The sequence below is a fragment of the Gymnoscopelus microlampas genome (genome assembly GCF_963454915.1).
Source record: "Gymnoscopelus microlampas genome assembly, chromosome: 1".
NCBI lineage: Eukaryota > Metazoa > Chordata > Actinopteri > Myctophiformes > Myctophidae > Gymnoscopelus > Gymnoscopelus microlampas.
In genome coordinates, this window is record NC_139962.1 from 640,213 (window position 1) to 712,301 (window position 72,089).

At 42.0% G+C, this 72,089-nt stretch overlaps 2 protein-coding genes across 5 annotated transcripts in view; one reads left to right on the forward strand and one right to left on the reverse strand.

The window, feature by feature from the left end:
- Positions 1-17,541: 17,541 nt before the first annotated feature.
- On the reverse strand, positions 17,542-55,681 carry LOC311047294 (NACHT, LRR and PYD domains-containing protein 3-like). Its single transcript, XM_084059960.1, has 18 exons — positions 55,543-55,681; positions 38,257-38,340; positions 35,722-35,787; positions 35,194-35,310; positions 34,102-34,172; positions 31,226-33,035; positions 29,631-29,804; positions 28,278-28,538; positions 27,311-27,484; positions 27,074-27,229; positions 26,626-26,669; positions 24,191-24,722; positions 23,642-23,704; positions 22,137-22,351; positions 21,567-21,802; positions 20,653-20,769; positions 20,195-20,339; positions 17,542-18,291 (listed from the first exon to the last, which is right to left on the reverse strand). Exons 2-18 carry the CDS (start codon positions 38,319-38,321, stop codon positions 17,957-17,959), a joined length of 4,581 nt encoding a protein of 1,526 aa, XP_083916086.1. The 5' UTR covers positions 38,322-38,340; positions 55,543-55,681; the 3' UTR covers positions 17,542-17,956.
- A 3,894-nt stretch (positions 55,682-59,575) lies between these two features.
- The window catches only part of LOC311049537 (transcription initiation factor IIA subunit 2-like), a 16,386-nt gene continuing 3,872 nt past the window's right edge, over positions 59,576-72,089 (forward strand). The window contains exons 1-5 of one of the 4 annotated variants that reach the window (XM_084063162.1): positions 59,576-59,782; positions 60,741-60,773; positions 60,901-60,933; positions 61,141-61,245; positions 64,739-64,865. In XM_084063162.1, coding sequence (XP_083919288.1) covers positions 59,711-59,782; positions 60,741-60,773; positions 60,901-60,933; positions 61,141-61,245; positions 64,739-64,865 — 370 coding nt within the window. In that variant the 5' untranslated portion in view covers positions 59,576-59,710. The remainder of the gene's footprint in view (positions 59,783-60,740; positions 60,774-60,900; positions 60,934-61,140; positions 61,246-64,738; positions 64,866-72,089) is intronic. The other 3 variants (XM_084063163.1, XM_084063165.1, XM_084063164.1) reach the window with 3 other exon arrangements.

The window sequence follows — 72,089 nt, forward strand, 5'->3', positions numbered from 1 at the left end:
GATCATAGAATACAGAGACAGTGTAGTGTCTCAGTAAACTATAGGATCATAGAATACATAGAGACAGTGTAGTGTCTCAGTAAACTATAGGATCATAGAATACATAGAGACAGTGTAGTGTCTCAGTAAACTATAGGAAGAGACCCGAAAAAAAGCAATTTTGCGACAGTGGCAACGAAAAACTGTGTGTGTTTTGTAACAATAATCAAAATCTACAAAGTAACTAGCAACTAAAGTTTCCAAATAATTGTAGTGGAGTAGAAGTAAAACATATAGAAAATTCTGAATTTCTGAATTTGTGTTATATAAACAGGCTGGGCGTAGCTGCATAAACTCTATGGCTACGAAGCGGCCAAACTCTTTCTTTAAATGTGAAAACCTCAACCTCCTTTTTTAGGAAAGAGTGAAGTGTTACTGGATGAGGTGTAATCTGAAGAGGTGAGTCTTCAGATTAGGCTGGGAAAAAAGGGGGATGATTCTGCAGTTCAAACTATAATAGGGAGTTTGTTCCACAGTTTGGGAGGCAAGAGTTTAAGACATGTGGAGCGTTGTCCAGGGTGTTTTAGAGAAGAGAGAAGAGTCTAGGACGTGTGGAGCGTTGTCCAGAGTGTTTTAGAGAAGAGAGAAGAGTCTAGGACGTGTGGAGCGTTGTCCAGGGTGTTTTAGAGAAGAGAGAAGAGTCTAGGACGTGTGGAGCGTTGTCCAGAGTGTTTTAGAGAAGAGAGAAGAGTCTAGGACGTGTGGAGCGTTGTCCAGAGTGTTTTAGAGGAGAGAGAAGGGTCTAGGACGTGTGGAGCGTTGTCCAGAGTGTTTTACAGAAGAGAGACGAGTCTAGGACGTGTGGAGCGTTGTCCAGAGTGTTTTAGAGAAGAGAGAAGAGTCTAGGACGTGTGGAGCGTTGTCCAGGGTGTTTTAGAGAAGAGAGAAGGGTCTAGGACGTGTGGAGCGTTCAGGGTGTTTTGTGGGGAAGGCTCAGAGAGATCTCCTGTGTGTTTGCTGAACTGAGTTGAGCTCCAGTGAACCACAGAGACCGACGTGTCAGATCAACAAGCTCTCATAATGGGAATAAATCTCCGGTATATAAACAGGGCGGCGGCCTAAGGGCCTTAAAGGCCCTCGGCGCTCTGTTCTTCTCACTCAAACCCTCCCAGAAACACTTCATTTAAATCGCTCGGCGGAGCAGACATGAGAGGCGCGGTCAAGTGGGCGGTAATGATAACGGTGTCACGTCAAGACGGACGGCTCTCGTCGAGCGGGCGGCGACGGAGCGAACGGCGGAGAGGAAAGAATGTCATCAGCGTCTTCTGTCTTCATCTCCATGAGTCTGTGTGGAAACCGGCCTCATCACTCACACTCACACTCACACGCACACGCACACGCACACGCACACACACATTAGTTATGTAGCCACTAACGTGCACCACACACACACACACACACACACACACGCACACGCACACACACAGACACATTGGTTATGTAGCCACTAACGTGCACCACACATACACACACACGCGTAGCTACTAGCGTGGTGGGTGGGGCTTCAGGGCATCACTGAGCTGTTTTATTGGAGGTGGGGGCGGGGGGGGGGGGGGGTCTGAAATTGATGTGGGGTCTTAGGAGGCGTGTCCACACACAGTGTCTGTGGTAATGACTGCCTGTCTTTTCTTTTCTTTTCTTTGATAGCATGCTACGTTACACTGATGCTACGTTCATTGTTGACCTGATAATCTATAGTTTACTGACACACTACACTGTCTCTGTATTCTATGATCTGTCTGTCTGTCTGTCTGTCTGTCTGTCAGTCTGTCTGTCTGACTGACTGACTGACTGTCTCTCTATCTCTCTCTGTCTCTCTCTCTCTCTCTCTCTCTCTCTCTCTCTCTCTCTCTCTCTCTCTCTCTCTCTCTCTCTCTCTCTCTCTCTCTCTCTCTGTATACCTTGTGGTGGTTTGTGTCTTGACGTTTCTCTCGTGTTTGACGGCTAAAAGAGAAGTGATGAATGTCTATGATTACCAGGAGAAGGTTGTTTTATGTGTGTGTGTGTGTGTGTGTGTGTGTGTGTGTGTGTGTGTGTGTGTGTGTGTGTGTGTGTGTGTGTGTGTGTGTGTGTGTGTGTCAGATAAAATAATGATCAGATATGATAAGATACAGGATGTCTGCATCCTCTGTGACGCTGCATCCATCTTCATTCTGGCACGCACGCACGCACGCACGCACGCACGCACACACGCACGCACAGGGGCCCATACAGTCGTGGTATAAAATAAAGTAGTACCGTCTGAATGCCTTTGTGTGCAGTTTGACTGTATTTCAGTTAGACTGTATTTCCCACAGCTTCTTTGTCAGTCTAACAAAGCATGAGCTTGTTTTGGAGATGAGAGCAATGAGATCTCTACATTACATTACATTACAGTCATTTAGCAGACGCTTTTATCCAGAGAGACTTACAATAAGTGCATTCAACATAGGTAGGGAACAAAACTACTCATCACCAGAAGTCTTAAGTGCATTTTCTGCAAAAACAAGCAACCAAGAGTATACCTAGCACTAAGGTAAAAGTGCAATATATCAGCTACCTACTGTCTTAAACAGATGAGACAAAATAGCTAAATCAAATGAGCAAGAGCTAAACAAATAAGTGTATCGACTAAACAAGATACAATAAAACAATACAACAATAAAACAAGAGTTCGTACAACTAGTTAACAACAAGTAGGCCAGACAAAGAGGAAGGGTAGTGTTTCCTGAAGAGGTGGGTTTTCAGCCTGCGGTGAAAGATGGGCAGTGACTCTGCTGTCCTGACATCAGTGACTCTGCTGTCCTGACATCAGTGACTCTGCTGTCCTGACATCAGTGTCTCTGCTGTCCTGACATCAGTGTCTCTGCTGTCCTGACATCAGTGACTCTGCTGTCCTGACATCAGTGTCTGCTGTCCTGACATCAGTGTCTGCTGTCCTGACATCAGTGTCTCTGCTGTCCTGACATCAGTGTCTCTGCTGTCCTGACATCAGTGACTCTGCTGTCCTGACATCAGTGTCTCTGCTGTCCTGACATCAGTGTCTCTGCTGTCCTGACATCAGTGACTCTGCTGTCCTGACATCAGTGACTCTGCTGTCCTGACATCAGTGTCTCTGCTGTCCTGACATCAGTGTCTCTGCTGTCCTGACATCAGTGACTCTGCTGTCCTGACATCAGTGACTCTGCTGTCCTGACATCAGTGACTCTGCTGTCCTGACATCAGTGTCTCTGCTGTCCTGACATCAGTGTCTCTGCTGTCCTGACATCAGTGACTCTGCTGTCCTGACATCAGTGTCTGCTGTCCTGACATCAGTGACTCTGCTGTCCTGACATCAGTGTCTGCTGTCCTGACATCAGTGACTCTGCTGTCCTGACATCAGTGACTCTGCTGTCCTGACATCAGTGACTATGCTGTCCTGACATCAGTGTCTCTGCTGTCCTGACATCAGTGTCTCTGCTGTCCTGACATCAGTGACTCTGCTGTCCTGACATCAGTGTCTCTGCTGTCCTGACATCAGTGTCTCTGCTGTCCTGACATCAGTTTCTCTGCTGTCCTGACATCAGTGTCTCTGCTGTCCTGACATCAGTGTCTCTGCTGTCCTGACATCAGTGTCTCTGCTGTCCTGACATCAGTTTCTCTGCTGTCCTGACATCAGTTTATCTGCTGTCCTGACATCAGTTTCTCTGCTGTCCTGACATCAGTGACTCTGCTGTCCTGACATCAGTTTCTCTGCTGAGATGAGATGGTGCTTCCTAGGCAGTGGTGTAAAGTTACTAAGTACATTTACTCAAGTGCTGTACTTAAGTACAATTTTGAGGTACTTTTACTTTACTGGAGTACTTCTACTCCACTACATCTCACAGCATATATTGTACTTTTACTCCACTACAACTATTTGAAGACTTTAGTTACTAGTTACTATTCAGATATAAATTAGGATATTATTAAACATACATTAACCACTTTAGGCCTATTTTATACCTTGGCTATTTGAAAATAGGCGATTTACAAGCTCACAACACGTCGCATTGCGACGCGTTGATCTGCCTCAAATTCGCTCAGAGTACACAAAAGACGTCAAACTTCAACGCCAAACAGGAGGTGAGAATAGCCGATCTACAATTCCAATTGGCTGGGCTTTAAACAACCATAACTTCGGTTCGCAGCCTGCTACCGAGTCCAAATGTGGTATGTGGACTAAGACCACCAATGGGGACGAGCTGTAATTTCTGAAGCCCCGCCCCCTCCGTCTTCCTATTGGATAGGCTTTAAACAGCCATAACTTCGGTTCGCAGCCTGCTACCGAGTCCAAATTTGATATGTGGACTAAGACCACCAATAGGGACGAGCTGTAGTTGCTGAAGCCCCGCCCACTCTGCCTTCCTATTGGTTGGGCTTTACACAGCCATAACACTGGTTCCGAGCATCGAATACCTACGAAAATTTGCTAAGTACACTTATATGGCCAATAGGGACAGGCTGAAATTGCTTCAGCCCCGTAGACTCGAAGCCCGTTCATTGCTGCTTGCAGCTTTAATTACTATTATTATTATTATGGGGCCAGGCTTCCAGCATGGACCCATATTGTTATTCGCATTATTCCGTTTCTTCTTCTTCTGCCACTTTTGGCAGTTCTGGCTGAACCGTGCAGTCGCTTTTTATGAAACTCGGCCATATGATAGATGGTCATGAAAAACGATCAAGAAATAATTCTCACAATCTTTCGTCAAAAGGTGGCGCTATAGCACTCAATTGAAAAATGCCAACTTTGAACAGGTACAACTCATGCCGTGTTTGACCTACAGCCATGAAACTTCGATGCACACATGCGTCTCCTCATGCTGAACAACTTTCACACTCTGACTTTTGACCTCTGACCTTTAGATCTCCCACCATTTGGAATTATATGAAAAACAGTTAAAACCTATCTCCTCCTGGGATTTTTGAGTAATCTGCACGAAACTTTTTACACATGAACTTTGGACCTATACCAAAAAACGTTTGCAAAATATCTTCCATAAGTGAAAAAATGAAGCTTTAATGAGCCAATGAATATTGCAGTTTTATGACAATTATTCATCTGCCCCTAACACATACATGCAGACTTACCATTATTTGAAACTTTGCAGAAATGTAAAGGGCCATTCCAAATATCACTGAAACCAATCTTACTCCAATTGGTCAAACGGGGGCGCTATAGCAATTTTTTGAAAATTGAAACTTTAAACAGGCAAAAGTCATGCCTCGTTTGGCCGACAGCCATTAGACCTGCTTACACATGTGCCTTGACTAATGAGGAACACATCTATCACGTTGACCAGTAAGCACCGCCCTTAGATTGTCCGCAATCTTGAGTAGTTTGAAAAACACTTAAACCCAGGATTTTTCAGCTATTTGCGTGAAACTGTATGATCTGTGTGATCTCCTTTTTCACAGGTTCTTGTCTGTTGGTGGCTTCTCGCTTAAATGTGTGCCCCACAACCTGAAGGTCACCAGTTCAAGCCTCACTTGGTGCAGGCTTCATCTGAGTTGCATTTCACACAACATGACTATCAATGAATACATCTGCAATTGTTAAAGATAACATGAAATACTTAATTGAGTGTTTTTTACATACAGCTGATCTACAATCTCACAACTTTTCAGATAGCAATGAGAGTATGTTTTTTCAATGTATAACATACTTCATTGTGAAAATAGCCAATGTACAATCTGACAACTTTTAATGGTTTGTGAGCTTGTAGATCGGCTACTTTCACTAATTTTGGTTCTGAGGAGATGTACAATTTCTTCATTGGTAAATGGTTTGTGAACGAGTGATCATAGCTGAATGGTTAGTGAGCCCGCCTAGGGAGCCAGAGGCCCTGGTTGCCCCAGGTTCGATTCCAGGCCAGGTCAGCATATGTGTCGATGAAATGAAATTTGTCCCTGAGCAAGACTCTTAACCCCTAATTGCTCACAGGTTCTCATTGGAAACAAGACCGCAAGGACTTTCATGAACGACCTGTTAAAAGGAATTATCCTTATCCTTATCTTAGTGTTAGTGAAACAGGGGCTTGGGTCATGACAGAAGGCAAGAGTTTGTGATCCTCAACAGACAATATCAGCCTGGACAAAGATATAGCACTATAGGTAGTGTTGCAGCTACCTAAGAGTGCTTCATGACCGTAAGGTTGCCGGTTCAAGCCTCACTTGATGCAGACTCATTTAAGTTGAAATGCAAAAAACATGACTCAATCTATTCCGTTTCCATGGCGCTCTCTCTCTCTCTCTTCAATCTATTCCATTTCCATGTCTTTCTCTTCAATCTATTCCGTTTCCATGTCTCTCTCTCTGTCTCTTCAATCTATTCCATTTGTCTCTCACTATGTTTCTTCAATCTATTCCGTATCTATCTATCTATCTATCTATCTATCTCTCTCTCTCTCTCTCTCTCTCTCTCTCTCTCTCTCTCTCTCTCTCTCTCTCTCTCTCTCTCTCTCTCTCTCTCTCTCTCTCTCTCTCTCTCTCTCTCTCTCTCTCTCTCTCTCTCTCTCTCTCTCTCTCTGAGGGGTGGCCATAGCTGAGTGGTTAGTGAGCCCGCCTAGGGAGCCAGAGACTCTGGTTGCCCCAGGTACGATTCCAGGCCAGGTCAGCAAATGTGTCGATGAAATGAAATTTGTCCCTGAGCAAGACTCTTAACCCCTAATTGCTCACAGGCACTCATTGGAAACAAGACCGCAAGGACTTTCATGAACTGACCTGTTAAAGGAATTATCATTTCTCTCTCCTGGCCCCATATTATCGCTGCTTGCAGCTATATTTACACTTATTATTATTACCCTTATTATTACCCTTATTGTGATGTTAGCAGCACAATGTGTTCAACAACATGTTAGTGCAGAAAGAGAAGACAGGACAGTTCAAGGAGTTTGTGTCCACTCTCACTCTCTCTCTCTCTCTCTCTCTCTCTCTCTCTCTCTCTCTCTCTCTCTCTCTCTCTCTCCATAGATCACAGGATGATTGTTTTGTGTCTGGTAGATTCTCTCACATTTAACTTTGTGTCTGGACTTAAACCCTGAGAAACACACTCCATCACAACAACACAACACTTCACCGCTAAGCTGATCCCTCTCTCTCTCACACACACGCACACACACACACGCGCGCACGCGCGCAGGCGCGCACACGCACACACGCACGCACACACGCACACGCACACGCACACGCACACGCACACACACACACACACACACACACACTTACTTGCTTATGGTTTGCTTCACGTATGTTTTACCCTCCGTCCGTCCGTGTGTGTGTCCGTGCGTCCGTCCGTCCGTCCTGTCCGTGTGTTAGCAGCTAATCTCCGGCACCGTTGGCCCGGTCGCTGTGAAACTGTGCACACACTCTCCCTGGATGCCAATTCAGAACCTCTGCCTAAAATCCTTCACATGGGCCTGTTACAGCGCCACCAGGAGGCCGATTTGTGCAAAACCCATTTTTTTCACATTACTCCTACATTTTTTAACCAAACGTCATGCAAATCGGTACACAGTATCTCTACAGTCATGTGATCAACACGGATATGTCCAATTTCCCATATTCCATCCTCATTGGTTAAGGTTGCCATCCAAAGTTTGCAGGATTGGTCCGTTTTGAGCAAAAAGCCTCAAACCATGAACGCAGCTTGCGATTTCCGTGAAATTTCACACACACATTCCCACTAGGCCGAGGAAGAAATGTTCTAATTGGAACAAAATGCCTCAAATCATGAATGCTGTGAAAGACCTAAGAATAAATGACACCCGTTTCACATTGGCCTATTATAGCGCCACCAGGAGGTCAGAATAACATACCTGACCTGGCGGAGACCTGTGCTCCGAGGAGCACTTTTTCTAGTTTATTTATGTATTTGTGTCTCCATCTGTGTTACCGGGCAGATATTCTAGTAGAGTCTCTACTGTCAGTTAAAAAAAACAAAAAAAACATGTCATAAACTGTCTTCCTTAAACTTAAAGGTCAAGATTTGTTGTTCAGACGTTCAGCTCAAACTTAAAGCTTTGCTCAAAACCTGAGGATGATTGCTCTGTGTGTGTGTGTGTGTGTGTGTGTGTGTGTGTGTGTGTGTGTGTGTGTGTGTGTGTGTGTGTGTGTGTGTGTGTGTGTGTGTGTGTGTGTGTGTGTGTGTGTGTGTGTGTGTGGGGGGGGGGGGGGTTAAGGGCGGGGGGGGGCAGTAAGCGATGGAACACTAAGTCGTCGGGCGTCAAGGGTGGCTTTGCAGGCGTGTCGTCTCTGGGTCCTAAAGCCCTCGGCTATTAGCCGACAAAAACCCTTAGATTGTCTCTGTTGTCATAGAAACCTGTTGGAAGAAGTACTCACATTTTGTACTTAAGTAAAAAGTACCAATACCATAATGTCGAAATACTCTGTTACGAAGCAAAGTTCGGTATTCAACATTTACTTGAGTAAAAGAAGGCTGCAAAGGTATTCGTATTACTCATGAACTGAAAGTAAAAGTACTCATTTAGGAGAATGTCCCATTTCAGAAGCTTCCAGTTGTAGAAAATGCTTTGAAAATAGCAGATGAGGAGAAGAGATCCAGTAGATCTAAGACTAGTGGAGAAGAGATCCAGTAGATCTAAGACTAGTGGAGAAGAGATCCAGTAGAACTAAGACTAGTGGAGAAGAGATCCAGTAGATCTAAGACTAGTGGAGAAGAGATCCAGTAGATCTAAGACTAGTGGAGAAGAGATCCAGTAGAACTAAGACTAGTGGAGAAGAGATCCAGTAGAACTAAGACTAGTGGAGAAGAGATCCAGTAGAACTAAGACTAGTGGAGAAGAGATCCAGTAGATCTAAGACTAGTGGAGAAGAGATCCAGTAGAACTAAGTCTAGAGGAGAATAGATCCAGTAGAACTAAGACTAGAGGAGAAGAGATCCAGTAGAACTAAGACTAGTGGAGAAGAGATCCAGTAGAACTAAGACTAGTGGAGAAGAGATCCCGTAGATCTAAGAATAGTGGAGAAGAGATCCAGTAGAACTAAGACTAGAGGAGAAGAGATCCAGTAGAACTAAGACTAGTGGACACGAGATCCAGTAGAACTAAGACTAGCGGAGAAGAGATCCAGTAGATCTAAGACTAGCGGAGAAGAGATCCAGTAGATCTAAGACTAGAGGAGAAGAGATCCAGTAGATCTAAGACTAGCGGAGAAGAGATCCAGTAGATCTAAGACTAGCGGAGAAGAGATCCAGTAGAACTAAGACTAGCGGAGAAGAGATCCAGTAGATCTAAGACTAGTTGAGAAGAGATCCAGTAGATCTAAGACTAGTGGAGAAGAGATCCAGTAGATCTAAGACTAGTGGAGAAGAGATCCAGTAGATCTAAGACTAGCGGAGAAGAGATCCAGTAGATCTAAGACTAGTGGAGAAGAGATCCAGTAGAACTAAGTCTAGAGGAGAAGAGATCCAGTAGATCTAAGACTAGTGGAGAAGAGATACAGTAGAACTAAGTCTAGAGGAGAATAGATCCAGTAGATCTAAGACTAGAGGAGGAGAGATCCAGTAGAACTAAGACTAGTGGAGAAGAGATCCAGTAGAACTAAGACTAGTGGAGAAGAGATCCAGTAGAACTAAGTCTAGAGGAGAAGAGATCCAGTAGAACTAAGACTAGCGGAGAAGAGATCCAGTAGATCTAAGACTAGTTGATTGATTGAGTCGAATGTCACCAAATTGAAGTGTGTTTGTTGAAGCCTGTTTGATCTGGTAACAGACTGTAATGTGAAGCAATTAGACTTTAATGAATAAAGCCTGTGATGTGGGTGAATACATGTCAGTGCTCTAATTAGTGGCTTTAATGTGAATTAATTAGCCTTTGATTAATCAAAGTTAAATATAATCCATCATTTTGTCAGATCAAAACAACATATTCTACCCTTAATGACAGCTAGCACGCTGGATCAGGATGTATTCATGTTTAATATTTATTGTCTCCGCCAGGCCGAAAGGCATGGCGAGAGAGTATGTTTTACCCCCTGTCCGTCCGTCCGTCCGTGTGTGTGTGTATGTGTGTATGTGTGTGTGTGTGTGTCCTGTCCGTGTGTTACCAGCTAATCTCCGGCACCGTTGGCCTGCTCACTGCGAAACTGTGCATACACACTCCCTCAATGCCAATTCAGAACCTCTGCCCCAAATATTTCACATGGGCCTGTTATAGCGCCACCAGGAGGCCGATTTGTGCAAAACCCATTTTTTTTACGTTACTCCTACAGATTCTATCCAAACCTCATGCAAATTGGTACACAGTATCACTATAGTCATGTGATCAACCTGGATCTGCCCGATTTCCCATATTTCATCCTGATTGGCTAATGTTGGCTTCCAAAGATTGCAGGATTAGTCCGTTTTGAACAAAATGTCTCAAATCATGAACGCAGCTTGCAATTTCTGTGAAATCTCACACGCACATTCCCACTAGGCCGAGGAAGAAATTACACCCATTTGACATTGGCCTGTTATAGCGCCACCAGCAGGTCTAATTTAGCAAAACACCTTTTTGGAACAAAATGCCTCAAATCATGAATGCAGTGTCTGATTGCCGTGAAAGGCCTAAGAAGACATGACACCCTTTTCACATTGGCCTGTTATAGCGCCACCAGGAGGCCACAATAACCTACCTGACCTGGCGGAGACCTGTGGTCCGAGGAGCACTTTTTCTAGTTCATACATATTTTCATATTATCCAGTAGAACAAAGTGTTCCCTTCATTATTTTGAGCGGTTGTATATAAAAAGCAGTGGCGTGCACAGACACTTTGAGGGGCAGGTGCTCAAGTAAATTACAATTTTTTGTTTACTTGGTCTGCTTTTTTTCCCTCTACACCTATACCTCTTTGCCAAAAATAGCCGATCTACAAGCCCACAACGCCTCGCAGCGCGAGGCGTTGTGGGCTTGTAGATCTGCTATATTTGGCTAAAGTTCTCCTCAGAAAAGGGATGCTAGGTTTCGAGTGGTTATGGAAAAAAGAAAAATCATATCACGTAAAGATTTGGCGGACCCCCTGTAGTAACTCTGAGGACCCCCTAGGGGTCCCGGACCCCCTGTTGAAGACCCCTGCTGTAAACTGAAGAAATAAAAACGTTTTTTTCCTCTTTTTTTCAAAAGGGCACTTCTGGTCAAGAGGGCAAAGGGCAGGTGCAGCACCACCTAGAGTCTATTTGTGCACGTCCCTGATAAAAAGACAGAGAAGAATATCTTTCACAAACTGTGATTTCCTACCCCCCCCCCCCCCCCCCCCCCCCCCCCCGTTTTGACATAGAGTTATTATCAGAAACATGAGGATGGTTTTCTGAGAGCATAATTAATAATTCTTCTCTTCTTTAATGTGTTTTTAAATGACCTCATCTACTAGATAACCCAACATCTCCTCTATGATGGATGCCTTGCTCAACGGTGTTCAAAGTGTGTGAATGATGTACGGTTCAAATCCCTGCTTCTCCTCCTATAGAGCGCTGGGTCTCCTTGTCAAGTAACTAAGTACATTTACTCAAGTACTGTACTTAAGTACACTTTTGAGGATTTTTTACTTTACTTGAGTATTTCCAATTTTCAGTACTTTTACTTCTACTCCATTACATCTTCAGAGGCAAATATAGTACTTTTACTCCACTACAATTATTTGAAAACTTTAGTTACTAGTTACTTTGCAATTATCAATTATTACATTATAAAACATACATTAACCACTTTAGCCCTATTTTATACCTGGGCTATTTTAAGATAGCAGATCTACAAGCTCACAACGCGTCGCAGGGCTTGTAGATCTGTTATTTTTGCGAAATTGCTGGTGGTTTCATGTGGTTCAAGTGATCTAGATGCTATATATGAACTCATTTAGCTGGGGACCCCCTGGAACCCCCTGGAACCCCATCAAGGACCCCCTGGAACCGAAAATAATTCTTAAGACAATAATATGACTTCACCGAGAGTCTCCTTTGTGTCTCCTACCGGAACCACTGCCTACCTGATCATCAGATGATTCACTATTGTCAATGTCTTTAACCCATTGAGACCTGAAGCCGATTCTACATGTCTCCTACATCTCAACAGTTTTCTGAAAAATGTATGTTTCTATATCAGTGGTGCTCAATCTTTTTCATGTCAAGGACCCCCAAAGTGATATGTATTTGGCCGCAGACCCTCATCAAAATATGTTGTTCCAGGGACCCCCCAGAAGCAAAGATTTGAGTAAAAAATGTTCGCTTTAAAAACTATATATATTGAAAGATTTGCAAACATTTTCACGATTTTACAAAAATAGCAGATCTACAAGCTCGTAGCGCGGCACTCGGTGCCGCGCTATGAGCTTGTAGATCTGCTATTTTTGAATAGCCTAAAGTGTAAAATAATGCTTTTTAGCTCAAATCTAAAAATGACATATATATAGGCTTAGGAATGGGACAAAAAGATATCCATGAATTCACGTCTCCATGAGGTGGAGACTTGATAGAAAAGAGAATCGATAGAAAAATCATTTTTTGGGTGAACTATCCCTTTACCATCATTATCAAAGATAACTCAAAGGGTGGTGTTTCACATCACATTTACGCTTTATAAACATCATGTGTTTTCATTTAAATACAATCTAAATACAAGCCAAGATGCAGAGTAAATGTTTAATTAACACACACACACACACACACACACACACACACACACACACACACACACACACACACACACACACACACACACACACACACACACACACACACACACACACAGTGTGTGTAATTCACTCTGACACACAGTGAGTAAAGAGAGGTAGTGTTTTCTCATTTCCTGCAGAAATCATTTCTCTATTTATCATCATCGTACAAGTACACACACACACACACACACACACACACACACACACACACACACACACACACACACACACACACACAAACACACACACTGTTAATATAGACACGTTCAAATAATGTGATTACGTTTCTTTTTCTTTACTGAGACAAACAAATTCGCATCACTTTGAAAAATGTATTTGTATTTTTTCTTCACTGCTGGTAAGCAGTGGTAGACAACATGTATATATATATATATATATATATATATATATATATATATATATATATATATATATATATATATATATATATATATAAGCTGTCACATGTTTACAGAGGAATCTGCTGGTATTTGCGTTTGACGGGTATACAAAGAGAAGCATTTAGCAGAAAGAAGCGTCAGGATATAAAAAAACAACGTACCTTAATCCATTAAGACCGGAAACGCATCTGTGTCATTTCAGATTTATATACATAGATATAGATATAGATCCCATGGTTCATCTGGCTTATTATGGAAAATAATAATATTCCAGTCGGGTGAAGTTGTCGTCATTTATTAGGAAGATTTCAGCAGAGAGAGAGAGAGCATACAGATCATGAGGAGCAGGGCTCTGGCCCCTCGGGGGCACCAGCCTCCTGAAGTGTCACATAGGACACCTTATACACTGTTGCCCCAGTCGCGTAACGAGGCAACAGTAGGCCCCCGACGCGAGGCGCTCGCGTGCATGTGCGCCCGGACGAAAATTTTGCGGTTATCAGTGGTTTCTGATACTTTTTTCACGGGTTTGTGACGGATTTCGGGTACAAGAACAACGGTTTTGTAACAACTACTTAACAATTACAATGTTAAGGGACCACCCAGGTTTATTTTTTAATTCATAATTCTTTTTTTTTTTTATATATGATTTTTTATTTAAATTTTTTCTGGGTGGGGATATGCCCCTAACGCAGTGTTGATTTTGACAGCAAATTTAGATTTAGTTTTAGTCATAGTCTTTTGAATAAAATTCCATTTAGTTTTAGTCATATTTTAGTCATCTGAAATGTTTTGTTTTTGTCTAGTTTTAGTCGACTAAATATCATAAGATTATAGTCGACTAAATCTACAGTTGATTTGGTCGACTAAAATGTATTTTGGCGGTGCCTTGCCGTGTCATAATGGCTGATGGTTGCATGCTGAAAATAGCCGATCTACAAGCTCACAGCGCGTCGCAGCGCTTGTAGATCTGCTATTTTCAGAGCGCAACACTTGAGCGTAACCAAACATAAAATGACTTGTCTTTTAGTTCTACTGGATCTCTTCTACACTAGATCCCTCACTAACATTCTAGTTTTTATATGTTGACGAAATTGGCACTACATTTAGTCATAGTTTTAGTCATCATAGAATAGTTTTTATTTGGTTTGTATGTAGTTTTCGTCAGTGAAAAAGGGTAGTCGACGAACATTTTTCGTCATAGTTTTAGTTGACGAAATCAACACTGCCCCTAACGTCATGGGCCCCGCCGCAACCGCGTTGTCTGCGTGACGGTAGTGACGCCCCGGCTCTCCACTAAGTGTTGATAAATATAAACAGGCTATACTAAGTAACAGTACCATCGAGCTGACTGGTTGAATTAGCAATGAGCATGTATGGTATGACAGGACAATGTCCATGTATAGTGTCACAGGACACAGTGGCGTGCACAGACATTTTGAGGGGCAGGTGCTCAAGTAAATGATACTTTTTTTTGTTGACTTGGTCTGCTCTTTTTTCCCTCTACACCTATAGCTCTTTGCCAAAAATAGCAGATACAAGCCCACAACGCCTCGCAGCGCGAGGCGTTGTGGGCTTGTAGATCTGCTATTTTTGGCTGAAGTTCTCCTCAGAAAAGGGATGCTAGGTTTCGAGTGGTTATGGTAAAAAGAAAAATCATATTGCATAAAGATTTGGGGGACCCCCTGTAGTAACTCTGAGGACCCCCTAGGGGTCCCGGACCCCCTGTTGAAGACCCCTGCTGTAAACTGGGAAAAAAAAAAAAAAAAAAACTCTTTTCTTCTTTTTTTCAAAAGGGCACTTCTGGTCAAGAGGGCAAAGGGCAGGCGCTCTAGCGCCACCTAGAGTCTATCTGTGCACGTCCCTGACAGGACACATTACATGCTGACACAGAGCATTATGTGGAAATAGACCTTTGTATCAGTTGGTGAATGACAGGAACAGAAGCTGTGGAAGACCCTTGCTGTGTGGTTACAATTCTAAGGCCCAAATGAAGATAGATACATATATGTTTTAGAATAGGTTGGCATTCTAAAATACCCATTACAGGCTATTCAAAAATAGCGCTATGAGCTTGTAGATCTGCTATTTTTTTTTTTGAGAAATCGTGCAAATTTGTGCAAATCTTCCATTTTGTTTTTAAGCGAAAATGTTTACCTCAAATCTTTGCTTCTGGGGAGGTTCCTGGAACAGCATATGTTTTGAGATGAGGGGGGGGGGGGTCCCAAATACACATCATTTACATATCATTTTGGGGGTCCTTGACGTGAAAACGTTTGAGAACAAACTGATATTAGAGCAACAAAGCATCAAAGCTCAGGTCTTAATGCGTTAAACAGATCCTTCCATTAGTAAAGACATCCATTTATAACTGTGAGTAGTTCTCACCGCTCCGTCTGTATAAAGTATGATTTATAGACTATGTGGATGATAGAAATGCTTATCGCAGCGTCTGAGGACGTCGACATTTTTCAGCATTAATAAATAAATGTGTTTTTTTTTTATGTCTGTACGCACAGCGGCCTTCAGAATGCAGAGCAGCATTAAAACACAATACTATAATATATATATATATATATATATATATATATATATATATATATATATATATATATATATATATATATATACTGTAGTGTTTTTCCTTGAGAATGCAGAGCAGCATTAAAAAAACAAACTGATAAACTAACAGACTTTTATTTTCTGAGGGGAAGTTAAGATTAAACAATTTATTTATCAGTTGATTCTGAAGAATAGAGGTTCTGCTTTTAAAAAGTAAAATGATTAATTAAATGTATGAGGGCAGAATCATTTGTTTCCTTAAATACATAAAGTGGGCGATACATAATATACATATATATATATATAATAAACATTATATAATATACATGTAATAAACATTTCATATACATATAATTTGCCCATGATCCATAAAAGGTCAAATAATTAACACTCTATTATTACAGAGATATGTGGAAATAGGACTTTTTTATTAAATGAATTAAATGTAGGTGGAAAGTATTACATGTTATTTATTTAGAAAATCTCCTGCGTGATGGAGGTTTCTTTTATTGTCTCCGCCAGGCCAAAAGGCATGGCGAGAGAGTATGTTTTGCCCCCTGTCCGTGTGTTCGTCCGTCCGTCCTTCTGAAAATTCCTCCAATCATGAACGCAGCGTGCAATATCCGTGAAATTTCACACGCACATTCCCATTAGGCTGAGGAACAAATGCCACCCTTTTTCACATTGGCCTGTTATAGCGCCACCAGCTGGTCTAATTTAGCAAACCACATTTTTGGAACAAAATGCCTCAAATCATGAATTCAGTGTCCGATTGCCGTGAAAGGCCTGAGAAGACATGTCACCCTTTTCACGTTGGCCTGTTCTAGCGCCACCAGGAGGCCACAATAACCTACCTGACCTGGCGGAGACCTGTGCTCCGAGGAGCACTTTTTCTAGTTCTGAACACATCAAATGTATGATTATGATTTATGTTGACATCATGCTCATGTTGTCACTAACATCATGTTAAAGTGATTTTATGATTGTCTCTCTCTGCAGAGAGAACTAGAGGTTGTTGTTTTTTAGATGTTGCTGCCATCTAGTGGTAGATGATGTCAACAACAGCTGCATGTCACAGAACAGTACATACTTACTGTGATACAATATAGATCTGCTATTTTCAAAAGATTTTTATACATTTGAAAACCTGAAATGGGACATTCTGCATAATGAGTACTTTGTGCTTTTGGTACTTTATGTACATTTTGATACCAATACGTTGGTACTTTTACTCAAGATATTTTTTTATTCCAGACTTTCACTTGTAACAGAGTAGAAGTTCACAGACGCAGTAGCTTAATCTGACTAAAGCTATATCAAATATCTTAGTTACAATGAGTTTTGTTTCTCTCTTGTTTGGGAAATGTCAATCTGGGAACCCATCACCAAATAAAAAAGGAAAAACTCTTGTCATTATGACAGCGTCAACACATACAGTATGTCATGTTTCAAAGCTCTAGGGAGCCTAGAACAAGATGTTCTAGTTTCACACAAAGCTCATTATCTATAAAACTACAAATGACTAAACAGATTCATGACTTTTATTAAAGCACAGAGCTGTAACATTTGTGATAAACTGACAAATACATGCATAATATAGCTCTGAATTAACTAACTGTTTGTCAAGAGATAAAACAAAACAAATTCATCCTATACATTCACGTTCAAAGATTTTCCCTGAGATACAAAAGTTCTGGAAGAAATATGATCGTATATATATATATATATATATATATATATATATATATATATATATATATATATATATATATATATATATATATATATATATATATATATATATAATAAGCGGACATGGCAACACTGTTCAGTAAAGTGACAGATTTGATCAGAGAGAAACTGCTGAGTCACGGTTCACGCCTTTTATGGTGCAAAATGGGGCGTGGAGCAATGTAAATGAACCTCTCGGGATCATCACGCCCAGCTGGCTGTCATTATAATATAGAACTGGTCATACGCACGTTTCTGTCATATACGAACCCCTTTTTGAATTGCACGTCCGTTAGTGAGTACCAGAAATACGACCTCCTTTACGAACTTCATTTACACCATATTTACGACCCTCGTTATGAATCGGGGCCAATGTTCTTATCATTTCTTTTCTTGTTCCTCTCCCCGGGGTCTCACATTAACATCAGCCGTTCATGTATAAACAGTGGACATGAGCTCTATAGGGCTTCTTTGTGTCATCATTAGTTTTTTGCTTTGTACATTAGTTTCTCTCGTCAATAAGAAAGTCAATCAATCAAAGGTTTAAACCAAGACAAATCAAGGTTTGTCCAAACCCAGTTGGTGATGAAGGGTTGGATCCTCTTCATGAAGAGCAGCGATCATCTTTGACGACGCCTCGTCCCCTTTCTTTCTCACCATGTCGATGAGTTTCCGCGCTTTCTCTTTTCTGCTCTTCCCCACTCTGACCGAGTCCATCTCTTCATCGTTGAGGACCTTCTCGTCCAGCAGTGTGTCCAGCAGACCATCGAGGACGGGCTCCGACACTCGTTGGATGAACTCTTTACGCACGGGTAGCAACGCCTCCGCTTCCTGTGATGTCATCGTCGTCTCTGTCGACGCGGTTGGCTGACTGGGGCCGGGACCTAAATGACCTGGAGGGAAAAGAATGCCTTGTTGTCAGTTACGCAAGGGATAATTGACGGCCAGCCGGTCATTGTTGAGAAATAAAACCCGGGTGATTAGGCACCAACGCGTAGTGGAGGTGCCATAACAATGCTATTTGATCAACACTTTCTATTGTTTGTTTACCGAGGCTATTGTTTTCTGGACGGACAGCCGCACCTGTGACATAAATTAATGGAATACTTTCATTACTGTAAGCAATGAAATACTTTTTTAAACATTTTGTTGTTACTTTTGGGTCAATTCATTAATTAATTTATTAAGTAGCCGTGTAATAAGCGGGATAATTGACTGCGAGCTGGTCATTGTTGAGAAATAAACCGCTTCAGGGCGATTAAATCCCGTCGGGATCTAATCATCCTACGGACCGACAACGTGGAATAAACTCCCATTACACCTAAGACAGGCAGCATCTGTCGATAGCTTTAAAGCACAGCTCAATACCTACTTCTTCACTCTTGCTTTTAGTTGATTTTTTTGGTTGATTTTTAAATGTTGTTATCCATGCCCTCACTGTATTGCCTGATTCACTGCCTTTTGCTATTATTTTAATGTTGTTTTATGCTTTTGCTTTTCTTTTTTGCTTTATTGTTAAATTAGTTGTAACTGTAATTGAATTCTTGCTCTGTAAAGCACTTTGAGCTGCATTTCATGTCATGAAAGGCGCTATACAAATAAAGTGTATTATTATTCTTATTCTTATTCTTATTATTATCCTGTCGAGGTTTATTTCTCAACTAGAAAAAGTGCTCCTCGGAGCACAGGTCTCCGCCAGGTCAGGTAGGTTATCGTGGCCTCCTGGTGGTACGATAATAGGCCAATGTGAAAAGGGTGCCATTTCTTCATATAGGCCTTTGATGGCAATTGGACACTGCATTTATGATTTAAGGCATTTTGTTCCAAAAAATAGTTTTGCTAAATTAGACCTGCTGGAGGTGCTATAACAGGCCAATGTGGAAGTGGTGGCATTTCTTCCTCAATGTAGTGCAAATGCGCGTGCAAAGTTTCACCCCAATCGGTTCATGATTTGCGGCATTTTGTTCAAAACGGGCCACTCCTGCAAGCTTTAGATGTCAATCTTAGCCAATTAGGATGGAATATGAAATATCTAACAGATCAGTCTTGATCACATGACTATAGAGATCATGTGTACCGATTTGCGTGACATTTGGATAAAATCAGTTATAGGTAAAACCACGAATCGGCCTGTTATAGCACCACTATGAGGCTGATTTGAAAAACTTCAAGTGGTATTTCTTCCTCAGCCTAGTGGGAATGTACGTGCACAATTTCACAGATATTGCATGCTGTGATCATGATTTGAGGAATTTTGTTCAAAATAGAGCAGTCCTGCAAAGTACCATTCTTAGCCAATCATGTCTGAAAACCCTGTTTCGTTTAATGACTATAGAGATACTGTGTACCGATTTGCGTGACGTCTGGACAACATTTCCTGGTGGCGCTATAACAGGCCCATGTGAAAAATGTGGGGGAGAGGTTCTGAATTGGCATCCAGGGAGGGTGTGTGCACAGTTTCACGGCGATCAAGCCAATGGTGCGGGCGATTAGGTGTTCACAGACGGACACACACATGGATGGACAGGTTGCAAAACATACTCTCTCCCCATGCCTTTCGGCCTGGCGGTGCCTGGCGGAGACAATAATGACCGGCTCGGTGTCAATTATCCCATGCATATTTTATTGTAGTGTTGACTTCAATAACCTCACAACAAAGAGATGTTGGCGAGACAGAAGATGAACAACACTATCAGAGATGTTGGATAAAGAAGCAGAAGGTGGAAGTGGTGATATTTGAGTTAAGGCCGAAGTTTTGAAGAACATCTAGAATGAGATTATTGTGTAAATAATGACCTCTCAGGTTAATGCGTCGCTGCCAAACTGGCTTGTCCTCAGGATCCCGTAGCTCCAACGACACGTCTTCTGTATTGAGATCCATGGACACCTCAAATAATGGATAGTAATTTGGTCCATAGTTCAGAAGATAAGTCTGATCAGCCTGAAGACACAGATGCATAGTATTACTGAAGTAGTGCGGACAGACAGACAGACAGACAGACAGACAGACAGACAGACAGATAACTTTATTGATCCCGAAGGAAATTCAAGCATTCAATTTAAACTTGGGTTGTAATTTAACAATATATAAACATGTTATAATAGGCTGTAATTTTGCGATAAACACATGTTATAGTGTTAGTGTGTAGTACCTCAGGTTGTACTTCATGTGTTAGTGTGTAGTACCTCAGGTTGTACTTCATGTGTTAGTGTGTAGTACCTCAGGTTTTACTTCATGTGTTAGTGTGTAGTACCTCAGGTTGTACTTCATGTGAAGGACATTGAAGACGGTAGTGCTGGGTTGGGATGAGCACACAGTAGGAGGTAGTGTCGATGTGTTTATCCTCTTTGTTGTTGGGCTTTGCCATCACCTACAATGACACCAACACAATTTGACCAGATGGTTCAATAATGCCTGGTACAGGACATATGTACTGTAGATGGGCTACTTTTTGGTAGCAGTCTACATTGACATTGCTATATTGTCCTTATCGTAATTGGACGTGTCAGACTATTTACACAGGATACTGTGTTCATGACACCTGTCATGAACCGTGTACTTGTATTGTGTAGTAATGTTCCTAGTGTTTCCTGTCTGCCCTAGCTGTTGCCTCTGAAGTACAGCCACCATGAGGCTGATTTGAACATATTCAAGTGGCATTTCTTCCTCGGCCTAGTGGGAATGTGCGTATATGATTTGAGGCATTTTGTTCAAAGCAGACCACTCCTGCAAACTTTGGACGCCAATCTTAGCCAATCAGGATGGAATATGAAAATTCTGAAAGACCTGTTTGGTCTAATGACTATAGAGATACTGTGTACTGATTTGCGTGATGTTTGGATAAAATCTGTAGGAGTACTGTCAACATTTTGTGTTGTTGCAAATAAGCGTCCTCCTGATGGCGCTATAACAGGCCCATGTGAAAGATTCAGGCCAGAGGTTCTGCTCTGGCATCCAGGGAGTGTGTGTGCACAGTTTCGCTGCGATCAAGCCAATGGTGCCGGTGATGACACACACACACACACACAGACGGACGGACGGACGGACGGACGGACGGACAGGATGCAAAACATAGTCTCGGCCACGCCTTCGGCCTGGCAGAGACAATAAAGACATTTAAACTCTGGATGCTAGATAGAGCCTACTTAACAGATACCATGTTTTTACCTCTTCGAGAGGCACATTTCTCGGCAGCAGGAATACTTTCATCTCAAGCGTTGGCCGTCGAAGGAACATCAGAACTTGACCATGTGTTGGATGTAAGAACTCGTGAATCATCCTCCTCAGGAGCCCAAACGGAGACAGGTGTTTCACATTGATCACCACGTGACTCTCGGTCACTTTCAGTGGTTCTAAGAGGATCGACCCCTCATCTGTGATGTGGGCCACACAAAGGTCATCCCCTGTGAAAGGTTTTTCACATTGTTCACATAATTCCTATTGTTATGAGGAGGACATGAAAACCACAAACCACACTTCCCAAGCGCTCACCTACCGGTGTACACTGATAGCCTACATAAGTTGTGTTTCACCCAACACATTCTGGTAGTAATCATTGAGTGTTTGTTCAGTTACTCAATGATTACTACCAGCATGTAGAGTTGTAACGTTTGGTTGTACAGTGTGTTGTACAGTGTGGCAGGTGTAGCTGACTCACCAGGTGTGATGGCACAGTGTGACAGGTGTAGCTGACTCACCCGATGTGATGTCACAGTGTGGCAGGTGTAGCTGACTCACCAGGTGTGATGTCACAGTGTGGCAGGTGTAGCTGGCGGACAGACTTCTGAGGACACTGGATGTCAAACAGAGGACCTGCAGGAGTCCCTCCTGTTGACTGGAGACATCTTTCATCCCACTGAACAGTCCTGTAGAGGACTTCTCCTTCCCCTGTCGTTCCAAACACCAACCCTGTGTCACTGCACTGGAACAGCCCCGCCCCGGGGACCTGGAACCTGTGACACAAAACAATCATTTGTGTTGATATAAAACCTATAGGATATAAAATCTATATGATATAAAACAATCATTTGTATTGATATAACATCTATATGATATAAAACAATCATTTGTATTGATATAAAATCTATAACGCCACGCCCCCTCCCGCTCCCTCAGGTCTGACGACTAAACCTCCTGGGCCTCACACAGTTAAAACACTCTGCCTTATGCCTTATTGTGAGACAGCTCACACAGTTAAAACACTCTGCCTTATGCCTTATTGTGAGGCAGCTCAAACAGTTAAAACACTCTGCCTTATGCCTTATGCCTTATTGTGAGTCAGCTCACACAGTTAAAACACTCTGCCTTATGCCTTATTGTGAGGCAGATCACACAGTTAAAACACTCTGCCTTATGCCTTATTGTGAGAGCTCACACAGTTAAAACACTCTGCCTTATGCCTTATGCCTTATTGTGAGTCAGCTCACACAGTTAAAACACTCTGCCTTATGCCTTATTGTGAGGCAGATCACACAGTTAAAACACTCTGCCTTATGCCTTATTGTGAGACAGATGACACAGTTAAAAAAAACTCTGCCTTATGCCTTATTGTGAGGCAGATCACACAGTTAAAACACTCTGCCTTATGCCTTATTGTGAGACAGATCACAGAGTTAAAACACTCTGCCTTATGCCTTATTGTGAGACAGATCACACAGATGTATCATTATTATTTATATGATATAAAACAATTATTTGTATTGGTATAACATCTATATGATATTAAACAAATGTTATTGATACACTCTGTATTATTAGCTGTCATGTTGCCACTTCACATCAAGTTCATTTACAATCCCATTTGTTCTTCTTCTTTTTTAATGTTTATTTAACAGGTATGATGTAAAAAACCTTGATTCAAGTAACATCAGACAGATTTATCACATTTAGGGTTTCTAGAAAAGGATAATTTGTGACCCATGATTACAGACACATAAAAGTAATATGATTAAAACAAAGAGCAAGGACATTCCTAAATTCATAAATCAATGAAATTCTTAGCTGTGTGTGTGTGTGTGTGTGTGTGTGTGTGTGTGTGTGTGTGTGTGTGTGTGTGTGTGTGTGTGTGTGTGTGTGTGTGTGTGTGTGTGTGTGTGTGTGTGTGTGTGTGTGTGTGTGTGTGTGTGTGTGGGTGGGTGGGTGGGTGGGTGGGTGTGCGTGTGGGTGGGTGGGTGGGTGGGTAGGTCTTAGAGATTGGTCTCTTTGATAAGAAGTTACCAATGAAGATGTTTAGGACGACTGACCTGTATTCATTGGTTGTGTGTTCTGTGAGCACGATGGGGGAGAAACTGGATGGAACCACTGGCCTGAAAGACACAAACAAACAAACAAAAAACTTAATTAAACTGATTTTGGAGATTATAATATTTGAGCCCACTTGAGCCCTGTGTTATACTACTTAAAGAATATATATATCTTTTTGGAAAATAGCTAATCTACAAGCGCACAACAATTGTAGATCGGCTATTTTGGTGTACAACTACTGTAAGTATAACTCAGACTTAAGGGTTAAAGTTAAAATGATTAACACGGTCAGAAAAGGCAGATCTACAAGTTGTAGTTATTTTGATAGTTTTAGTTGATTATTATAACCCTGGTTGTCTGTTTTATTTGGCTTTGTTCTCCAGACTTTGTTATTAATAGTAGTGAGAGTAATGTAGAGTACTGTAGATGAATGTAGAGACATTTAGTGTGTGTGTGTGTGTGTGTGTGTGTGTGTGTGTGTGTGTGTGTGTGTGTGTGTGTGTGTGTGTGTGTGTGTGTGTGTGTGTGTGTGTGTGTGTTCAACTTACTCTATCTGACACAAAGACACTGAGGAGCCTCTCCCCACCCAGAACCCAGGATAGAGAGGTTCAGTGAATGTTGTCTGGAAGGTGTGCAGGTGTGTGTGTGAGTCAGAGGACATTCTGTAGAAAGACAGGACGCCAGCAGACCAATCCACATACACTGCTACTCTGTAGGAGCCAGAGGGACGGACAGGGAGGAAGGTTTTCTTCTTATTGTGAAAGACAGAGTATCTGTTGTCTCCACCATCACAATCCAGACTCCAGGACTTGTCATTGTATCCAAGCACAGAGTCAAGACCCCTTCCTCTGTTGATTCCTCTGTAAGTCACTGCTATATGAACCTCTCCACTCCACTCTACCTCCCAGTAACAGCATCCAGTCAGACCCTCTCTACACAGGACCTGTGTGTAGTACTGAAATCTGTCTGGATGGTCTGGATAGGACTGAACCTCTCTGGTCCGTGTCACATCTCTGTTGTTCTCAGACAGAGAGAGGTATGGGCCTGTTGTGTTTGTGTCCAGTGTGAGAGGACAGACACCTGATGGAGAGAACAACAAACAATATTTAATTACATCACAAAGTACTGAGTAGAGATGTAATAGTATAACATGTCACAGTACAGTATCTAACAAAATACCACAGTATAGGGCATCGCAGTTCCCGCCCACTTCCTGGTTCCACTGCAAAATACTCAATGCATTTCTCCCATTGACATTTCCAAAAATGTTTATATCAATTAATTTAAGCCTAGAATCAAGCTATCCAGGGTCCTGGTGAATCATGACCATAAAACGTTTGATTCTGTGAAAAAACTATTTTGAAAACGGCAAAACAAAGGGTATTTATTAAATATAGTATATCATATAATTAAATATAAAATAAAATAAATCACAGAAAAAAATGTTTAATGGTCATGATTCACCAGGACCCTGGATGGCTTGATTCTAGGCTTAAATTAATTGATATAAATATTTTTGGAAATGTCAATGGGAAAAATGCATTGAGTATTTTGCAGTGGAACCCGGAAGTGGCCGCAACTGCGATGCCCTATTATGGTATTTAATACTACTCCCCCCTCCCCCCCTCCTCTCTTAATGAATCTTATTATATTGTATATTGTTTTATAGCAGATCCACAAGCTCATAGCGTGGCACTCGGTGCACCCTGTGTGAAGGAAGAGGTGCCTTTGATGAGCTTATTTAATTGGGCTATACTGTATATGAACTAGAGAAACAATGTTAAATCCCTGTAAATTCATTTCAAGGCTACTGAACAGCACCACTGAAAGCAGATCACACACAGGTGTTAAGTGGGTCAGGTATATAGCAGTGGGGCCAAATGCATTCCAAGGTGCGAGGCAATAAGTGATCTGTCATAGCTGACAGGGTGGGTACCCAAAAGCAGACACAGAGTCAGGGAAGTGGTCTTTAACTAATATGTTTGTGGTGTGGGTGCTGTTGTAGTGTGAGGTCTGGTAGAGGCAGGGTGCTGTTGTAGTGTGAGGCCTGGTGGAAGCAGGGTGATGTTGTAGTGTGAGGCCTGGTGGAGGCAGGGTGATGTTGTAGTGTGAGGTCTGGTAGAGGCAGGGTGATGTTGTAGTGTGAGGTCTGGTGGAGGCAGGGTGATGTTGTAGTGTGAGGTCTGGTGGAGGCAGGGTGCTGTTGTCGTGTGAGGCCTTGTGGAGGCAGGGTGCTGTTGTAGTGTGAGGCCTGGTATAGAGGCAGGGTGCTGTTGTAGTGTGAGGCCTTGTGGAGGCAGGGTGCTGTTGTAGTGTGAGGCCTGGTATAGAGGCAGGGTGCTGTTGTAGTGTGAGGCCTGGTAGAGACAGGGTGCTGTTGTAGTGTGAGGCCTTGTGGAGGCCGAGTGCTGTTGTAGTGTGAGGTCTGGTGGAGGCAGGGTGCTGTTGTAGTGTGAGGTCTGGTAGAGACAGGGTGCTGTTGTAGTGTGAGGTCTGGTAGAGACAGGGTGATGTTGTAGTGTGAGGCCTGGTGGAGGCAGAGTGCTGTTGTAGTGTGAGGTCTGGTGGAGGCAGGGTGCTGTTGTAGTGTGAGGTCTGGTAGAGACAGGGTGCTGTTGTAGTGTGAGGTCTGGTAGAGACAGGGTGATGTTGTAGTGTGAGGCCTGGTATAGAGGCAGGGTGATGTTGTAGTGTGAGGTCTGGTGGAGGCAGGGTACTGTTGTGACTGCCTTGACTCTTAATTGACAATGATCGCTTCCAGACAGAACAAATAAGATGCTATGGCGACGCAACGCGACACATTGTAAGCTTGCAGATCTGTTATTTTTGATGAGAGACGAAGTTGAAATTCTTCACGTGGTGAAGTTGGTTTCACGTTGGGTGAAGTCAGTTTGAAGTTGGATATTTCATTTCGCTGCTGTGTCTTTTGACACAGCAGCAAAATTTAAGTGAAAGGGTAATAATAAAGTAATACTGTACTCACATGTTTTAAGGAGTTGAGGTGAATGTTCTTCTTCTTGATCCAACCTGTAGGAATGAAACACACATTTATATGACACATGTACACACACACACACACACACACACACACACACACACACACACACACACACACACACACACACACACACACACACACACACACACACACAGTGCTTAAGTACAGTGCTGTAGTAAAATAATTAACTCAAGGCACCACTCACTTCACACTGAGTGTGGTAATAAGTTGTAGCCTAATATTACTCTCCTCTTATCAAAAGCTTGAATATGAACATAAATAAAGGCCATAACGCTTAACTAATATAGTTGGTTTCAATATTTTCCTTAGCCTGTTATTATAGCATTTATATGTGTGCATGCGGGTGTTTATTATTGCAAACATATCTCTCACAAACCATTTCAGCATGGAATGACTTCACAAATCTACTCACTTGAGAGTAGCCAGTCCAACAGAGAGCAGCTGCTCTCCTCCCGAGACTCCTGGTCGATTGAAGCTCAGGTCGAGCTCTTTCAGATGGGAGAGGTTGGAACGCAGAGCTGAGGCCAGACAAGAAAAGCCTTCCTCTGAGACCAGACAGTGTGACAACCTGCAGAGAAACAAAACGTTTTAACAAATTGCTTCTGATATTCACGTAGAAATCCATACAGAGAGAAAACACATTATTCACCTCAGAATCTCCAATGTGCAGTGTGGACTCTTCAGTCCAACAGAGAGCCGATCCACTCCTGAATTCTGTAACTCATTGTAACTGAGATCCAACTCTGTCAGACTAGATGAATTGGAACTGAAAAGTGATGATAATTCCTTACAGCATTTCTCTGTGAGGTTAGTTTGTCTCAACCTGAAAAGATAGATAGATAGATGGATAGATAGATAGATAGATAGATAGATAGATAGATAGATAGATAGATAGATAGATATATAGATAGATAGATAGATAGATAGATAGATAGATAGATAGATAGATAGATAGATAGATAGATAGATAGGTTAAACCCCCTCCAAAACTCATGGCCATTGATTAATAATCACAAATCTGAATACTCACTCACAAATACACAAATTGTAAACGTACAATTCAACCTATAGCAGTGTTAGCCCTATCCACTAGCAACAATTCACTTACTGTTACATGTTTGTCCACTATGCCAGCTGTACGCGGTAAAATCTGTGTTCCATTGTGATCAGGTTAACATTACAATATTATTCCCTTGCTTTTGTTTGTATATCAAGCCCAAAGAAAAAACATATCGACCACTAAATTGTGTAAAAATGTGTGCATTACTGTGTTTTTCTTCTAATATGGTTAAGGGTGCCAGAGCTAGGAAGGGCGGGGTTCTCAGAGACTATTAAAGACAGAGAGCGAGCACTGGAGAGAAAGAGAGGAATTGTACATTATTTTTATCTTTATACACACCGAAAGAGTGAATCACCATTCAAAGGCGTTTTTCTTTTGTGTTTTCAAATGCTATTATATGACAATGATTGAGTAATTGCGGGGGTGGGGGGCAGCTAAGTTATTTATCCAGAAATGAAACAGAAGTTTAACACAGAAACAGAACTGAAAATCATCACATTTCTGTAGTTATAACATAATTGAAATGTGTTATAGCATCAGCATGAACTGATCTAACCTGAGGATCTTCAGTCTGCATTGTTGACTCTCAAGTCCAGGAAGGAGCAGCGATACCCCTGAATTGCTCAAGTCATTACGACTCAAGTCGAGTTCATGAAGACTTGAGTTGGAACAGAGAACTGAGCCAGATTTCCACAGCAACTTTCTGAGAGGCCACAGTGACTCAGCCTGAATAGAGAGAAACACATATGAACATATTGTCTTATGTAAGTATCTTTGTCGTCTGCTCTGATAACTGTGTTCATGAAACTGGATCATAAATAAATCATATTCTCATACATACTGTACTGTCACCAGCTATACACCTGGTCGCTGGATAGTGCATAATAGTAGCTGTAAAACAGGGAATTTTAGAATGTTTAGAATGTTAGGGAATTTTCGTTTGGACTATCTGTGAAAACATTTTCAACCAATAGCTTTCTTCACCAATGTGTTCTTATAGGTGTCTAGAATCACCTCTCAATTAACGCAAACCCAAATCCTTGTGGAAAATCCTGGAGCAATATTTTCTTATTTTATTTTTCAGAATAGAATCAATTCAAAAACACCCCAATCCCCTACCATTGATTATACACTGTGCTTTACATTACAGCTTAACAATAACCAATATACCAGATGGGAGATATTAGATGGCCAGGGAGACATTTTTACTAAAAAATAATGGTTGGAATGGATTCAGCACCCCTGAAACCCCCTAGTTAGACACCTCACAAGTTAATTTTAGACTTTTAATTGTTTTCATATTTTTTACCCAAGCCCTCTGGGCTCCTTAACTTTGATTGGCTCTCCAGGATTTTCCAAGAGGATTTGGGTTTGCATTAATTGGGAGGTGATTAGACAATGGTGAAGTAAGCTATTCATAGTACATTTTTTTCACAGATGGTCCAAACATCTTGCTAAAATTCCCTAACTAAGAGTGTTGTTATTATATTAGATAGTGATCTCTCTGTGGAAATGTTTTCAACCCAACTGTACATATTATTGCCTCAAGGTGATGTAACATTAGAAGGTTCATGATGGCTCGTCAGACAGGCAGACAGACACTCTCTCTCTCTCTCTCTCTCTCTCTCTCTCTCTCTCTCTCTCTCTCTCTCTCTCTCTCTCTCTCTCTCTCTGCCCGGAGAGAGAGACAGACAGACAGACAGGCAGACAGGCAGGCAGACAGGCAGGCAGGCAGGCAGACAGACAGACAGACAGACAGACAGACAGACAGACAGACAGACAGACAGACAGACAGACAGACAGGCACTCTCTCTGAGAGAGAGAGAAAGATAGATAGATAGATAGATAGATAGATAGATAGATAGATAGATAGATAGATAGATAGATATAAAGAATAAGCACTACTGACGTCAGAATCTTCAGTCTACAGTGAGGACTCTTCATTGCGTCACAAAGCATCTTCACTGTAGCATCATTCAGGGGGTCGCCAGATATCTCCAGTTCAACCAGATGGGATGGATTAGAGCTGAGAGCTGAGACCAGGCCCTCACAGTTTGTCTCACTGATGGTACAGTCAGCAAGTCTGTAATTACACATTAAAAGAAATAATTAAAAGAAGGCAAGAACTGTATTAGAATTGTATTAGCTTATTAAGTTTTCCTTCAGGAAAACAGGCTCTGTTCATGGTTGGCTCAGCAGCAGATGTGAACTAGAAACACACGACACCTGTTTCCTGTTCAAATCTGCTGCTGAGCCAATCAAAGAAGCGATGAGAAACTTACCTAGAACAGGAAACAGGAATGTCACCGTATGGAAGAGATACTACAGTCATGCACAGAGCCTGTTAAGTATCTCAGTACATAACTCTGATCCACTGCTCTTTAAACCAGAGGTTCTCAAACTTTTTCATGTCAAGGACCCCCAAATTGACACTTATTAGCCCGCGGACCCCCATTTGAATAGATATGCCAGGGACCCCCATAAGAGAAGATTTTTTACGGCTCTATAGCAGTGATTCTCAACCATTTTAATTTTCAAGGACCCCCAGTTTGACATGCATTAGGGCTACCGACCCCCATTTAATGGCATTTCTATCTCTGGGACCCCAATTCATATTGTAAAATCAATGTTAATCTAACTCTGAGAGTGTACAAATGGAACCAAATGGACCATTTGTAAAAGTACTCAGTATGCAGAATGTCCCGTTTCACAAGTTCCCATTACCAGTTACCCCTAAAATGTATTAAAAATCTTTTGAAAACAGCAGATCTACTGTACAAGGTCACAACGTGTTGTGATGCGTTGTGAGCTTGTAGATCAGCTTTTTTTCAAATAGCCAAAGTTTAAATAGTGCTGAAGTGGTTAATGTATGTTTTTAATAATAATCAAAATCAACAAAGTAACTAGTAACTAAAGTTTTCAAATACTTGCAGTGGAGTAAAATTACAATATTTGTCTCTGAGATATAGTGGAGTAGAAGTAGAAGTATAAAAAATCGGGAGAAAAAGTACCTGAATATTTTACTTGAGTACATGTAGTTACTTTCCACTAGGGATGGGCAATATTATCGATTTCGCGATATATCACGATATTTTATTTCGCGATACTGTATCGATACTCCAGGCCGCCATATCGCGTTTTATAAAAGAACATATATGTATGTATATATATATATATATATCTTTCTTTTTCAGATACAGGCTTTATGAAAAAGCATTCATATAATCGCATAGTGACCCAAGTATCGTGATACGTATCGTATCGTGAGATTCTTGCCAATACCCATCCCTACTTTCCACCACTGCTTACTATTACTAATATTACTCATAATATACAATGTTTTACATTTAAAAGTACAGAAACAGTTTAGTTGACTCTTTAAAACATGACAGATTGTCAACATGTTGTAATGACTGACTGACTGACTGACTGACTGACTGACTGACTTGACTGCAGCTTTAGTATGATTTCCTCCATTTTGTTAAAATTCACATGAATACTAACCGAGCCTTTCTGCAGTTCCTCACAGCTGGCAGCAGTCTCTCTCGTCCCCAGGCTGATGTGTTGTATTTGTCCGGGTCAAACTCATCTAGAACCTCCTCTGACATCAGCAGCATGTAGGCCAGAGCTGAACACTGGGTATCAGACAGTTGTGTCTTAGATCTGTCCCCTGACTTCAGGTACTGTTGGATTTCCTGATGTACTGATTCATCCTTCATCTCCATCAAACAGTGGAAGATGTTGATACATCTGTCAGGAGAGTCATCACCATCAGCGTTCATCTCCTTCAGGTTGTTGATGGCTCTCTGGATGCTCTCTGGACTGTTCTCTGTCTGACCCAGCAGGCCTCCTAACAGACTCTGATTGGACGGCAGTGAGAGGCCGTGAAGGAAGCGGACGAAGAGGTCCAGGTGGCCGTTTTTACTCTTCAGGGCTTTAAGCATGGCTTTCTTCAGGAAGTCATCCAGGGACATGTGACTGTTGTCATCTCCCAGGAATGTCTTCAGAACCTTCATGTTCTTCTCAGTGAAACAGTGGAACAGGTAGACTGCTGCCAGAAACTCCTGAATGCTCAGATGAACAAAGCTGTAGACCTTTGTCTGGAAGAGCACGCTCTCTCTTTTGAAGATCTCTGTGCACACTCCTGAGTACAGCGAGGCTTCTGTGACATCAAGATCACACTCTTCCAGGTCTTCTTGGTAGAACATGATGCTGCCTTTATCCAGATGTTCAAACGCCAGCCTGCCCAGCTTCAAAAGAACCTCCCAGTCAGACTTCATGAGCTGCTGTTGACTCACCCCATCTGTCTCATCATACTTCTGCTTCTTCCTCCTTGTCTGGACCAACAGGAAGTGGCTGAACATCTCAGTTGGGGTCGTGGGCAGCTGTCCTGTCTTGTCTGTCTTCAAAATGGTCTTCAACATGTCCTCCAGAACGGTAGCAGCGATCCAACAGACGAGTGGGATGTGACACATGATGTGGAGGCTCCTTGTTTTGTTGATGTGTGTGATGATTGTGCTGGCCAGCTTCTCATCACTGAATCTCTTCCTGAAGTACTCCTCCTTCTGGGGGTCTGTGAACCCTCGTACTTCTGTCACCCTGTCAACACATGCAGGAGGGATCTGATTGGCTGCTGCAGGTCTGGTAGTTACCCAGAGGAGAGCAGAGGGAAGCAGATTCCTCTCGATGAGGTTTGTCAACAGAACGCCCACTGATGATGTCACTGTGACATCAGAAACAATGTCATTGTTGCGGAAGTTCAGAGAAATTTTGCTTTCATCCAAACCATCAAAGATGAACACAGTCTTACAGGCAGCAAGCTGCTCTGGTGTGAGCTCCTTTAATGTTGGATGGAACTCATGGATCAGTGTGAGAAGACTGTACTGCTTATCTCTGACCAAGTTCAACTCTCGGAACGATATCGGAATCAGGAGATCGATGTCTTGATTGGCCACGCCCTCCGCCCAGTCCAGAATGAACTTGTACACAGAGAATGTTTTTCCAATGCCGGCGATGCCCTTTGTCAGAACTCTTTGGAAGGGTGTCTCTGTGCCTGGTAAGGGGTTGAAGATGTCAGAGCACAGGATTGTGTTGTCAAGGGAGGTCTTCTCCATCTTGGATGCTCTCTCAAGCTGCCACACCTCATGTTGCTGATTAACCCCTTCACTGTCTCCCTGTATGAGGTAGAGCGTTGTGTAGATCCTGTTTAAGGGGGTTCCAGGTCCTGGTCCAGTGATGTCTTCTCTCTGACCTTCTGACCTCTGCGTCAGACTGGTCTTATAGGGCTTTAAAAAACCCTGCAGACTGACATCCACTGGAACACAACAGTTCATCAATGTTAAACACACGTTCAGTCATAACTTTATATCCTATGGAAACATATGATTTATAATTCATATTCCCAGAATAAAAACAGGATTTAATGTAAATAAAACACTCTGACTCTGAAACAACTCAAAAAAGCAACAACAACCAAACTCTTTTACTAGTATACTTATGTATTTATTTATGCATTCATTCATTTACTTTAGTTTATTGTTGTATTAATTAGTGAGTTATTATGTATTACATGTATTTATTATTTACATCAAATATTTTTTTCAGAGCAGCAAATACATTAATGATATTCATGTATGTATGTATGTATGTATGTATGTATGTATATCATACACATACATATTTGCACGCACATACACACGCACATACACACACACACACACACACACACACACACACACACACACACACACACACACACACACACACACACACACACACACACACACACACACACACACACACACATACATACATACAAAAAAATACATGCAACTACATTCTAAAGTCTAGTTCCTTATTTGGGCTTCCTTCCTGAATGTTTTTTACACCAGTGGTTCTAAACATCGTCATGTCAAGAACCTCAAAATGAATGTTTGTTCGAGGACCCCCATCTGTAAATATTGTGTACCAGGGACCCCTCAGTCCTGTGACCAGTTTAAAAAACATTCCTTCCTTCCTTTTCAAGATTTATTTGAAAATAGCAGATCTACGAGCTCACAACGCGTCTGTGTGAGCTTGTAGATCTGCTATTTTCACATCACCATTGTATGTATGTTTAGGTGTAAAGTGCTCATGTGGCCTAGTTGCTTCTTCTGGGCTTTTTCCATAGACCTGGTTGCTTATTTCTCTCGCAGAATCTGGCAACGCTGGCCAGCAGCAGCTGTCTGTCTGTTTTGCTTTTGAATTATATTTTAATTCATGAAGTGAATGTACAGTTAGTCTATCAATGGTTGTAAGCCCAGCAGTTAACCATGTGACCATGTTAGTAAGAATTAATCAATTGAAAAAGTGCGCTGGTACACAAATACATCAGGCTTTACTTTGTACAATGCTGGTGGGATGGTCACACACTGAACCCCTGGATGGATCCTCAGTACTGATGTTCCTCTCTCTGTGGACACACACACACACACACACACACACACACACACACACACACACACACACACACACACACACACACACACACACACACACACACACACACACACACACACACACACACACACACACATACACACACAGTGATTACCTGAAGCCAGTAACTAGTGATGGACGGTAACAGACTAGTTGAGTACTAGTTATATAGTAAACACTGAACTAGTAAAATTATGCTTAAACTAGAAAAAGTGCTCCAGGTCTCCGCCAGGTCAGGTAGGTTATTTTAGCCTCCTGGTGGCTCTATAATAGGCCAATGTGAAAAGGGTGCCATTTCTTCCTATGCCGTGCACAGCAATCGGACACTGCGTTCATGATTTGTGGCATTTTGTTCAAAAAAAGCCACTACTGCAAAGTTTAGATGTTAATCTTAGCCAATCAGGATGGAATATGTAAAATCAAACATATCCGTCTTGATCACATGACTATAGAGATCATGTGTACCGATTTGCGTGAAATTTTGATAAATTGGGAAGGAGTAATATAAAAAAAATAATGTTTTCCATAAGTCGGCCTCTTGGTGGCGCTATAAAAGGCAGATGTGAAAAATGCAGGGCAAATGTTTTTTCTTGGCCTCTAGGGAGTGCGCATACAAAGTTTTATACAGATCGGTGCAGTTATAGGTAAAAACACGAATCGGCCTGTTAGTTGATTCCTATTCCAACCTTTCACAGATCTAATGACAGTATGCCCATTGACCTACGAAGCCGTTTGTGCCGACTTGTCGAAAGTAATGAAATGGGTGACACAGTCAGGACCTACAGACTCTCCCATGGTGCCACCATGAGGCTGATTTGAAAAAATTTAAGTGGCATTTCTTCCTCAGTATAGTGGGAATATGCATGCAAAATTTCAGGGAAATTGCATTCAGCGTTCTTGGTTTACCTATGATCCTAGATTATTATTTCTACACACTTGTGTGTGTGTGTGTGTGTGTGTGTGTGTGTCTAACATTTACTGATCAGTGATCTTACTTTGAGTGTGAAGGTCCAGCTTCATCACTGACGTCTGGATGTTGTTCCATAGAACAATGTCTCTTTGCAGGTGGACTGCTGGGTCCTGGAGACTCTGGTCTCTGACTTTGGTCTCCTCTGTTATCATCACAATCACACAACACTGTTTATGTCATCTCTGTTATCATCACAATCACACAACACTGTTTCTGTCACCTCTGTTATCATCACAATCACACAACACTGTTTCTGTCAACTCTGTTATCATCACAATCACACAACACTGTTTCTGTCACCTCTGTTATCATCACAATCACACAACACTGTTTCTGTCACCTCTGTTATCATCACAATCACACAACACTGTTTCTGTCACCTCTGTTATCATCACAACCACACAACAACGTTTCTGTCACCTCTGTTATCATCACAACCACACAACACTGTTTCTGTCACCTCTGTTATCATCACAATCACACAACACTGGTTCATACAGTATATTCCTAATGGAAACTCCTTGACCATGAATGAAAGTTTACAGTTACTTACTTTGTCTGAGAGTCTGGTTCATTGCTGTGTTCTGGAGACTCTGGTGTCTGTCTCTGGTCGTCACTTCTGGAATCATAACAATCACACAACACTCTGTTTCTGGCTCATATATTCCTGATGAAGAATCCTTAATAACAGCAACTAACTAACTAAATAAATAACAACAACTAGAAAAAGTGCTTGGAGCACAGGTCTCCCCGCCAGGTCAGGTAGGTTATCGTGGCCTCCTGGTGGCGCTATAATAGGCCAATGTGAAAAGGGTGCCATTTCTTCTTAGACCTTTGATGGCAATCCGACACTGCATTCATGATTTGAGGCATTTTGTTCCAAAAATGTGTTTTGCTAAATTAGACCTATTGGTGGTGCTATAACAAGGCAATGTGGAAAGGGTGGCATTTCTTCCTCAAAGTAGTGCGAATGTGCGTGCAAAGTTTCACCGCAATAGGACGCTGCGTTCATGATTTGCGGCATTTTGTTCAAAATGGACCAATCCTGCAAGCTTTGGTTGTCAATCTTAGCCAATCAGGATGGAATATGAAAAATCTACCGATCCATATTGATCACATGACTATAGAGATCATGTGTACCGATTTTTGTGAAATTTGGATAAAATCTGAAGGAGTAATATCCAAAAATGTGTTTTACATAAGTCGTCCTCCTGGTGGCGCTATAAAAGGCAGATGTGAAAAATGCAGGACATATGTTTTTCCTTGGCCTCTAGGGAGTGCACATACAAAGTTGTGCACAGATCGGTGCAGTTATAGGTAAAAATACGAATTGGCCTGTTATAGCGCCACCATGAGGCTGATTAAAAAAATCAAGTGGCATTTCTTCCTCGGCCTATGTGCAAAATGTCAAAGAAATTAGATGCTGTGTTCAAATGGAGTACTCCTTCAAACTTTCGAAGCCATTTTTAGCCAATCAAGATGGAATATGAAAAATCTGAAAGACCCGTTTGGTTTAATGACTATAGAGATACTGTGTACCGATTTGCGTGATGTTTGAACAAAATCTGTAGGAGTACTGTGAAAACTGTGTTTTGCAAAAAGCGTCCTCCTGGTGGCGCTATAACAAGTACAGGTGAAAAATGTGGGGCAGAGGTTCTGAATTGGCATCCAGGGAGTGTTTGTGCACAGTTTCACTGCGATCAAGCCAACGGTGCCGGAGATTAGCTGGTCACAGACGGACACATACGGACGGACGGACACACACACACACACACCCACGGACAGGGTGCAAAACATACTCTCTCGCCATGCCTTTCGGCCTGGTGGAGACAATAAGTCATTAAATGTTACTTTGCCTGGGGTCTGGTTCATTACTGAATCTTTGAGAACTATTTCTAAACCAGTCACTCTTCTAGTTCTCTGTCTACTGGCTCATATATTTAGTTGTTAGAGGGCTTCAACAACTTAAGATGCCCAAAAAGGAGGCAAAAAGGCTGGCAAAGTATTGTGCTATCTCTGCTATAATTGGCAGTCGCCATATATGGCGGAGACGCTGTTACTTATACCCATAGTGTACTGAGTGACATGCTTATTGTATCATGAAAACATATTGCCATGATTTTGTGAATGTAACCCTACTGCACCTATAATATTTGTGTCCCTGTATGTATTATCCCTTATGTGGACATAAATAAATGGTTAAAATGTGTGTGTGTGTGTGTGTGTGTGTGTGTGTGTGTGTGTGTGTGTGTGTGTGTGTGTGTGTGTGTGTGTGTGTGTGTGTGTGTGTGTGTGTGTGTGTGCGCGTGCGTGCTTGCGTGTGTGTGTGTGTGTGTGTGTGTGTGTGTGTGTGCAAGTGCGCATACTCGTGTGCTTGTGCGTGCGTGCGTGTGTGTGTGTGTGTGTGTGTGTGTGTGTGTGTGTGTGTGTGTGTGTGTGTATGTGTGTGAAATACATTAGGAAGAGTCAACAACCAAATAGTGGAAGCATTTTTATTTATTTTATTTTTAGTTGTTTTGTTTTATTATCAGGTACTTGACCAATGATTTATTTAATGACCTGTTACTCTGTTGTTCTAGTTGGACAAGGCTAATGAACTCACCTCGTGTGGTCAGACTATATCACTGTGTGGATATGAGTCTGGTGCTTCTATGAGGACATTTTTTCCCAAGGGGCGGGATCAAAACAATGGCTCTGGACGCAATTGGTTAGACCTAGAACCAACTACCAATTACGGTCTCCCATATTTGAATAATGGGCCCTGATTGGTCACCCCAGAAGGGGCCAGACCCAAATCGCAAAGGGAAATTTTATTTTTTCGCACTGGCAGATTTGTCTGGTCCCAGGCTAACTATTAATGTTGTATTTTGTGTTGTTGCTGTAGTCGACATGACTGCATCACTGTGGTGTCCACATTAAAAAAGTTAAGTAAATAAGAAACTAAAACAGTAACACTGCAATCGACACACCTTTGGTTTGTAAACGGAACAGAGTAGGATCCTCTCACACTGTGTTCTATAGGAAAGTCCTTTAATATTGATGGAATCACCTTCAACCAGTAGACTTCCAGTAGAAGCAGTGATCTTACCTTGAGTCTGGTGGTTTGTCTTCATTGCTGGTTCCCTCCTCCACTCTGTCCCCAGAGACACTCATCTTCTGGACTTTAACACATCTATGATGCACAGAGAACACAAAGAAGGGTATTAAAAATACCAAATACGTTGTCCAGGTGTTTTAAAGAAGAGAGAAGAGTCTAGGACGTGTGGAGCGTTGTCCAGGGTGTTTTAGAGAAGAGAGAAGTGTCTAGGACGTGTGGAGCGTTGTCCAGGGTGTTTTAGAGAAGAGAGACGAGTCTAGGACGTGTGGAGCATTGTCCAGGGTGTTTTAGAGAAGAGAGACGAGTCTAGGACGTGTGGAGCGTTGTCCAGGGTGTTTTAGAGAAGAGAGAAGAGTCTAGGACGTGTGGAGCGTTGTCCAGGGTGTTTTAGAGAAGAGAGAAGAGTCTAGGACGTGTGGAGTGTTGTACAGGGTGTTTTAGAGAAGAGAGAAGAGTCTAGGACGTGTGGAGCGTTGTCCAGGGTGTTTTAGAGAAGAGAGAAGAGTCTAGGACGTGTGGAGGGTTGTCCAGCGTGTTTTAGAGAAGAGAGAAGAGTCTAGGACGTGTGGAGCATTGTCCAGAGTGTTTTAGGGAAGAGAGAAGAGTCTAGGAAGTGTGGAGCGTTTTCCAGGGTGTTTTAGAGAAGAGAAAAGAGTCTAGGACATGTGGAGCATTGTCCAAGGTGTTTTAGAGAAAGGAAAAGAGTCTAGGACGTATGGAGCGTTGTCCAGAGTGTTTTAGAGAAGAGAAAAGAGTCTAGGAAATGTGGAGCATTGTCCAGAGTGTTATAGGGAAGAGAGAAGAGTCTAGGACGTGTGGAGCGTTTTCCATGGTGTTTTAGAGAAGAGAGAAGAGTCTAGGACGTGTGGAGCGTTGTCCAGAGTGTTTTAGAGAAGAGAGAAGAGTCTAGGACGTGTGGAGCGTTGTCCATGGTGTTTTAGGGAAGAGAGAAGAGTCTAGGACGTGTGGAGTGTTGTCCAGGGTGTTTTAGAGAAGAGAGAAGAGTCTAGGACGTGTGGAAGGTTGTCCAGCGTGTTTTAGAGAAGAGAGGAGTCTAGGACGTGTGGAGCGTTGTACAGGGTGTTTTAGAGAAGAGAGAAGAGTCTAGGACGTGTGGAGCATTGTCCAGAGTGTTTTAGAGAAGAGAGAAGAGTCTAGGACGTGTGGAGCGTTGTCCAGGGTGTTTTAGAGAAGAGAAAAGAGTCTAGGACGTGTGGAAGGTTGTCCAGCGTGTTTTAGAGAAGAGAGAATAGTCTAGGACGTGTGGAGCGTTGTACAGGGTGTTTTAGAGAAGAGAGAAGAGCCTAGGACGTGTGGAGCATTGTCCAGGGTGTTTTAGAGAAGAGAGAAGAGTCTAGGACGTGTGGAGCGTTGTCCAGGGTGTCTTAGAGAAGAGAGAAGAGTCTAGGACGTGTGGAGCGTTTTCCAGGGTGTTTTAGGGAAGAGAGAAGAGTCTAGGACGTGTGGAGCATTGTCCAGGGTGTTTTAGAGAAGAGAGAAGAGTCTAGGACGTGTGGAGGGTTGTCCAGCGTGTTTTAGAGAAGTGAGAAGAGTCTAGGACGTGTGGAGTGTTGTACAGGGTGTTTTAGAGAAGAGAGAAGAGTCTAGGACGTGTGGAGCGTTGTCCAGGGTGTTTTAGAGAAGAGAGAAGAGTCTAGGACGTGTGGAGCGTTGTCCAGGGTGTTTTAGAGAAGAGAGAAGAGTCTAGGACGTGTGGAGGGTTGTCCAGCGTGTTTTAGAGAAGAGAGAAGAGTCTAGGACGTGTGGAGCGTTGTACAGGGTGTTTTAGAGAAGAGAGAAGAGTCTAGGACGTGTGGAGCATTGTCCAGAGTGTTTTAGGGAAGAGAGAAGAGTCTAGGACATGTGGAGCGTTTTCCAGGGTGTTTTAGAGAAGAGAAAAGAGTCTAGGACATGTGGAGCATTGTCCAAGGTGTTTTAGAGAAAGGAAAAGAGTCTAGGACGTATGGAGCGTTGACCAGAGTGTTTTAGAGAAGAGAGACGAGTCTAGGACGTGTGGAGCGTTGTCCAGGGTGTTTTAGAGAAGAGAAAAGAGTCTAGGACATGTGGAGCATTGTCCAGAGTGTTTTAGGGAAGAGAGAAGAGTCTAGGACGTGTGGAGCGTTGTACAGGGTGTTTTAGAGAAGAGAGAAGAGTCTAGGACGTGTGGAGCATTGTCCAGAGTATTTTAGGGAAGAGAGAAGAGTCTAGGACGTTTGGAGCGTTTTCCAGGGTGTTTTAGAGAAGAGAAAAGAGTCTAGGACGTGTGGAGCATTGTCCAGGGTGTTTTAGAGAAGAGAGAAGAGTCTAGGACATGTGGAGCATTGTCCAGAGTGTTTTAGAGAAAGGAAAAGATTCTAGGACGTATGGAGCGTTGTCCAGAGTGTTTTAGAGAAGAGAGACGAGTGTAGGACGTGTGGAGCGTTTTCCAGGGTGTTTTAGAGAAGAGAAACGAGTCTAGGACATGTGGAGCATTGTCCAGGGTGTTTTAGAGAAAGGAAAAGAGTCTAGGACATGTGGAGCGCTGTCCAGAGTGTTTTAGAGAAGAGAGACGAGTCTAGGACGTATGGAGCGTTGTCCAGGGTGTTTTAGAGAAGAGAGAAGAGTCTAGGACGTGTGGAGCATTGTCCAGAGTGTTTTAGAGAAGAGAGAAGAGTCTAGGACGTGTGGAGCGTTGTCCATGGTGTTTTAGGGAAGAGAGAAGAGTCTAGGACGCGTGGAGCGTTGTCCAGGGTGTTCTAGAGAAGAGAGAAGAGTCTAGGACGTGTGGAAGGTTGTCCAGCGTGTTGTAGAGAAGAGAGAAGAGTCTAGGACGTGTGGAGCGTTGTACAGGGTGTTTTAGAGAAGAGAGAAGAGTCTAGGACGTGTGGAGCATTGTCCAGAGTGTTTTAGAGAAGAGAGAAGAGTCTAGGACGTGTGGAGCGTTGTCCAGGGTGTTTTAGAGAAGAGAGAAGAGTCTAGGACGTGTGGAGCATTGTCCAGGGTGTTTTAGAGAAGAGAGAAGAGTCTAGGACGTGTGGAGCGTTGTCCAGGGTGTTTTAGAGAAGAGAGAAGAGTCTAGGACGTGTGGAGGGTTGTCCAGCGTGTTTTAGAGAAGAGAGAAGAGTCTAGGACGTGTGGAGCGTTGTACAGGGTGTTTTAGAGAAGAGAGAAGAGTCTAGGACGTGTGGAGCATTGTCCAGAGTGTTTTAGGGAAGAGAGAAGAGTCTAGGACGTGTGGAGCGTTGTCCAGGGTGTTTTAGAGAAGAGAAAAGAGTCTAGGACATGTGGAGCATTGTCCAAGGTGTTTTAGAGAAAGGAAAAGAGTCTAGGACGTATGGAGCGTTGTCCAGAGTGTTTTAGAGAAGAGAGACGAGTCTAGGACGTGTGGAGCGTTGTCCAGGGTGTTTTAGAGAAGAGAAAAGAGTCTAGGACATGTGGAGCATTGTCCAGAGTGTTTTAGGGAAGAGAGAAGAGTCTAGGACGTGTGGAGCGTTGTACAGGGTGTTTTAGAGAAGAGAGAAGAGTCTAGGACGTGTGGAGCATTGTCCAGAGTATTTTAGGGAAGAGAGAAGAGTCTAGGACGTTTTCCAGGGTGTTTTAGAGAAGAGAAAAGAGTCTAGGACGTGTGGAGCATTGTCCAGGGTGTTTTAGAGAAGAGAGAAGAGTCTAGGACATGTGGAGCATTGTCCAGAGTGTTTTAGAGAAAGGAAAAGATTCTAGGACGTATGGAGCGTTGTCCAGAGTGTTTTAGAGAAGAGAGACGAGTGTAGGACGTGTGGAGCGTTTTCCAGGGTGTTTTAGAGAAGAGAAACGAGTCTAGGACATGTGGAGCATTGTCCAGGGTGTTTTAGAGAAAGGAAAAGAGTCTAGGACATGTGGAGCGCTGTCCAGAGTGTTTTAGAGAAGAGAGACGAGTCTAGGACGTATGGAGCGTTGTCCAGGGTGTTTTAGAGAAGAGAGAAGAGTCTAGGACGTGTGGAGCATTGTCCAGAGTGTTTTAGAGAAGAGAGAAGAGTCTAGGACGTGTGGAGCGTTGTCCATGGTGTTTTAGGGAAGAGAGAAGAGTCTAGGACGCGTGGAGCGTTGTCCAGGGTGTTTTAGAGAAGAGAGAAGAGTCTAGGACGTGTGGAAGGTTGTCCAGCGTGTTGTAGAGAAGAGAGAAGAGTCTAGGACGTGTGGAGCGTTGTACAGGGTGTTTTAGAGAAGAGAGAAGAGTCTAGGACGTGTGGAGCGTTGTCCAGGGTGTTTTAGAGAAGAGAGAAGAGTCTAGGACGTGTGGAGCATTGTCCAGGGTGTTTTAGAGAAGAGAGAAGAGTCTAGGACGTGTGGAGCGTTGTCCAGGGTGTTTTAGAGAAGAGAGAAGAGTCTAGGACGTGTGGAGGGTTGTCCAGCGTGTTTTAGAGAAGAGAGAAGAGTCTAGGACGTGTGGAGCGTTGTACAGGGTGTTTTAGAGAAGAGAGAAGAGTCTAGGACGTGTGGAGCATTGTCCAGAGTGTTTTAGGGAAGAGAGAAGAGTCTAGGACGTGTGGAGCGTTGTCCAGGGTGTTTTAGAGAAGAGAAAAGAGTCTAGGACATGTGGAGCATTGTCCAAGGTGTTTTAGAGAAAGGAAAAGAGTCTAGGACGTATGGAGCGTTGTCCAGAGTGTTTTAGAGAAGAGAGACGAGTCTAGGACGTGTGGAGCGTTGTCCAGGGTGTTTTAGAGAAGAGAAAAGAGTCTAGGACATGTGGAGCATTGTCCAGAGTGTTTTAGGGAAGAGAGAAGAGTCTAGGACGTGTGGAGCGTTGTACAGGGTGTTTTAGAGAAGAGAGAAGAGTCTAGGACGTGTGGAGCATTGTCCAGAGTATTTTAGGGAAGAGAGAAGAGTCTAGGACGTTTGGAGCGTTTTCCAGGGTGTTTTAGAGAAGAGAAAAGAGTCTAGGACGTGTGGAGCATTGTCCAGGGTGTTTTAGAGAAGAGAGAAGAGTCTAGGACATGTGGAGCATTGTCCAGAGTGTTTTAGAGAAAGGAAAAGATTCTAGGACGTATGGAGCGTTGTCCAGAGTGTTTTAGAGAAGAGAGACGAGTGTAGGACGTGTGGAGCGTTTTCCAGGGTGTTTTAGAGAAGAGAAACGAGTCTAGGACATGTGGAGCATTGTCCAGGGTGTTTTAGAGAAAGGAAAAAAGTCTAGGACATGTGGCGCGTTGTACAGGGTGTTTTAGAGAAGAGAGAAGAGTCTAGGACGTGTGGAGCATTGTCCAGAGTATTTTAGGGAAGAGAGAAGAGTCTAGGACGTTTGGAGCGTTTTCCAGGGTGTTTTAGAGAAGAGAAAAGAGTCTAGGACATGTGGAGCATTGTCCAGGGTGTTTTAGAGAAAGGAAAAGAGTCTAGGACATGTGGAGCGCTGTCCAGAATGTTTTAGAGAAGAGAGACGAGTCTAGGACGTATGGAGCGTTGTCCAGGGTGTTTTAGAGAAGAGAGAAGAGTGTAGGACGTGTGGAGCATTGTCCAGAGTGTTTTAGAGAAGAGAGAAGAGTCTAGGACGTGTGGAGCGTTGTCCATGGTGTTTTAGGGAAGAGAGAAGAGTCTAGGACGCGTGGAGCGTTGTCCAGGGTGTTTTAGAGAAGAGAGAAGAGTCTAGGACGTGTGGAAGGTTGTCCAGCGTGTTGTAGAGAAGAGAGAAGAGTCTAGGACATGTGGAGCGTTGTACAGGGTGTTTTAGAGAAGAGAGAAGAGTCTAGGACGTGTGGAGCATTGTCCAGAGTGTTTTAGAGAAGAGAGAAGAGTCTAGGACGTGTGGAGCGTTGTCCAGGGTGTTTTAGAGAAGAGAGAAGAGTCTAGGACGTGTGGAAGGTTGTCCAGCGTGTTTTAGAGAAGAGAGAATAGTCTAGGACGTGTGGAGCGTTGTACAGGGTGTTTTAGAGAAGAGAGAAGAGTCTAGGACGTGTGGAGCATTGTCCAGGGTGTTTTAGAGAAGAGAGAAGAGTCTAGGACGTGTGGAGCATTGTCCAGAGTGTTTTAGAGAAGAGAGAAGAGTCTAGGACGTGTGGAGCGTTGTCCAGGGTGTCTTAGAGAAGAGAGAAGAGTCTAGAACGTGTGGAGCGTTGTCCAGGGTGTTTTAGAGAAGAGAGACGAGTCTAGGACGTGTGGAGCATTGTCCAGAGTGTTTTAGAGAAGAGAGAAGAGTCTAGGACGTGTGGAGCGTTGTCCAGGGTGTTTTAGGGTAGAGAGAAGAGTCTAGGACGTGTGGAGCATTGTCCAGAGTGTTTTAGAGAAGAGAGAAGAGTCTAGGACGTGTGGAGGGTTGTCCAGCGTGTTTTAGAGAAGAGAGAAGAGTCTAGGACGTGTGGAGTGTTGTACAGGGTGTTTTAGAGAAGAGAGAAGAGTCTAGGACGTGTGGAGCATTGTCCAGGGTGTTTTAGAGAAGAGAGAATTAGGACATGTGGAGAAGACACCTACACCCCCACCCTCATATCCCAGACAGCCACACCCCCATTTTCCCGTATCCTTCCTACCTAAAAGCCCCCCATACCCCTCCGTCACACCCACTTCCGGTTAACTCTTTCACATTATTACACGGCTTGGTTGAATGCTCGATTCTGATTGGTCAGTCATCGGTCATTATTTCTGGATAATGACCGATGATAATGACCGGTGAGACCGACGAGGAAACTGTGTAATCAGAGACTCAGAACACCTGCTCATATCAACCTGCGCAGCTTGATTTTATGCTTTATCCAACATTGACAGCCATGTAAACAAACAACCAATGTCATTTACAACTAAACGTTGCTCTCAAGAATGTTTTTGAAAACATTTGAAGTGAGAAATAGACGATGCAATAACCGAAAAGTCATTCTATTTGATCCACTGCACTTCCTTGTTTATCGTGGCACAACAACGGGGGAATACCAAAACGCTCGCCCCAAAACATAGTCGCCCTGGGGCAAATCCGGCGGTATTACAGGCAAATCGGCAGTAAATAGAATGGGGGGCGAGTATGTTTTGGGGCGAGTTTTTTTCCATTTCGTCATTTGTTTTTGCGAGGCGAACTTGTCCGCCCAGCCCAATACTTATAGCCTGGGTGCCAGCCTGCTTCGCTACGTTCGGCGGATTTTTTTTTCTCTCTGCGCTTCTCAGTCTGGAATGCACCCGATTGACTCGTCTTTCAGAACTACACAGGAAGTACCCAGGAACTACATATGTTACGTTCGGCAACGTCGTTGCTGATTGGATGTTGTTCAAACGAATGACGAATCAAAACGATCACACCGTTTTTTTTGTCCCGCCCCGCACCACAGACCAATCAGAAGCCACGGTAGGTTTGGAACCTTGGCTGCTGTGTCCCGCCTCCTGGAGATAGGAGACATTCCAGACTGAGAAGCGGAGAGAGAAAAAAAGTCTGCCGAACGCAGCGAAGCAGGCTGGCACCCAGGCTACAATACTTATGGAATACTTTCATTGCCGTAAGCAAGGAAATACTTCGTTTTGTTGTTACTTTTGGGTAAATGTATTTATGTATGTATTAAGTAGCCGTGTAATAAGCGGGATAATGCATGGGGAGGTAGTCATTATTGAAATTTAAAGCCCTTCAGGGCGATTAACCACCTCGGCTTCGCCTCGGTGGTTAATCGCCCTGTCGGGCTTTGTTTTTGGTAATCATCATCTTTAAAGCAGCAGTTCTCAAAGTGGGGTCTGGGGACCCCCAGTGGTCCTTGAGGGGTTTCAGGGGGTCCCCAGCAAATTGAGGAACAGTCTGACCACTTTAACCCGATTTTATACTTTAGCTATTAAACAATAGACAATCTACAATCTCACAGCTCGTTTTGAGCTTGTAGATCGGCTATTTTCCAAAAAATATTGACATATCTTGAAAAATGTGGAATCATTTTGACATTTTAGAAACATTATCAAACACAAGTCTTCTCTTATGGGGGTCCCTGGCAGAACATATGTTCATATGGGGGTCTGCAGCCACATACATGTGAATGTGGGGGTCCTTGACATGACAATGTCTGAGAAACAGTGATTTAGAGTTTACAACAGAGCTGAACATTACAATCCAACCAGAACATTATAACATTAACATGGTATTATTATCATTATATTAACATTATAACATTAACATGCCCACATGGTTAACTGAACATTATAACATTAACATGCCCACATGGTTAACTGCAGGGCGTACAAGCATTGATAGGCTAACTGTACATTCACCTCATTAATTCAAATCAAATTCAAAATCAAATCAGACTGCCTGCCTGCTGCTGGCAAGTGTTGCCAGATTTTGCAAGAGAAATAAGCAACCAGGTCTATGAAAACAAGCCCAGAAGAATGAACTAACTAAGCCACATGAGCACTTTAAACCTAAACACATATAAAACGCCCGGGATTCGAACCCGGGTCTCCCACGTGGAAAGCCAACATATTAACCACTAAGCCAAAGGGATATCCCCATCGCTCTGGGGAGATGTTAGACGTTCATGCCATCAGGCTGAGGTAGTGAACCACTCTGTTACACATACATGAGGAGTTAGGCTATTTGAAAATAGCAGATCTACAAGCTCACAACGTGTCCCATTACTGCCCTTTTTGAGCTTGTAGATCGGCTATTTTCAAAATATTTCTCAAGTCTTTGTCGTATCTGAGGACACACATACAACATGCACACAGACACACACACATATACACGCACACACACACACACACAAGGCCCCTCACACACACTCACACACACACACACACACAAGGCCCCTCACACACACACACACACACACACACACACACACACACACACACACACACACACACACACAGACTCCTCTAAACACACACACACACACACACACACACACACACACACACACACACACACACACACACACACACACACGTATCACGCACGTATCACGCACCCACATACACATTGTATAAGTTAGGACATACACACACACACACACACACACACACACACACACACACACACACACACACACACACACACACACACGTATCACGCACCCACATACACATAGTATAGGTTAGGACACACACACACACATTCACCCATAAAACAGACAGATGACACTTGGCACCCCATGGTTTACATTAAGAGTACATATACATGCACGACACATGTACGCACATACAGGCTCACCCCAATGCCTAATAGCGACAAATACTGCTATCTCCATCCATGCACGTTTGTCTAATACACACACACACTCACTCACACACACATGTATGCACATCTCCATCACGCACGGACATCTGAACCCCCACACATGTGGACAGTGAGAGCACACACATACACATACATGGACAACCAACAGATAAGTACCTCAGACAGGACAATAGCCCCAGAGCCTTACCCCGAGAACCTTCCTACGGTGTACTAGAGAGAGAAACAGCCCGTTAGACAGACCATGTAACCTTTTTCTTCAATAAACCCTATTTTATTGTAACCTTTTGTCTGTCTGTCTGACTGACTCACTCATTTTCATAGCCACCATTCTCTCCAAGGCCAGACTCAATATACCACATAACATGGCGCTGCGAGTAGGGTAGTTTAAAGCTCACTGGGAGCAGCCTTTTTCCTGTGAAGTGATCTGCAAGCGGGTGAGTTGATATTCATCCATGTGTTTGTGAATTACTTTTGTGGGGGAGGAGACTGTTTTCAGTGGGCTACTATCAAAAAACTAGTGGTTTGAGTTTGGTCTTTGAGGGGAGCCAAATGAAAAAATATATATTTTTCTCCCTATTCTTTGGTGGTAAATGATTTGGTGGGTGGGCCAAAGTGTGTTTATATGATTATCTATCTATCTATATATACAATTTGAATCCTTCGCCATGTCGGTTGTCAGTATGTACGAACGTTGTATGTGGCCAGTGTGACGTAATCTGACATCACGCCAGTGTGACGTAATCTGACATCACGATGACGATGAGACGGTATATGACATCACATCCTACCTATAAATTCTAGGATGCCGTCAGATCGCACCAGTTCGACGGCTTCCATAGTGGGTTTTGGTCATTGGAGAGGTGATGCACGTCACCTCTTTCTGAAGTGGGTACTTTCAAAGCCTGCCGTGGATTTAGGAGAGCACAAAACTCTCTCTCACACTGTGAGGTGCCTGTAAGGTGGCACTGCAAAGTGAACGACGCGTCACGCTAGACGTTCGGGCCGCGTAGCGGCCCGAACTTCTAGTAAAGTACATTGGCAAAGTCATCAAATGTGACCATAACAGGTCAAGTGTGCACTTTTAGCTGCACACAAGATGTTTGCAAGCACAGTCCATTAAATGAGAAATGAAACAAAATAAACGATTTGTTAAAGGAACGTCAATTACCTACACAAATCGGCACTGAGAACGTCAATAGCTTGGGCCAACCTTAAGGGAATGTTGCAGAATATAGAACTCATGCTCAACGTTTGAAATAAAATGAACAAAATAAAGGGATCTGTCTAGGGCCAAGTTCATTGCTTAGCAGATCAATTAGGGATCAAGTCACTTGCCTTAATCTACCTAAATATAAGAATAAGAATGACAGAGCATTATGTTCTATGTGTGATATTAATACTGGTGCAGGACGGACGTTAAAGATTTATTGCTTCCACCTTTAAATCTTTCTTGTTTCCACCCCGCATTACGAGGGCAGTATTAATGTAGTTTAGTTGTTACATCTGCGTTTGGAAACGTTTACAGCCAGGACGTTAGCCAAATTTTAAGTCTGTAGTGTGTCTCATAGTGAGTTACAGATTTGAAAGACAAATTGTAAGTCTGATATCGTGTCTCAGTGTGTGACCTGTTATGGTCACATTTGATGACTTTGCCAATGTACTCTATAATCATATAAACACACTTTGGCCCACCCACCAAATCATTTACCACCAAAGAATAGGGAGATTTTTTTTTTTTTTCATTTGGCTCCCCTCAAAGACCAAACTCAAACCACTAGTTTTTTGATAGTAGCCCACTGAAAACATGGACAACCACGTGTCTCAGTGTGAGTGTCAGACTTAGAGTCCAGATTTGGAGTCCAGTTCACAGTGTTGTTAGGTGCAGAATCCTGGCTATCGATTTATGGAAGTAATTACCCCATAATGTGTCAGGCGGGGATGTTAGATAGATTGCGTGACTAATCCATGATAATTCATGATTCGTGACAGATCCATGATTCTAATATTCCTGGGAAAAAGTTCTGCCAATATAGGTCTGTTATCGTGTCTCAGAGTGAGTGTCAGACTTAGCGTCCAGATCTGGTGAATGTATAAATGTGAAGATGTGTTACTTTGATTAGAAATTGTGGGCTCATATAGCTATAGTGATATAGATCTATAGTTAATCTCAGCGAATGTTGTCAGAAAAGCGCTGAAAATTGATAGTTCAGGCTTGTCAGCCGGTCAGTGATTGGAGGCTTGTCATGAGTCACTGATTTATTCTGTGTAGGTATTCATAATAGGTGTATTTTGACTCAGAGGGTTGTCCCTCAGAATGGGGTGCTGTCTGTGGGGCAGTTCTGTTTCATACATAATGTTGTATGCATGTAATGCCATACATGTGCATAGATGATGAGATGATAAGGCCTATGGATCCATTTGTTTGTTTGTCTGTCAGTATCTGTGAGTGTCTGACTGCACGCGGCAGTGAGCGGTGAATGTGCCTACAGTATATGTGTGCTTTGCCTGTTCGTTGTCTGTGTCTGTGAGTGGCAAACTGTCCAGACTGTGTGTTTGGGAGTCTGTGTGTCTGTGTCTGAATAATATGAAAAAGGATTGATCAGGTTAACCGTTTAGTGTAGAGACATAGGAACTAATAATAAGGATTACGGACAATAATTGTTACTAAGTATTGTATTATATTGAGAGTGAAAGTTGTACTTCTCTCTCACTCATCTGCTGGTCTTCTCTCTTTATTCCTTCTCTGCCTGTGTGGCTGAGGGGGATGGAGGGGGGTCCACACACACGCAGGCCAGTTCTCCTGGCTGGGGAATATTTCTACTCAAGTAGTTGCTAGTGATGGTACTTGAGTACTCCGGTCTCTCTTTCCTGCCCGCTCTCCTCTGTGTGTTTCTGAAACCTAATTCTCATGTTTCAAGGGGGGAAGCAGGAGAGATGCAGGAGGGCGGGAGTATTTTTACTTGAGTAACTCAGGATGCTTTGATGTAACCAATCATAGTGTCCCATTCCTCTGAGCAGTGGGAGCGCAAGATGTGCACCATTAGAGCCCATAGCTGGCTGAGTTAAAAGTAAAACAGATGATATGACAAAACACCAATTAGATTAGGTTTGGTATTATCAGTGTCAAAGTTACGTTTAGAGACAACACCAAATGAAGTGGAGAAATTAAGTTACAGAGGCTCTCCAATAGAGCCTCGGCGCACGACAAAAAGAAGTCAGACGAAATAGAGAACCTTATAAGAAGAGGACAGTTCACAGAATAAGGTCGAAATAAGATAACTGTGAAGTTAAATCATACAATGCACTTCCACTCCATCTGTGGAAATAGAACTAAAGAGTGAATAAATACGCCATATGTATTTGCTTGTCTTATTACAGACATATGGGTTAGTTAGTATAGAGGACTAGAATAACAATTATTCAATTATCGCTATATGATTTTGAATACTGGGAGTATTACACTCCAATATCAGTTGTTTGTTGAAATATATGTCTGTCTCTGTATGTGGGAGGATTCATGTCTGTCATATGTCTGTCTGTGTGTATGAATGAATACATAATCTAAGGGTACAGGGTTACTGGGCTAGTCTACAATTACAGAACAAACTCAAGTGATTAACTAGTCTCTTTTTAAACGGTCACCAGACATAAGTTACTGATGATTTAATTTTGTGAATGCGTAAGTTCCTTGCGTGTTTACTCTATCTGCCTCACACTGCCTCCAACAGTGTGTGTGTCAGTAGTCGAGTCTGCATAAACCTGATCTCTCTCCCCTTTTTTGTGTCTTCCTGTGTTTCTTCAAATCTATCCCCTCAAGCCCCCACCTCTCGCCGTGCACACACGCTCTCCCTTCACACAGCCAATCGCCCCCACCCTTCTTTACTCTCTGGCACATACTGTCTGTCTCTCCCTCTTCTGTGCAAGTGCATTTTGTGTCTCTTCTTCAAGTTTGAGTGAATGAATGAGAGAGTTATGAGTTATTCTGCTTTTAATATAGTGTAGTGATTATGGTGTGAAGAGTGAAGAATTGAAGAATTAACGCTAATGAAATTGTTTATGTTCTTTTGTGTTTGATCATACATGTGCTGTGAGGGAGTTTCCAGTGAGGATGACACCACTGGAAATCAAAGCCAAACCCATCTCCCTGATACAACGACCCAGGCCAAACAGACCACACAGAGGCCTTTCGTCTGGATGGACAAAAGCAGACGCAGTCCATGACCTGAGGGATGCCTGTCCATTGTATCACATAAGATCAGTTTGGCCCTAAAACCATTTGTCTAACAGTAGTAGTTTGAAATTGATCATTTGAGTGCGTGTTTGTATAGGCATGGAATCGACTCATTGAAATAGGTAAAGCGATCTCTTTTTTGTTTTAGTGGTGAACATGGTCAGGTGCACTCTACCTGGAATCGGAGACGAGTTTTGAGTGCTTAGAAGAACTAGGTTCGCCTGGCCGTAGAAACCTGAAGACTATAGGGAGGAGTTAGTGACAGTATAAGTTTTGGGGTAGGCAGAGAGCCATGGGGTTCAATGAAGAGGTTACATGCCGGTATGTGTGAAAGTGTATGACTGCATCATGGATGAGTGAAGGTACGATTACATCATGTATGAAGGAAAGGGAAGAGTGAATGCATGGGTATGGTTGGTGAGTGAATGGATAATAGAGATACTGATACAAACCAACTTTTTAGTAGTAGCTGCAGTACTGAATGGAAACTATATTTGGAAGAGATGCTTGTAAAAGTTACAAGGGGGGACCACCTTAAGAGAAAATTAGTAACCGGTCCAAATAACATAGTGTATTATTATTATTGATAAAAAAGGTAAAGCCAAATGTGAGTAATGTTCGAGCTGCAGAGGGAGAAAATTGTGCAGATTGTTGTTGGTGAGGGGTTTGCCCATCACCCGCAATAATCTGCATCCATGTAACAGTTAAATAATATTAATAAATATAGGTGCTGGAGACTTACTGAATAATATTATATAGAGTGAGGTCACATATACGTACTGTGCTGATAATTTCATTATACTGACAGCGCACAAAAGAGAAAATGTTCATCGGAGAATGGTGAAACAATTATATAATAAAATTCCAGGTGTACAAAAGGAAACAACTAAGTAGATATTCAGCGGGCACCTGTATAGAATTATGATTGGAGAACGCATACTCCAGGGGAACCGTTTGTAACAGAGTTAGAAATACCTGTGTATTAATTTCTACAAAATCTAGACGCTTGCCTTTCACTGTATTGTGTTCTAAAGCCACCTGGTGGCAGCGCAGCTACGTGCAGTCACAGTGTCCCTTTTCGCGCACCGTAGTTTGCCTCAGCAGAGGAATGTTTCCATGCTGCAGGTAAGAGGCACGAATGCTCCGGTGCATCAATAAATATACATTTTGGGTTTTTATATTAATCATTTCAAATCTTTGTTACACAGATTTGTAGACTGTATGCTGCTGCTGCGCTGCTGACCACTGTGTCTGTGTTTATGTACTACCAGGTAGGCTTTGTTAGATGTGAGATTCACACATTATTTCATTGTTGTCATTATCTTCCATGGGTTATTAGTATTTTGTTCTCCATTTTATGTAGCCCCTGTGTAATTTTGCAGTGATCTGTAAGTTTGTTGTTCATTATATAAGTTCTCACTGGGTTAGGTGCTCTATAGAAAAAGAAAGAAATTAATTAATCACTATACGATCACATGTTTGAAATTGGCCTCAGCAGAGGAATGTTTCCATGCTGCAGATTTGTAGACTGTATGCTGCTGCTGCGCTGCTGACCACTGTGTCTGTGTTTATGTACTACCAGGAGTCCCAAAGTAAAGACCTGAGTGAGAGCAAGTCCTGTGTGACCGTGTCCATTACTTCTACACTCCACCTACACCAGATACACAGACAGAAAGACACAACCCGTTACACGTTATTACATACACAGAAATAAGTGAAGTTGAACAAGAGGGAAACCCATGTAGGGCTTATGCAGGGTTCTCATCTGAAGTAATACTGAACAAAAAGTGAATGGAACGTAGTAATTGCAGTCTGAGTCTGATGTTTTAGGTGATCGCAAGGAGTAGCTTGTTGGACGGGGTATTCTGGTGTGGACTGAAACAATCACGGCCTCTTTAAGTGCGCAGGTGAGTTTGGGGGAGGACGCGGAGGCGGCGGCTGACGCGCTCTCCCAAAAACACACATGTGTCACGGCAATGACCATGGGGAGTCGCGACCCTGTGGTCTGAGAACAGATCAGCTGGTTGCTAATTCATGCTGGGGGGGGACTAGTCGAGTCTAAGTTGGCCCCCACCTCCGAGAGGTGGTGCTTCAACCAAGGAATCCGGAACCAAGGTTGTGCATTAGGGTTAGAACTGACAGAACAAATCTGCCTCTCAGCCAACACCACCTGTCCTACCCTGATCCTCAATAAGCTTGTTGTCTTGACATCAGTGAGTTTGTAGTCTCAGTGACACTTTTTAGGAGTAACACATGGTCATTTATATTTGAGTACCTCATTTGTATTGATTTATAGTTGCAGTGTAGGTTGTTGATCAAGGCGGTACAACCACTCACCTACGCTTTATTCTCCACTGAAAAAACTATCCGTACATGCCCCTGCCCGCAACATAACCCATATTCCCAATCTCAACATACTGTATGCAGTCTAGAATTGAACACTATTGTCAGAGTTGTGCACCTTGGAGAGGAACCACGAATGACATTGAAGGAGACAGTGAATAAGCGCCAAGTATCTACAAGGGAGGATAATTATGTACTTTTGGATAAGGGAGACTGAAGCACAGACCTAGGGTGGTAGGAAGGACTTTGCCCAAATATGCCACCTTTCCCCTTCCTGCCCTGTTCTCCCGGATACACACATACACCTGTCCACTGCTCTATCTTGTCTACACTATGCACACACCTGTCTCACCGCTCTATCTTGTCTACAGCACACAAGTCCCCATGCACCATATGTTAAGGTATGCCAGCTGGCGAAGATTTGCACGTTTTTAGTTTAGGCGAATTTGTATTACTTTTTGCAGGCCAATGCGCATGGATAATTCCAGAATGCATGGTTGATTTGAGTCGTTTTGCTTGTTTTGTTTGCCTTTTCGGTTGATGGTTTTTTGTTTCATTTCTGTTTCTGTTTGCATAAGTCTGCCATAGCCCCCCATTACCCCCCACCCCCGTATACCCCCATATCCCTACACACACATACCCCTACACCCCTTAACGTTAACCCTATTTGACTGTTTGAAAATAGCAGATCGACAAACTCACAACGCGTCACATCACATCCTGTTTTGAGGTGGTAGATCGGCTATTTCCAGATTTTCATTATTTTTCAAAATGTTCACAATTTTCTAAAAGATTTTAAACAATGTAGAAGAATGTTTACATTTTTGAAAAAAATAAAACAGATGGGGGTCTGCAGACACATACATGTCACTGTGGGGGTCTGCAGACACATACATGTCAATGTGGGGGTCTTTCCCTGGGGGTCCACAACACCATGCCTCATTAAAATGATTTGTATTATATTTTCCTCTCAAGCCAATCAACACTGAACTGAGTTTAAAACACAACAATCTTCTCTCTTTAGAGCAGTGCTTCTCAAAGTGGGGTCTGGGGACCCCCAGGGGTCCTTGAGGGGTTTCCAGGGGGTCCCACCACTCTAAACCAACCCCCCAAGGCAGGCAGGCAGACAGATAGGCAGGCAGGCAGACAGGCAGGCAGGCAGGCAGGCAGGCAGGCAGGCAGGCAGACAGACAGACAGACAGACAGACAGACAGACAGACAGACAGGCAGGCAGGCAGGCAGGCAGGCAGGCAGGCAGGCAGGCAGACAGACAGACAGACAGACAGACAGACAGACAGAGGGTTGTAAAAAGAGGAAGAGACAGAGAGAGGAGAAAACATGTCACGACGAACTCAGATTATATAAACATGTTGTTGAATATGAACAACTGTTGACGGCACTCCCCAGGGCTATGTACTAGGTCCACTCCTTTTCCCCTCCATTACACTAAATCTATTCACCAAAAACAGCAGATCTACAAGCTCACAGCGTGTGTAAATGAGCTTGTAGATCAGCTGTGAACGGTGTCATATAGTTTATGATACAGTAACATTCTTACCTGGTAAGATGAGCTCATCAAGTCAGAGGTTGTTGTGTGTAGTTGTGTGTAGTTGTGTGTCAGTTGTTCAAAGTCTTGTTGTTGTTTGTTACAGCGTCACACGTCAAAGTAAAGTTACAACTCTGTGTCTTCCTGCTGCTAAAAGAACACTTCCTGTTTCAACTGATGGTGAACAGAGTGAGAAGGGCGAGAGAGCGAGAGAGAGAGCGAAAGAGCGCGAGAGAGAGAGAGAGAGAGAGAGAGAGAGAGAGAGAGAGAGAGAGAGAGAGAGAGAGAGAGAGAGAGAGAGAGAGGGGGGCGGAAACATGTGTGTGAGAGATAGAGATAGAAAGAGAGAGAGAGAGAGAGAGAGAGAGAGAGAGAGAGAGAGAGAGAGAGAGAGAGAGAGAGAGAGAGAGAGAGAGAGAGAGAGAGAGAGGGGCGGAAACATGTGTGTGAGAGAGAGATAGAGAGAGAGAGAGAGAGAGAGAGAGAGGGGGCGGAAACGTGTGTGTGCATTTTCATGTTTTATTAACCCCCCCCCCCCCCCCCCCCCCCGCACAGTACACTCATTTTCAGAACACATGTTGAAGAATATCAGGTAACAGCTGGAGTAGAGGAACACATGTTGTAATGCTTTTAGAAGGCTTTATGTTGGAGGAAATGGGACTCATCACAAACAGTGAGTGTGATAGTAGAATGAGCTGTGACAAGCCTGCATGTATCTGCAGGTGGGCCCTTTACAGTTGAAATGAAAACAACTTTTAAAACATTGTTATAACAGTTTCCACACATACAGTAAATGGACATTGTAAAGCCATCATTTGCACCTAGGCCTACAGTAGGCTTTGAGTGGCGCACAGACATTAGGCAGGGCATTTTCTATCTCCCACTGAGAGGAGCAGTGAAGAAATTCATAAACAAACTATATCTCTGCTTTCAAGAACTCAACGGTTGAAACCACGCCACAGTAGGGCTGACCCAAATAACTCCAATATTCGAAGCTTCGTTCGATGGCACAAGATTCAAACTTTTTTATAAAATCGAGTAATCGGCCGTTTTTTAAATTTGTTTTTCTCCAAACATGTAGGCCTACAAATGCAAAATATAAGGTGCTTACCCGCTTGCCTCAAATGTTAACTAGGTGTCCGGAGTATTTGTGCAATGTATTAGTCCATATTTTTCAATGAAGAAGTGTTTTAATCCCGTCTGTGGACAAACGCCATTTCCCCCCAAAACTCCAGTGTCTTCCATTATTCCTGGGATTTAATTTTTTGGAAACCCTCCACCTTCCATTCAATTCAATTCAATTCAATTTTATTAAAGTGTCAGATCACAACAAGTTGTCTCAAGACACTTTACATGTAGAGAAGAGACCCGACAATCCCACCCTGAACAAGCAATTTTTGCGACAGTGGCAACGAAAAACTCCCTCTTAACTGGAAGAAACGTCAGGCAGACCCTAGGTTCTAGGGCGGGGGCCTTCTGCCTTGACCGTGTCGGGGGAAAGAGGAGAGAGAGAGGGAGAGAGAGAGAGAGAGAGAGACAGAGACAGAGACAGAGACAGAGAGAGATACAGTGCAGGTAGTAACAGTAACAATAGTAGCACATATAATAGTGTAATATATGATATATATGATAGTATAATATAGTACAGCAATAATGTGTATGTAGTATATAATGGTATAATATAAGAATATTAAGATAATATACAGTATATATAGTATAGTGGTATAGTGCAGTGTAGTAGAAATCCACGGTCGTGCTCCATGGAGAGGCCCGGTCCGCAGTCACAGTCTTGAGCCGCAGCTGGGGGTCCGTATTGACAGTCCATGGACCTGCGACGTGGGAAATAAAAGAAACTCCGGGGAGCGGGTCCCCGGTTGTAGAATTAGTGGCAGGCCTTACTAGAGCGTGAATCCGTACAGGGTTAATTACGATTGTACCATTGGGACACAAACCCACACAACCAAAGGGAGAACGAGAAGAGAGAGGACGAGAGGAGAGAGGGGGGGAGGGTGGGGAGGGGAGAGAGGATAACTATAGGGTGACTGAGTCTATACACTTCGGCTATAGGCTTTATCATAGAGAAAGGTTTTTAGTCTAGTCTTAAATATACAGAGTGTGTCTGCTTTGCGGACTGAGACTGGGAGATGGTTCCACAGCTGAGGTGCCTGAAACTTAAATGCTCTGCCTCCTGTTCTAACTTTTTTTTTTCCATAACTTCACAGTGGTAAATCCGTGCTACTTTAAGTCATACATTAATTAGAGGGGGAACGGAGCACAACATACTTGGTGTTGCATGCCATAAATAGCAGATCTACAAGCTCAACGTTGTGAGCTTGTAGATCTGCTATTTATTGCGCACGACACCGACACACAACTAGTATACTGTAGATGACCCTTTGTAGAGATTTACTTGAGTAAACCAGGTTAAAGCTTAATCCCTCTTGGTGCAACCGACCCTGAGAGTGTTTAAATGGAACCAAATGGACCCTTACAGGTCTGTGACTCTGAGAGTGTTTAAATGGAACCAAATGGACCCTTACAGGTCTGTGACTCTGAGAGTGTTTAAATGGAACCAAATGGACCCTTACAGGTCTGTGACTCTGAGAGTGTTTTAAAGGAACCAAATGGACCCTTACAGGTCTGTGACTCTGAGAGTGTTTAAATGGAACCAAATGGACGCTTACAGGTCTGTAACTCTGAGAGTGTTTAAATGGAACCAAATGGACCCTTACAGGTCTGTGACTCTGAGAGTGTTTTAAAGGAACCAAATGGACCCTTACAGGTCTGTGACTCTGAGGGTGTTTTAAAGGAACCAAATGGACCCTTACAGGTCTGTGACTCTGAGAGTGTTTAAATGGAACCAAATGGACCCTTACAGGTCTGTGACTCTGAGGGTCGGTTGCACCAAGAGGGATTAAGCTTTAACCTGGTTTAAATCAAGGTTTATCTATTAATCCAGTTGCACCAAACTTTAAACCTAGTTTCCACTAACCAGGTTTAGTTTTAAACCATCCTTTTAATCTTGGTTTTCATTTTCACAGTAAACCTGGATTAATGTTAATCCTGTTGCACCACTACTTTAAACTCCAATTTAAGTGTCAGTAAGGGATTAATTCTAAACTTGCAGTACAGGTGGTTTAACTGTAAACATGGCAGCATATATCAGATGCCTTCATGAAAACTAAAGAGTAGCTCAAAGAAAAATAAGGGACCGTCTAAACCCAGTCGAATGTTATGATAATGCTGAATTTAAAAGGCGGTACAGATTCAGCAAAGAGTCTGTAATGAGAATAATTGATAATATTGATGTTGATTGATATTGAATGATGAATAATTGTTTTTAGCGAGCGTCTCGTTAAAGCCATTATTTTTGGCTGCAGGAGATATTTATAACACGCCTGCCCACATTATCTCAAAAGTGAATAAAAAAGTAATTCTAATGATATTTGGCTCAAGAGAAGAAGTATTCCTTTTTATTTACAGCGCAAATCCAAGATGGCGGACACACAACAAAGTTTAATCCATGAAATAATCACTGTTTAAAGTTTTAATCACTGTTTAACGTTTTAATCACAGGTTAAGGATTTAAATCACAGATTTGTTAAGCAATGCTTAAAATTAAGTGGTGCAACACAACTCGAATTAAAATAAATCCTAGATCAACAAATCTTTGATTAACCCTAAACTAAGCTTTATTTAATCCCACTTGGTGCAACCGACCCTGAGAGTGTTTAAATGGAACCAAATGGACCCTTACAGGTCTGTGACTCTGAGAGTGTTTAAATGGAACCAAATGGACCCTTACAGGTCTGTAACTCTGAGAGTGTTTAAATGGACCCACTGATCTTAAAACTACGTTTAACTGACTCTGTTCTAGTCTCTTATTTTAGGCTTGTTTTCATAGACCTGGCCCCTTGATTCTCTCACAGCATCTGGCAACCCGGAACACAGATATCTGGCAACCCTGAACGCAACGTGACTCAAACGGTTCACTTTGGCCCTCGTGTTGCTCCGTAGTTCTTCTGCGGCTGCGCTGTGTGAACCGGAAGAACAACAAACATCGTCGCTTCGTGTTGTATTCTTATTAATCATCATATCTTCTCCAGGAGGAAGGCCTATCAGCTGTATTATTAGTCATCAGGAGGAAGGCCTATCAGCTGTATTATTAGTCATCAGGAGGATGGCCTATCAGCTGTACAGAAACACCACTCTAGGAAACAGTCTGCAAGAGAGTCTGGACGAGCTCATCCAGGTACTACACACACACTGGTGACCCGTAGAATCCTGTTACCTCCCACCGAGGAGCTGTTGATGTTTACCGCAGCGTCACTCAGTGCGATGGGTCACCGATCTCTGTGTAACACCAGGCTAGACGGTCGCACAATGCTGTGAAACCTCATTATGTAGATCTACAAGCTGTGAGCAGCTTGTAGATCTGCTGTTTTCACCGCTTTAGTGCGATGTTGTTGTGGTGAAGCAGGACTTTATTTATTTAGGATAAAAAACAAACAACTTCAAACATAATACAGAGAAGAGCGTTACACCGCTACTGGTGACCCGTAGAATCCTGTACTCCCCAGCGCGGAGCTGTTATTGTTTACAACGACAAACGTCACTCAGTTCTATGGGTCACCGATTGCAGCGTAACACCAACATGGTCTCAACAGTGTTAGCTGGTAGCTACTGTTAGCTACTGTTAGCTACTGTTAGCTGAGTGTTATGGTTTTAAAACTACTTTACTGTGTGTGTGTGTGTGTGTGTGTGTGTGTGTGTGTGTGTGTGTGTGTGTGAGACACCCTGTCTCGCCTGTCTGCTTGTTTCTCTCTGAAAACCTGGCAACCTTGGTCAGCAGCTAAATGAGGAATATTTTATATTCTGTTTTTATTTTTTAACATCAGATCTACAAGCTCACACTGTGCCACATTGTGAGCTTGTAGATCTGATATTATAGGATAATGTTATGAATGTTGAGCTTCATTCATTCATACATTTATTTAAATATTCATTGATAAACATTCATTCATTGTTGAGTTATTGTTGTACATTTATTGATCTAGGAATGGTTCATAGATTCTATTATTATTATTATTATTATTTATATTATTATTATTATTATTTTTATACATTCTGACTGTTTATGAATAACCAAGCATTTCTATTCACACTGAAGACTATAAAAATATTATATTATTATTATTATTATATTTGAGACTCAACAGATAACTCCTCAACTAGCTCTACAGGTTTTATTATATTTATTATAATTATTATTATATTTATTATGTTTCAGACTCAACAGATAACTCCTCAACTAGCTCTACAGGTTTTATTATATTTATTATAATTATTATTATATTTATTATGTTTCAGACTCAACAGATAACTCCTCAACTAGCTCTACAGGTGTTATTATATTTATTATAATTATTATTATATTTATTATGTTTCAGACTCAACAGATAACTCCTCAACTAGCTCTACAGGTGTTATTATATTTATTATAATTATTATTATATTTATTATGTTTCAGACTCAACAGATAACTCCTCAACTAGCTCTACAGGTGTTATTATATTTATTATAATTATTATTATATTTATTATGTTTCAGACTCAACAGATAACTCCTCAACTAGCTCTACAGGTTTTATTACAGTTTGATAAAGCCATCAACACAGCTCTGGCCAACCGGGTTAGAAACCGAGTCAACTTCAGGGTGAGTAGAAGCTCTATTCTACTGTTTAATATACTTATCATATGATATTATATAACATAATATAACTATTATACTGTTTAATATACTTATCATATAATATTATATAACATAACATAACTATTATACTGTTTAATATACTTATCATATAATATTATATAACATAACATAACTATTATACTGTTTAATATACTTATCATATAATATTATATAACATAACATAACTATTATACTGTTTAATATACTTATCATATAATATTATATAACATAACATAACTATTATACTGTTTAATATACTTATCATATAATATTATATAACATAACATAACTATTATACTGTTTAATATACTTATCATATAATATTATATAACATAACATAACTATTATACTGTTTAATATACTTATCATATAATATTATATAACATAACATAACTATTATACTGTTTAATATACTTATCATATAATATTATATAACATAACATAACTTCAGGGTGAGTAGAAGCACTATTCTACTATAATGTATATGTACTTTATGTATATATTGTATCAATCTGGGAACCCATCGCCAAATAAAAAGGAAAAACAGCGCCCTCTGTTGTTTTTTACTCTTTCACTTAGCTCTGGGACAAGCTGAATGGAGCACCCGTGCGCAAGGAAACCGGGGTTTTGGTCTGCCTTCAGCCTTTCACTTCCGGTTGGTGCGACTATGTTTTAATTCCCACTAACAATACTTCTACACAGAACACTAACACCACTTCTCCCAGAGAACATGGATGGTGTTGGTTATAAACCCACTTGTTTCTATGATGAAAGAGCAAGTTAAAATGTGAATATCTTTCCGTGGTTTTGTCTGCTCCGAGGACGCTATTGTTAAATGAGTTTCGGTTTGTTTTCAGTGGGAAGGGAGAGCATAGACAGTAAATCCCGCCCACTACATTTGATTGGGCAAAGCGCGGCCTGCTTCCTGATCTGAAGGCACGCCCACTTGTAAGCTAACGCGCACACGTTCTGAACGGGGCTCTGGACAGATTTAGTAGCGTAGCTCTGAATCTGTTCTTGAGAGATTAATATTGTGTAGACGAGGGGTTCTCAAACCTCTTTATATCACGACAGTCACGACCCCATATTACGAGGGACATTTCTTGGCGACCCCATCAGGTACAGGTCACAGTGATTCAGTGAATTAGTTTTCTTGTAATCTCTCAAGAACAGATTCTGCTCTCCGCTTGAATCTGTCGGGGGGTTCGTCTGCTTGAATCTGTCGGGGGGTTCGTCATATCGCGTACGCACTGGCCCACAAGTGGGCGTGCCTTCAGATCAGGAAGCAGGCCGCGCTTTACCCAATCAAATGTAGTGGGCGGGATTTACGTGTGTGCCGATCCTTCCCCACTAGAAACAAACCGAAACTCATTTAACAATAGCGTCCTCGGAGCAGACAAAACCACAGAAAGATGTTCACATTTTAACTTGCTCTTTCATCATAGAAACAAGTGGGCTTATAACCAAAACCATCCATGTTCTCTGGGAGAAGTGGTGTTAGTGTTCTGTGTAGAAATATTGTTAGTGGGAATTAAAACATAGTTGCACCACCGGAAGTGAAAGGCTGAAGGAAAACAAAAACCCTGGTTTCCTTGCGCACGGGTGCTCCGTTTAGCTCCCCCCAGAGCTAAGTGAAATAGTAAAAAACAGCAGAGGGCGCTGTTTTTCCTTTTTTTTTTGGCGATGGGTTCCCAGATTGGTTTTCTTGCGACACAAGTCAGAAGAAGTGGTCTCAGATAACTCAGGGTAACTGGTGGGACTGGTGGCACATTTTCACGTTTGCACGTTCCAACTAAGAGCACACACTTTGGAGCCGAGTTGCCAACTTGCCGATGTAAACAGGAAATGCACCGGATCCAGCAAGCATCGGGTTAAATGATTACATTATTGTCTCCACCAGGCCGAAAGGCATGGCGAGAGAGAGTATGTTTTGCACCCTGTCCGTCCATCCGTCCGTCCGTGTGTCCTGTCCGTCCGTTACCACCTAATCAATGACACCGTTGGCCCGGTCGCTGTGAAACTATGCACACACACTCCCTGTGCATGGGCCTGTTATAGCGCCACCAGGAGGCCAATTTGTGCAAAACCCATTTTTGGGTGGTGCAGCCGCCCCTATATGTGAGGTTGGGACATTGACATTTGCTGCACTGTGATTGGCCACCCATTTGTACCCCCCTAACCCTGCACTGTGATTGGCCACCCAGTGTACACCCCTAACCCCTACACATTCAATGCAAATCTATACTTTTCTTTAAGTGAGCTTCCGTCACTGTGATGACCACTAGCTGCACTGTGATTGGCTGACTCTATTCAGCACTGTGATTGGCTAGCGAGACACATGACACATGTGCATAGTCCTATAAATAGGATTATGCACTTAAAAAAAACACATTTATGTTTTTTTAAGTGAGTCATGGGTCTGTGATGACCACACCACCCACTTCACACTGGGTGTGATTTTATTCATATTACTCCTACAGATTATGTCCAAACGTCATGCAAATCGGTACGCAGTATCTCTATAGTCATGTGATCAACACGGATCTGTCCCATTTCCCATATTCCATCCTCATTGGCTAATATAAGGTTGGCTTCCAAAGTTTGCAGGATTGGTCAGTTTTGAACAAAATGCCTCACATCATGAACGCAGTGTGCGATTTCCGTGAAATCTCAGACACACATTCCCACTAGACCGAGAAAGAAATGCCACCCTTTTCACATTGGCCTGTTATAGCGCCACCAGCAGGTCTAATTTAGCAAAACACATTTTTGCAACAAAATGCCTCAAATCATGAATGCTGTGTCCGATTGCCGTGAAAGACCTAAGAAGGAATGGCACCCTTTTATGATCTTATAGTTTACTGAGACACTACACTGTCTCTCTGTATTCTATGATCCTATAGTTTACTGAGACACTACACTGTCTCTCTGTATTCTATGATCCTATAGTTTACTGAGACACTACACTGTCTCTCTGTATTCTATGATCCTATAGTTTACTGAGACACTACACTGTCTCTCTGTATTCTATGATCCTATAGTTTACTGAGACACTACACTGTCTCTCTGTATTCTATGATCCTATAGTTTACTGAGACACTACACTGTCTCTCTGTATTCTATGATCCTATAGTTTACTGAGACACTACACTGTGTCTCTGTATTCTATGATCCTATAGTTTACTGAGACACTACACTGTCTCTGTATTCTATGATCCTATAGTTTACTGACACACTACACTGTCTCTCTGTATTCTATGATCCTATAGTTTACTGAGACACTACACTGTCTCTCTGTATTCTATGATCCTATAGTTTACTGAGACACTACACTGTCTCTCTGTATTGTATGATCCTATAGTTTACTGAGACACTACACTGTCTCTGTATTCTATGATCCTTACTATGGTCTAGTAATAATAATATAATAACATGTAGTTCTCATTGCCTCCACCAGGGGTCTCTCAACACCTACAGATTCTGTGACAACGTTTGGACGTTTGTTCTCAACGATGTGGAGTTCAGAGAGGTCACTGACCTCGTCAAGGTGGACAAGGTCAAGATCGTAGCCTGTGATGGAAAGAGTAAGACCTGTCTGTCTGTCTGTCTGTCTGTCTGTCTGTCTGTCTGTCTGTCTGTCTGTCTGTATTTTTTCAAGCAAACATGTTTTACTCAAATATGTACTTTTGGGGGTCCCTGGATCAAAAATATTTTGGTGGTGGTCCATGACATGAATCAAATTTTCATGATTTTTCAAAAATAGCCAAAGAAATCTAAAATGACTTTCCTGGCTTATAGACGCCTTAACAGACGACGTCACACTGATACGAAACAGTATGCGCGCGCAGGTCGGCAGCAAAAGAACCCCACCGCTCATAAGATGTAAAAGTGGTCACAGCCTCACGTGTAAAAATGCATCCCATCAAACTTTCAGATGCTGTTTTTCTCCCAGTGTGGAGGAAGAATGCTTAGGATTTTTACTGTGATCTCTCGCTCTTGAAATATATAATCCTTGGTTTCTGTTGTGTGTAAACACAATAATAACAATTCAAAGCAGTTGTCCTCAAAACTCCACCTCCAGTGGAAGAACAGAGGGAGCGCTCTATGATCATGGCGCCAGAACCTGCTTGGCTCGCACAGCTGCAGCCCGTCAAGACTAATTTATGCTCCGTCCCGCGAAGGTGTCGCGCGCAGAGCCTAACGGCCGAGAATAGCAGATCTCCAAGCTCACAGCGGTCGCATCCGTGACGCGGTTGTGAGCTTGTATGTCAGCTGTTCTCGTTGCGCAATACCGTTACGCGATGAAGTATATATGTGTCGCCAGGGCGCACCCCACTAGCCTACACACAGAGGAGGTTGAATGAACTGAAACAAGCTCACCCTAAAACAGCAGGTTTGGGGATCTGTTGGGAATTGATTACATGAAACAGTCACCTGTGCGTCCAGTCCCAATGTTTGTAAACAAATAATTGGTCTATAGGCTAGTGACAATGGCCCCCAAAAATGTAGATACCTCTACCGGAGGTAGGACCAAACACAACCTTGTTCTTCCTCATCTCTAAGGTCTCCCATACATGACATGGATTCTTGTATAACAATGTTTTACTGCAAAAGTGGTGAAATTGATATATAAAGTTATACACCCCAAACAGAAAAATAAAGCCTGTCCGTCTGGGGGTTGAGGCATAAAAACTAATTTAGATTCACATTGGAAGCTCTGACAGGTTTAAAACTTGGCATAAATGAAGTCAGGATATCTACATTCTACATTCTAGATGAGAATCTAGAATGTAGATTCTCACTCTACATTCTAGATCAGACTGAATGTCAATAACTGAAAGAATAAATGTAAATAGGAGATTTGAACACATACCTACAATAGGCGGAAATGTAAATCTATGTAGAATGTTCTCTTTACGTTGTAGTGACTCTGACATGGATTGTCATAGCAGGACATATGGTGTCTTGTTTGAAAGGTGTGGTTCTACTGAATCCAGCAATATCAATTGTGTAAAAGTAGCTTTAATACTCATAGAGTTATGTCACTAAACGTCTATGGTGTCCCAAATGGGGAAAACATGAAACAGTCCTAATGTAATCTACAGTATCACACAGATTATTGTCTCCGCCAGGAGACTATGTTTTCACTTTCCGTCCCCCCCCCCCTCGGCCAAGCTAACATTGGTCAAGCCTCACTTGACACGTGACAATACGTTGAAAGAGTGTGCTCTGATTGGCTAGTGAGACGCATGACGTATAGCGGCCTATAAATAGATGTGTCACTTTGAAAGAGTCTTGGTCTCTTTCAAAGTGAGGTAAGACAGGAATAATCACCAAATGGCTGAGAAATGGCGGAGCAATACAACATGTAGACACACTGGTGTCATCACAATACGTAATATAAATAGCTTAGACAGGATTAATCAAGAACAGTACATTCCAGTACAAACTGATATCACAGTTGATGACAGTTGATAGCACGGTTCTGCTGGCGGAGACTTGTGCTCCGAGGAGCACATTTTCTAGTTTTATTTTCAATTCACTGATCAAGGGTGGAAAAATAATAACAAATGCCCTTGAATGGAAGATCCCTACAATGTATGAAATGTCCATAAGTTGAGAAATTTTAGTAAAATATGTATAAAATATAATGCAACTTCAACAATAGTGCAGAGAGAGAAATGCAGGTCTACAGTACAACTACTAACAAGTATTTAGCAAACCTGACTGAGGGAAACCAAGCTCCACCCGTTTGATGCTCAAAGTTATCCTCATAACAGCAAGTCATTCATTTCTGTAGAGTTTATATCATTTAACATATTAGGTTACAGGTTATACTGTAGTAGTTATAGTGCATCGTATTGCCTACATGGGCGTCTTCATAAACTCATAGGTAAATCATTGAAACAATATTGAAGTGTGTCTTTCTCTTTTTTGTGTGTTTTGGTTTACCAGAATGGAGTGTGATGAACACATATTGGATCCACATCGTTGTATCATCTGTGTTAAACGTTTAGAAAAAGTAAAGAAACCATCCATAGCAGCCCACAGCAGAAGGCCTTCAATGCATACTAAATGTTCCCCAACAGACAGATACAGATCATACACTTTCCTTCAAAAATAAAGATATCATATCATGTATCATGTAGAGCACCAGTCTCATCAAGAAGACTGAGTAGGGTTGATGTTTAACATACAGAAAGATTTGTGGGAAGGCCAGTACAAAACCAGAACATCTGACATTAAGACTGGTACAGGTACACAGGGCCGGCTTAAGCCTTCGTGGTGCCCGGTGCTTGTACCCAGTCGAAAGAAAATGGCGCTTCAGCGGCGCGTTTCACTGTTTTAGCGCTCCTTCAGCTGCCGCTGCTGCTAAAGTTTGCCGCCTTTCGGCGAACTTGCTGTCTTCTTTCACCTTTTGTACATTAAACAATGTTGTATCAAACCTACTCAAGTCTTCTTGATGAGACTGGTGCAGGCCTGCTCTAACCTCAACATTTGCGAACTGCTCATTAGTGTTACTTACTGGAGTAGTTTACTGCATGATACATGATAAGGTATACTACCTTTATGTGTTAAAGAAAGTGTATTGTCTGTATATGGAGACAGGGTTTCATGAACATCAACATTTAGTATGTATTAACCCATTGAGACCTGAAGCCGATTCTACATGTCTCCTAAATCCCAACAGTTTTCTGAAAAGCTTATATTTCTATATCAGTGGTGTTCAATCTTTTTCATGTCAAGGACCCCCAAAATGATATGTATTTAGCCGCGGACCCCCATCAAAATATTTTGTTCCAGAGACCCCCCAGAAGCAAAGGTTTGAGTTAAAAAATGTTCGCTTGAAAATATATATGTATTCAAAGATTTGCACACATTTTCACGATTTTTCAAAAATAGCAGATCTACAAGCTCATAGCGCGGCACTGGTGCCGCGCTATGAGCTTGTAGATCTGCTATTTTTGAATAGCCCAAAGTGTAAAATAATGCTTTCTTAGCTCAAATCTAAAAATGACACGGTTCCAGGTCCCAATGGGTTAAAGGTCTTCTGCTGAGGGCTTTTTGACATATGGATGGATATATCCTTTTTTCTAAATGTTTACCACAGACGATACAACGATTTGGATCCAATGTTGGTACAGAAAACAGATACACTTCAGCATGTTTGCAGTACATATGTTGTACGTACACTATTATTAGGCTCTGTACAGTAACCACATTGTTACCAGGTATCTGTTCTGGTGAAACAGAATCAGGGTGCTGTCAATGTAGGCTACTGGACAGGCTCTGTTACTCTTAGGCCTGTCCCCGACTAAGGATTTGTTTAGTCAAATCTAATTGGCGACTAATTAAAAAAAAAAAAAAAAAAAAAAAAAAAAAATATATATATATATATATATATATATATATTTTTTTTTTTTGGGGCCAAAATACATTTTATTTCAAAGGGCCAAGTCTAAACAGTTTGTTTTGTGTCTCCAGCAGAGTTTCTAGTGTCTCTATCTCTCTCTGGAAGAGGTTGCACATGAACTCTGCAGCCGCACTGAGGCGCTCCAACACAAACAATACCAATACAAAGACGAGGAAGAATAAAGTGGAAGTTACGTGTGGTTGCAGGTTTAGACATGGCCAAAAAGCAATTTATAACATTTTGTTTTCGACTAGATTCGACTAAGAGACACGCAGTCGACTCGGACCCCCCTCGACTAACCAGTCGACTAGTCGACTTAGTCGAGGTCAGGCCTAGTTACACTAAATGTAACTTTAAGTTTAAGGGCGGCGTACACTTAGATTGGTGAAGCAATAGGGAGCGGCGTGGGCTCCCAGCGCTGGGTTTGGATCCGCCCCCATAGACCTCGGAAAGCCTGCGTTCCCCCAGCCTACTCTCCAGCTAGCTGATTAGATAGACTTGATTTGGCAAGGTTTGATTGATTGATTGATGTACGTTATTTAGTAAGACATGAGAACAACAGTACATGGAAGTACAAATTCACAATACAAGGTCTACTAAACTGGAAGACTCATTAAGCACTGAGCTTGTTTAAGATGAGATCCCCATGCACACACATCATGATGACATATAAGAGACAGACAGATATACACACTACTATACATATAAGAGACACACATATACACACTACTATACATATAAGAGACAGACACATATACACACTACTATACATATAAGAGACATACAGATATACACACTACTATACATATAAGAGACAGACACATATACACACTACTATACATATAAGAGACACACACATATACACACTCCTATACATATAAGAGACAGACACATATACACACTACTATACATATAAGAGACAGACACATATACACACTACTATACATATAAGAGACACACACATATACACACTACTATACATATAAGAGACAGACATATATACACACTACTATACATATAAGAGACACACAGATATACACACTACTATACATATAAGAGACAGACACATATACACACTACTATACATATAAGAGACAGACACATATACACACTACTATACATATAAGAGACAGACAGATATGCACACTACTATACATATAAGAGACATACACATATACACACTACTATACATATAAGAGACAGACACATATACACACTACTATACATATAAGAGACAGACAGATATACACACTACTATACATATAAGAGACAGACACATATACACACTACTATACATATAAGAGACAGACACATATACACACTACTATACATATAAGAGACAGACACATATACACACTACTATACATATAAGAGACAGACACATATACACACTACTATACATATAAGAGACAGACACATATACACACTACTATACATATAAGAGACAGACAGTTATACACACTACTATACATATAAGAGACAGACAGTTATACACACTACTATACATATAAGAGACAGACACATATACACACTACTATACATATAAGAGACAGACACATATACACACTACTATACATATAAGAGACATACACATATACACACTACTATACATATAAGAGACAGACACATATACACACTACTATACATATAAGAGACAGATAGATATACACACTACTATACATATAAGAGACAGACACATATACACACTACTATACATATAAGAGACATACACATATACACACTACTATACATATAAGAGACAGACACATATACACACTACTATACATATAAGAGACAGATAGATATACACACTACTATACATATAAGAGACAGACACATATACACACTACTATACATATAAGAGACAGACACATATACACACTACTATACATATAAGAGACAGACACATATACACACTACTATACATATAAGAGACAGACACATATACACACTACTATACATACAAGAGACAGATAGATATACACACTACTATACATATAAGAGACAGACACATATACACACTACTATACATATAAGAGACAGACATATATACACTACTATACATATAAGAGACAGACACATATACACACTACTATACATATAAGAGACAGATAGATATACACACTACTATACATATAAGAGACAGACACATATACACACTACTATACATATAAGAGACAGACACATATACACACTACTATACATATAAGAGACAGACACATATACACACTACTATACATATAAGAGACATACACATATACACACTACTATACATATAAGAGACAGACACATATACACACTACTATACATATAAGAGACAGACACATATACACACTACTATACATATAAGAGACAGATAGATATACACACTACTATACATATAAGAGACAGATAGATATACACACTACTATACATATAAGAGACAGACACATATACACACTACTATACATATAAGAGACAGATAGATATACACACTACTATACATATAAGAGACAGACACATATACACACTACTATAGAATGTCATACAATCATTTTACAGGTTACTGGTATGAAGTGTGAGAAATATGTACAAAAGAAGAAAGAGAGAAGGGGGGGGGGGTAGGGGGGTAGATTAGGTTAGGACATGGGGTAGGTTAGGACTTAGACAGCCTCCTGAAGGTGTATCTTTAGGGCAGTTTTGAAAGAGAGTAGGGTTTTACACTCCTTTACTCCTTTTGGTAGGGCATTCCACATTTTTGATGAATAGCATGAGAACGAGTTAATTCCCTTTGTTGAGCCAAAAAAAGGTTGGACAAGGTTTGTGGAGCTGCCTCTGGTGTTATGATCATGGACTTCATTAACATTTTGGAAGTATTTTGACAAATACAGGGGGATCCCAATGTTGTGGTGTATCTTGAAGACCAGGCCCATAGCAAGTTGCTGTACTCTGTCCTCAACCCTAAGCCATCCAATCCTAGCAAAATGATCAGGGGTTAGATGGGTTTTGTGATTGAGGCCAAGAAGTAGCCTTACTAGTTTGTTTTGGGATGTTTGGAGCCTTGTTTTTAAGGCCTTGGAGGTGTTGTGTGATACCATGAGGAGCATGCATAATCATAATGACCTTGTATGAGGGCCCCTACAAGAATCTTCAGAGTATTCTTACTGACTAGACGATCAATCTTCCACAAATAGCGTGTTGTTTTGTGGACCTTGTTTTGTGGTCCTTCTCATCTTTTCACATGCCAAAATATCTACAATGATTTACCTATCAGTCTATGTAGAAGTCCATGTAGGCAATATGATATACTATAGTATAACCTGTAACCAAATATGTGAAATGATATAAACTCTATACAGAAGTGAATGACTTGCTGTTATGAGCATCAAATGGGTCTACTGCAGACCTGCATTTC

Coding starts and splice junctions, on each gene's coding strand:
- LOC311047294 (XM_084059960.1), bottom strand. CDS start 38,321: ATGAGTGTCTCTGGGGACAGAGTGGAGGAGGGAACCAGCAATGAAGAC. Junction 24,723..26,625: donor ACCTCAACTCCTTAAAACAT/GTGAGTACAGTA, acceptor TCTCTCCATCAG/GTGTCTGTCCTCTCACACTG. Junction 20,770..21,566: donor GAAATGTGCCTCTCGAAGAG/GTAAAAACATGG, acceptor GTGTCATTGTAG/GTGATGGCAAAGCCCAACAA.